At 39.6% G+C, this 72,089-nt stretch overlaps 1 pseudogene; it reads left to right on the top strand.

Annotated features, from left to right (window-relative positions):
* The first annotated feature begins 45,735 nt into the window (after window positions 1–45,735).
* Window positions 45,736–52,039, top strand: LOC147001953 (endogenous retrovirus group K member 10 Gag polyprotein-like; annotated as a pseudogene).
* Window positions 52,040–72,089: the final 20,050 nt, after the last annotated feature.

Genomic DNA, 72,089 nt, shown 5'->3' with positions numbered 1-72,089 from the left:
CAAACTTTTTACAGGCTTATATAGGAAAATACCAAGGGGGGAAGCGGGGCAGGGAAAGTACAAGTTTGCGTAACTGAGGGTTTTTGCCAAGGGAGTTTTACGTAACCATGGGGTCGTGTCCTATATTTGGCAATGTACCCAATCTATTGGAACATTCTGAGGTTTGTTCCAGGAAACCCTTATCTCAAAAATGTTCCTGGCACAGTCCTCAGTTGGGAGGGGTTGGACTCTGGGTTGAAGAGTTCAGGTAGACTCTGGGGTGAAGAGTTCAGGTGGCCAGTAATTTTCCACTTTCATTCCCCACTCCTTTTAGTAAGTAGCTCTAATCTTAGAGCGAGTTTTTGGCCTCTTGGAGGACCCGATATTGTTGCCTTAGTATCATAACTTGTACTGCATTTATTCTTTCTCTAATAAAGGCTACTAACTTATTGAGGATGCAGGGGCCAAAAGTAAGCAAAAGCATAAGTGTAATTAAGGGTCCTGCTATGGTGGAGAGGAGAGTGGTGAGCCAAGGGGACTTATTAAACCAGCTTTTGAACCATCCTTGTTTGCTTTCTCTTTCTCTTTTACGTATATCTAGGTGTTCTCTAAGTTTGGCCATAGAATCTTTGATTACCCCTTAATGGTCAACATAAAAACAACATTCTTCTTTTAGGGCAGCACAGAGTCCTCCTTCTTTAAGGAATAATAAGTCTAATCCCCTCCTATTTTGCAGCACTACTTCAGACAGGGAAGTTAAAGATTCTTCTAATTTGGTTATAGACTGTTCTATAGTTTTAAGATCAACATCCATAGCTGCACGTAGTTCTTCATAGTATTGGGGGGTCTTAATTAAGGCAGCGGTTCCTGTACCTACTCCAGCCGCTACTCCCAATCCTAAAAGTACTGCCAAAGTTAAAGTAACAGGTTCTCTTTTCCAGCGGACCCGGTGATCAAATTTGTCTAAAAAGGAGCTATCATCATGATACAGGAGTCTAGGAATAAGTTGAACCAAAATGCAGAAATCTTTGGAGCTATTAAAAACAGACATAGACACACAAGGAGTGAGACCTGTATTGCAAGCCTATACTGTGTCTATGGGTGACACTAGATACTGACCACCTTTGTTAGACTGGATGTTCTGGGTCTGATTACAGAGGTGCCGTTTATCCTGAGGCGCCTGGCCTAAACAAAGCCCACTCCCTAAAACTGCTGCCAGAGTCAGCTTTCTGTTCTCTCCCCAAAGGCATTGAGAATGATCTGAAGTAGTATTATAAGTCCTGATCTGAGCAATTCCTTCATAATAAGGGGGCCTAGAGGCATAGCATAACCAACAGGATTGAGTCATATTAGGATTAGTCCTATTTAAAACTAAAAAAGCTCCTTGGACTAGACTGACCAGACGGCTCTCTGTATCTAGGGGTGGTGGGGAAGCTAAGGTTGGCTTTATGAGGGGAGTATTAGTCCCTAGGGAGGGTCCCACTGTGTTGGGCTGTGGAGTTGGTGGAGCTGGTACGGCCGGGACTTTTGGGGGAGCCGGTGCGACTGGGGGGCCCTGTTCCATAAGGACTTTGTTGGGCCCTATGGGTGTTACCGTCAGGTCTTTCACTGTCAGTCTGATCGTAAAAATGAACCCAGGGTCTCTTGGTGGAATGTATACTCGCCAACCCCACCTATTTCCTTTAAGCCAACTTAAACGATTTTGTTTTCCTTTTTCGGTGAATTTTATAAGTAGGGGGTTGATTCCGTTTACCTTTGCATGGTCCTGGGGGGCTGTTTTTAAGAGCGCACCCACTCTCTGGATATTTATAGGGGTTTCTTTCTCCTTGGTTTGACTTGTCATAACCACTACCTCGTTTTACCGTGATTAGGTCCCAGTCAGAGGAAGGCTTCCAGTAGGCTTCCCCTGTCGTTTCACATGTCCATTTACCACAAAAGTAATCTGATGCCCCTCCACATTCTTGTTGAAGCCTTCCGCTCCGACCCTGACCGGGGCAAACATAAAAATGTGCAGCTCTAAGATTAGCTCGGTAGAACTGCCCCGAACATCCATACGTGTTCCCTATTGCACTCGGATCACACCGCTGTTCAGGGGGTGGGTTACGAAGATCAGTATGATCGGGGAGGTCCCAATTAGGAGATCCTGCTGCTAACTTACAGATGTCAGGTGTGAGATCAGGCCACCAAGTCCAAGGGGGGTGGACTGCAGTGACTGCCCATACAATGTTTCCCTCTTCATTAAGTACTTCCCAAGACTGTTGAATTGGAGCATGAGGGTTGTGGTTCCCTAGGCTTAGGGTGACACCCGCGACACAAGCGAAGTTTAAGAGGATTGTCAGTAGCTGCCACCGTCCAGTTGTCTTCATGGTTGCCTCTACCCTGGCTAGGAGCCTTCTTGACGTGGGAGGCGTGGATCCAGGCGGCGATTCTGTCTACCTTTACTGCCGTGGGAGTTGTTAACAGCACCAGATATGGTCCTTTCCACCGAGGCTCAAGAGTGCCAGCGCGATGTCGTCTGACAAGGACCGAATCTCCAACCTGGAACCCGTGGGGCACTGCTGTAGTCCCCGGTGCATAAGCTTCTTTGATCTGGTTCCAGATCTGTGTTCTGACAACTTCTAAGGCCTTTAAATGGGTAAACAGAGCAGAGGGTGAGGAAGAGTCAACACAGGGATCCAATATCCCGCCAGACTCGGTCAAGGGGGGCGGTCCCCCGTATAGAATTTCATAAGGGGTAAGACCGAAACGTCCAGGTGTGTTTTGGACTCTAAGAAGCACAAAGGGAAGGAGGGTCACCCAGTCTTTACCGCCGGTCTCAATAGCTAATTTAGTTATGGTCTCTTTTAGAGTCCTGTTCATTCTTTCTACCTGCCCTGAGCTCTGGGGTCTATAAGCACAATGTAACTTCCAATCAGTCCCCAATTGTGAGGCTAATCCCTGACTTACCTGGGCAACAAATGCGGGCCCGTTGTCTGAGCCAATTACCTTGGGGATCCCAAACCGGGGTAGGATTTCTTCAAGGATCTTCTTGGTTACCACCTGAGCAGTTTCAGACTTAGTGGGAAAAGCCTCTACCCATCCGGAAAAGGTGTCTATAAATACCAGCAGGTACTTGTTGCCATACATTCCTGGTTTAATTTCAGTGAAGTCCACTTCCCAGTAAACTCCGGGGCGATCTCCTCGTTGTCTCTTTCCTTGTTCTTTGTAAGGTCGGGCAGCATTGGTGAGAGCACAAGCCTGACAGGAGTCAATCACCTGTTGTACTACCGAGTTAAGTTTTAAAATATAATAATCGGAACTCTTGATCAGCTGTAGGAGTTTATCAGATCCCAGGTGAGTCAGTTGATGTAACTTTTGGACATAGTCTCTTCCTTCTTTTGTAGGTAAAATAATACGCCCATCTACAGTCCGTGCTAGCCCCCTAAAATTGAATTCCTGCGCCTGTTTGCGACAAACCATGGAATCTAATAGTTTAAAATCTTCATCAGAGTAAGTATAATTAGGACCAGTTGCCGGTGAGGGCTCTGGCAGGGGCCTGCCTTTTTCTACCATGATTGTTACCCCCTGAGCTGCCTGCTTTGCTGCTACATCAGCCATCTGGTTTCCTCGGGCCACAGGATCCTGTCCTTTTTGGTGGCCCGGACAGTGGATAATAGCCACTTTTTTTGGCATATGTATAGCCTCTAGGAGAGCCAGAATTTCTTCTTTGTTTTTAATGTCTTTACCTGCCAAGGTAAGTAGCCCCCTCTGTTGGTAGATGGCCCCATGGATATGGGCTGTAGCGAAAGCATAGCGGTTATCAGTGTAAATGTTGACCACCTTACCTTCAGCCAACCGCAGGGCTTGGGTTAGCACCAGAAGTTCAGCCCTCTGAGCCGAAGTTCCTTCTGGAAGACTGCTCGCCCAAATTACCTGTTTTCCATCTACCACTGCCGCTCCTGCTCTCCTTCTTCCCTCCACCACAAAGCTGCTACCATCTATGTACCAGGCAGGCACACCTGGCCAAGGCTGATCAGTCAGATCCCTCCTCGTTCCAGTCTCTTCAGCCAGGACATCAGCACATTGATGTACAGGAGTGGAGTCATCCGCCAAGGGGAGGAGGGTGGCAGGATTGAGGATGGCAGGTGGAGCAAAAGTTACTCGATCATTTAGCAATAAACTCTGGTAGTGGGTCATCCGGGCATTAGTCATCCACCGGTCAGGGGGCTGTCGTACAATACTCTCCAGAGCATGGGGAGCGATTATAGTCACATGCTGACCCAGAGTAAGCTTGTCAGCGTCTTTAACAAGCAGGGCTACTGCAGCAATGGCTTTCAGGCAGGAGGGCCAACCGCTGGCGACTGGGTCGAGCTTTTTAGATAGGTAGGCCACTGGCCGCTTCCAGGGCCCCAGAGTCTGAGTCAAGACCCCACGGGCTACTCCAGCCCGCTCATCAACATATAGGGTAAAAGGCTTAGTCAAATCTGGCAAGGCCAGAGTGGGGGCTGCAAGCAGGGCTGCCTTTATGCTGTCAAAGGCTTTTTGGTGTTCCTCAGTCCAGGTGAATGGGACTTTTTCTTTAGTAAGTGGATATAGAGGGGCCGCCAGTGTTGCGAACCCTGGTATCCAGAGTCTGCAAAAACCTGCCGTCCCCAGAAACTCACGTACTTGGCGCGGGGTGGTAGGGGTTGGGATCAGCATCACAGTCTTTTATCTGGCCTCGGTGAGCCACCGCTTTCCTTCTCAGAGGGTGTATCCTAGGAAGGTCACCTCGGTACGACATAGCTGAGCTTTCTTGGCCGATACCCGGTACCCCAACTCACCCAGTTCATTCAGGAGCTTCTTGGTTCCTTCAAGGCACAGTTCCTGAGTTGAGGCTGCAACCAGTAAGTCATCTACATACTGTAAGAGAGAAATCTGAGGGTTTTGCGCTCTAAAAGGTGCAAGGTCACGGTGGAGCGCTTCGTCAAAAAGAGTAGGGGAGTTCTTGAATCCTTGGGGCAACCTCGTCCAGGTTAGCTGGCCCGTGTGTCCTCCTTCTGGGTCCCTCCACTCAAAAGCGAACAGTGGCTGGCTATTAGGGTGTAATCGAAGGCAGAAAAAGGCATCTTTTAAGTCTAGAACAGTGTACCAAGTCCGCTCTGGTGGGAGGGAACTTAGTAGGTTGTAAGGATTTGGAACGGTAGGGTGAATGTCCTGCACCCTCTTGTTAACTTCTCTTAAATCTTGCACTGGTCGATAGTCATTAGTCCCATTCTTCCGTACTGGCAGAAGAGGTGTGTTCCAAGGGGATTGGCAGGGCACTAGAATTCTTTGCTTTAACAGTCTCTGAATATGTGGCCGGATGCCTTCTTTAGCTTCCCTACTCATAGGGTATTGTCTGACCGAGACGGGGGAGGCACCAGCTTTTAATTCTACCACTACCGGTGGTACTTGTTTGGCTAATCCCATCCCTGCCTGCTCAGCCCAGACTCCAGAAAAAGCAGACAGCCATTCAGGGTCTGGCAATTGCTTGGGACCCTTCTCATGGAGGCGATACTCTTCTTCTAAATTTAGAACCAAACACGCTATAGGGGTCTCTCCCCAGGTAACTTCTGGTCCCTTTGAGGTGAACTGAACTTGAGCCTTAAGTTTGGTTAACAAGTCTCGTCCCAGAAGGGGCGCAGGGCACTCAGGAATTACAAGAAAAGAGTGAGTTACTTGACTTTTTCCTATTTCTAAAACTCGCTTAGTGGTCCAGGGGTAAAATTTACTGCCAGTGGCTCCCATCACCATAGTCTTCTTGTTTCCTAATCGTCCTAACGGTTTAGTCAAGACTGAATGTTCTGCTCCTGTGTCTATTAAAAAATTAACAGGAGTCCCCTCCACAGAAAGTGTTACCCTAGGCTCGGGGAGAGGGTCTGAGCCCCGACTCCCCTAGTCTTCTTCCATAGTCAACACCTTGGGTCCTCTTGGCTTCTTTTTGGGGCAATTTCTGGCCCAATGTCCTTTCTCTTTACAGAATGCACACTGGTCTTTTTCAAGTGGAAGTCTCTGTTCTCCTGGTGGTCTTCTTGCCCTGTTGCCCAGGTACCCTGACTGTCCTTTTTCTGACCTTTTTTCACCTACTACTGTGGCCAAAATTCTAGTTAAGTTTCTCTCCTGGCGGCGATCACGCCGATTCTCTCTCTCTTCGATTTCTTTCTTTTCTCTCTCTTGCTTCTCTTCCTCTGTCTCCCTCTTGTGATACACTTTCTCAGCTTCCTTCACTAAATCCTGTAAGGTATAATCTTGGAGCCCCTCTAGTCTCTGTAACCTTTTCTTGATATCAGGGGCGGACTGACCAATGAAAGCCATAGCCACGGCTGCTTTTTGACCCTCTGAAGAGGGATCAAAAGGTGTATACCTCCTGTAAGCCTCCATTAGTCGTTCTAAGAAAACAGAGGGCGGCTCCACTGGACCCTGAAGGACTTCTCTTACCTTGGCCAAATTAGTAGGTCGCTGTGTGGCCCCTTTGAGCCCCGCCACTAGAGTCCAGCAGTAGACCGTGAAACACTCCCTACCTTCCGCAGTGTTGTAGTCCCAATTAGGACGCGTCAAGGGGAAGGATTCATTTATAAGATTGGGGAGATTAGTGGGGGTCCCATCTTGTCCTAGGACATTCTTCCTGGCTTCCAGCAGGATCCTTTCTCTCTCCTCCGTGGTGAAGAGGACCTGCAAGAGTTGCTGGCAATCATCCCAAGTGGGTTGATGGGAGAACATAAGTGATTCAAGGAGCCCAATAAGCCCAGAGGGGTTTTCTGAGAAAGGAGGGTGGTTAGTTTTCCAATTATATAAATCAGAAGAGGAAAAAGGCCAGTACTGTAAAGGAATGAGATCATTGGGTCCTGGCGCTGGCCCTCCCACATGTGCTCTAAGTGGCAAGGCAACTGTTGAATCCGGCCCCCCTTCCTCCCCAGGGCTTCGGCCTCGGCGGCTCCTAGTCCCCCCCGCCGGTCCCTGAGCCCCTCTCGTTATTGGTCCCTGTGGCGGGGCGGCTGCAGGCGGCTGCTGGGGCAGGGGGTAAGGGGGAGGTTGGGAGTCCATCCAGAGGTCGTCAACCTCTGGATAAACCTTGGGGGGTGCTGAGGGACCGGATTTTCTGGCTGCATCGGACTGGACAATCGCGACCGTCAGTTTCGAAGGATTTGGAATCCAAGGCTTAACCCACGGAGGTGGGAACTGAACAAGATTCTGCCAAGTCACAATGTAGGGGATCTGATCAGGGTGACCTCCTTCTTCCTGGAAAACAATTTGCCTGATGGCAGCGATAAGTGACAAGTCAAAAGCACCTTCTGGTGGCCAGCCCACTCCAAATGTCGGCCACTCGGAGGTGCAGAAGGTCTGCCAAGGACCTTTTCTAACCTCCACCGACTGGTTGTGAGCTCTGACCCTCACCTCTCCCCAATGCTCCAGAGTTAGAGACAGGGGAGAGGAGGCAGATTGTCCCATTTCTAGAATAATAGCAGACACAACGAGAGTAGACACGAGACTGAGACAAAAAAGAAACCAAAAACGGCGGCGATTTCGCGTCGACCTCAGGCAACTCAAAGAATCAGATGGCCTCTCCAAGGCCGGCCGATTGAGACCTTCCACCAAGGTGATGGTCTCTTGGCATTCAGAGGGGTCCACCAGGCGTCCCTGGTCCTCCCCTGTTCCGCCTGGGACGTCTCCCAGGGTGAACGGACGGTGGACACCTGGACACGTCTATCCTTATCCACCCCGCGTCCCCTCTCGGAGCGCGGTCTCACTGAGCGTCCCACACCAGATGTGGAAACAGAGCACAGACACCAGACCAAAACAGAACAGAAAATCTTACCTTTAAATGGGTCTAGGACTTCTGGGTGGTCGCGCAAATCCCGGACGAGCCCCCAAATGAAAGACCCCCGGAGGGAGACCCTCACTCAAGCCTCGGGACAGCCGCGAACCCAAGAAGACACTGAGACCAAACTCAGAATATAGGAAGGAAGATTTAATAAAGCCACAAAAAGAAAGCACATGGACCAGAGCTCTGGGGTCGAAACTCATACACCAAGCATGGTGTAGAGGAGGATCAACGATGGCTCAAAATTTTTACAGGCTTATATAGGAAAATACCAAGGGGGGAAGCGGGGCAGGGAAAGTACAAGTTTGCGTAACTGAGGGTTTTTGCCAAGGGAGTTTTACATAACCATGGGGTCGTGTCCTATATTTGGCAATGTACCCAATCTATTGGAACATTCTGAGGTTTGTTCCAGGAAACCCTTATCTCAAAAATGTTCCTGGCACAGTCCTCAGTTGGGAGGGGTTGGACTCTGGGTTGAAGAGTTCAGGTAGACTCTGGGGTGAAGAGTTCAGGTGGCCAGTAATTTTCCACTTTCACTAACTAGATGATCATGTGGTTTTTCTCTTTGTGTTTGTTTATATACTGGATTACATTGATGGATTTCCATATATTGAACCATCCTTGCATCCCTGGGATGAAACCTACTTGGTCAGGATGGATGATTGTTTTGATGTGTTCTTGGATTCAGTTAGCAAGAACTTTATTGAGGATTTTTGCATCTATATTCATAAGGGAAATTGGTCTGAAGTTCTCTATCTTTGTTGGGTCTTTTTGTGGTTTAGGTATCAGAGTAATTGTGGCTTCATAGAATTCGTTGTGTAGAGTACCTTCCGTTTCTATTTTGTGGAATAGTTTGTGAAGAACTGGAATTAGGTCTTCTTTGAAGGTCTGATAGAACTCTGCACTAAACCCATCTGGTCCTGGGCTTTTTTTTAGTTGGGAGACTATTAATGACTGCTTCTATTTCTTTAGGGGATATAGGACTGTTTAGATCATTAACCTGATCCTGATTTAACTTTGGTACCTGGTATCTGTCTAGAAACTTGACCATTTCATCCAGGTTTTCCAGTTTTGTTGAGTATAGCCTTTTGTAGAAGGATCTGATGGTGTTTTGGATGTCTTCAGGATTTGTTGTTATGTCTCCCTTTTCATTTCTGATTTTGTTAATTAGGATGCTTTCCCTGTGCCCTCTAGTGAGTCTGTCTAAGGGTTTATCTATCTTGTTGATTTTCTCAAAGAACCAGCACCTTAATTGGTTGTTACTTTGAATAGTTCTTCTTGTTTCCACTTGGTTGATTTCACCCCTGAGTTTGATTATTTCCTGCCTTCTACTAATCTTGGGTGAATTTACTTCATTTTGTTCTAGAGCTTTTAGTTGTGTTGTCAAGTTGCTAATGTGTGCTGTCTCTAGTTTCTTTTTGGAGGCACTCAGAGCTTTGAATTTTCCTCTTAGGAATGATTTCATTGTGTCCCATAAGTTTGGGAATATTGTGGAGTCATTTTCGTTAAACTCCAAAAAGTCCTTAATTTCTTTCTTTATTCCTTCCTTGACCAATTTATCATTGAGAAGAGTGTTGTTCAGTTTCCACGTGAATGTTGGCTTTCTATTATTTATTTTGTTATTGAAGATCAGCCTTAGTCCCTGGTGATCTGATAGGATGCATGGGACAATTTCAATATTTTTGTATATGTTGAGGCTTGTTTTGTGACCAATTATGTGGTCAATTTTGGAGAAGGTACCATGGGGTGCTGAGAAGAAGGTATATTCTTTTGTTTTAGGATAAAATGTTCTGTAGATATCTGTTAAGTCCATTTGTTTCATCACTTCTGTTAGTTTCACTGTGTCCCTGTTTAGTTTCTGTTTCCATGATCTGTCCATTGGTGAAAGTGGTGTGTTGAAGTTTCCCACTATTATTGTGTGAGGTGAATTGTGTGCTTTGAGCTTTACTAAAGTTTCTTTAATGAATGTGGCTGCCCTCGTATTTGGAGCATATATATTCAGAATTGAGAGTTCCTCTTGGAGGATTTTACCTTTGATGAGTATGAAGTGCCCCTCTCTGTCTCTTTTGATTATTTTGGGTTGGAATTCGATTTTGTTAGATATTAAAATGGTTACTTCAGCTTGTTTTTTCATACCATTTGCTTGGAAAAATGTTTTCCAGACTTTCATTCTGAGGTAGTGTCTATCTTTTTCTCTGAGATGAGTTCCTATAAGAGGCAAAATGTTGGGTCTTGTTTGTGTAGCCAGTTTGTTAATCTATGTCTTTTTATTGGGGAGTTGAGTCCATTGATATTAAGAGATATTAAGGAAAAGTAATTGTTGCTTCCTGTTTTTTTTGTTGTTAAAGTTGTCATTCTGTTCTTGTGGCTGTCTTCTTTTAGGTTTGTTGAGGGATTACCTTCTTGTTTTTTCTAGGGCGTGGTTCCCGTCCTTGTATTGTTTTTTTTCTGTTATTATCCTTTGAATGGCTAGATTCGTGGGGAGATAATGGGTGAATTTTGTTTTGTCGTGGAATACTTTAGTTTCTCCATCTATGGTAATTGAGAGTTTGGCTGGGTATAGTAGCCTGGGCTGGAATTTGTGTTCTCTTAGTGTCTGTATAACATCTGTCCAGGCTCTTTTGGCGTTCATAGTCTCTGGTGAAAAGTCTGGTGTAATTCTGATAGGCTTGCCTTTATAAGTTACTTGACCTTTCTCCCTTATTGCTTTTAATATTCTATCTTTATTTAGTGCATTTGTTGTTCTGATTATTATGTGTCGGGAGGAATTTCTTTTCTGGTCCAGTCTATTTGTGTTTCTGGAGGCTTCTTCTACGTTCATGGGCATCTCTTTCTTTATATTTGGGAAGTTTTCTTCAATAATTTTGTTGAAGATGTTTGCTGGTCCTTTGAGTTGAAAATCTTCAGTCTCATCCACTCCTATTATCCGTAGGTTTGGTCTTCTCATTGTGTCCTGGATTTCCTGGATGTTTTGAGTTTGGATCTTTTTGCATTTTCCATTTTCCTTGATTGTTGTGCCGATGTTCTCTATTTAATCTTCTGCACCTGAGATTCTCTCTTCCATCTCTTGTATTCTGTTTCTGATGCTTGCATCTATGGTTCCAGTATTCTATCCTAGGGTTTCTATCTCCAGCGTTGGCTCACTTTGGGTTTTCTTTATTGTGTCTACTTCCCTTTTTAGGTCTTGGATGGTTTTATTCAATTCCATCACCTGTTTGGTTGTGTTTTCCTTCAATTCTTTAAGGGATTTTTGTGTTTCCTCTTTAATGTCTTCTACCTGTTTGGTTATGTTTTCCTGCAATTCTTTAAGGTATTTTTGTGTTTCCTCTTTAATGTCTTCTACTTGTTTAGCAGTGTTCTCCTGTATTTCTTTCAGTGAGTTATTTAAGTCCTTCTTGATGTCCTCTACTATCATCATGAGATATGCTTTTAAATCCAGGTCTAGCTTTTCAGGTGTTTTGGGGTGCCCTGGACTGGGCGAAGTGGGAATGCTGGGTTCTGATGATGGTGAGTGGTCCTGGTTTCTGTTAGTAAGATTCTTACATTTACCTTTCACCATCTGGTAATCTCTGGAGTTAGTTGTTATAGTTGTCTCTGTTTAGAGATTGTTCCTCTGGTGATTTTGTTACCCTCTATGAGCAGACCTGGGAGACTAGCTCTCTCCTCTGAGTTTCAGTGGTCAGGGCAGTCTCTGCAGGCAAGGTCTCCTCTTTCAGGGAAGGTGCACAGTTATCTGGTGTTTGGACCTCCTCCTGGCCGAAGATGAAGGCCCAAAACAGGATCTTTCCCAGAAGCTGTGTTGCTTTGGCCTGTCACAGAAGCCGTTGTTTCAGTAGTCCACACTCTCACCTGTGTAGACTACTTTCTGCGGAGTCCCAGAACCAAGGTGGCTCCTGCAGAACCTGAGGCAGAAGCCTCTCGGTCCGGGCAGACACCTGTGCTCTGACCAGGAAGGTGGCTGGTTGTCTGGAGCCGAAAATGGCGCTGCCTCTCTACCAGTTTTAAAATGAAAAGTTAATGCCAATAATCCTCAAATTATTCCACAAAATAGAAAGAGAAGAAATATGCCCCAATTCATTTTGTGAAGCAAAATGCTTATATACAAACCACAAGATCTAACAAAGAAAGAAAATTACAGACCAAATTTCCTTTTGAACACAGATGCAAAAATTCTCAATAAAATACTAGCAATCAGAAATGAGAGGGAGGGAGGGAGGGAGAAAGGAAGAAAGTCCACATCAAAAAGACCAAGCAGATTTCATTCCAGAAATGCAGGGAAGGTTCCACATACTGAAAAAAAATGTACCTGTGATACAAAGAGAAAAATCAAACAAACAAACAAACAAAACCCAAGTTTATTTCATTAGATGCAGAGTAAATCTTTAAAAAATTTTAACATCCTTTCATCAAAATAAATAAATAAATAAATAAATAAATAAATAAATAAATAAATAAAGTGACTCAGAGGGATTAGGGATACATAGACATGACTCAATATAATAAAGGCTGTTTATAGCAAGCTTACAGCTAACTTCAACTTAAGTGTAAAGGAACTCATACAGTTACTAAAAGCAGAAGAAAGACAAGTTTCCTCACTCTCCATGCATATTCAATATAATACTTGTAGTCCTAGCTAGAGCATTTAAATAATTGAAGGAGGTCAATGTGAAAGAAATAGTAAAAAAGAGGGCAAAATAACTTACTTTCAGATGATATTATTGTACACATTGCACCAAAGAAATTCCTGAGGCTGATAAACTGTTTAACCAAAGGAGCTGGATTCAGAATTACTTCACAAAACCAATAGCCCTTCTATATACAAATGACTAACTGACTGAGGAAGAAATCAGAGAAACAACAGCTTTCACAAAAGTGTCTATAATATAAATAGACCTTGGGTTAACTTTAACCAACCAAGTAAAAATCTTCCATGTTAAAAACTTCAAGGCACTGAAGGGAAAAAAATGAAGAAGGTAGCAGAAGTTTCAAAAATCTAAAAAAAGAATTTTAAAAGGATTAAATTCAAATGAATGAGAAACACTTATATATTCCTCAGGGAAAGACAAATCAAAGCTATCTTAATATTTCATATTATTAGAATGGATAAATGAATAAAAGCAAATGACAGTTCATGTTGGCATGGATGTGGAGTAAGTAGAGCATCCATTGCTGATGAGAGTACAAACTCATAGTCACTATGACAATCAAGGTTTCAGCTCCTCAGGAGATAAGAATGTATCTATCTCAAGATCCAGCTATACCACTTTAGGACAGATAGACAAAGGATGTTTCATCCTACCATGGAGACACTGGCTCAACTATGATCATTGGTACTCTATTCATACATCTATGTAATGGAAATTACGTAGATGTCCTTCAGCAGATGAGTGGATAAAGAAGAGGTGGCATATTTACATAGAATATTGTATACATATTGTCAGCCTTTAGAACAGAAATCATAAAAACTGCAGGTAAACACAAGGAACTTTAAAAATGAACCTAACCCCCAAGAAACTGGAGGCACCAGGGAGTTTAGAGGTCAGATGGGGTGGAGGCTGGGGGCATCCGTGTGGATATGGGGCATAATGGAGAGGAGGTATGGGATGTGGAGCAGTTGGAGGGTGGGAGGGAAGGGGTAGTAAATGGAATATAGAGTGTAGAAAATTAACTACAAAGAAAAAATTTATCCTGACATAACCCATAAAGACAAATATGGTATGTATTCACCTTTATGAACATATTAGCTGTAGTTCATAGGAACACAGAGGTTAGGTATAGAATAAATGGCTGGGAATGTGTAAATAGAAAGATCTCCCTAGAAAAGGGAACTCAAATTTGATATAGACATATGAGAGGGCTGTAATGTGACAATCATTTGTGAAGGGAAGAGACTAACAAAGGAGGAAATTTGGATAGAGACATCTAAAAATAAGGCTCATTTGAGATGTAGTATAGAAACTTAATACAGTAGAAGTTTTTAAAAATATATAAATATACTCCTTTAGCCCCGAGCCTTCTGCTGGAGCAGACTGCCAGTTAGTCTGCTTCCCTAAAGGCACCACAGCCTAGAGGCATCCCAGGAGATCCCCTGCACAGAAGGCAACTGACATCAGAGCTTGAAGCATCCCAGTAGTTCCTTTGCACACAAAACAACTGAATAGCCAATACCAAAGTCTGAAAACTTCCCAGGTGCTCAGCCACATCCAGGACAACTGACACAAGAGACTGAAAGCCACCCTGGAGTTCTTCTGCACACAATACTAGAAACCACAGTCCATACCCCCCACCCCCTTCCGGGAGAAGAAATTCACACAGGACAACAGCTTGAGTGTGCCTCTGAAGACCCAACAGGCTGAAGGCCTCCCAGGATATCTGCTACAGCTAGGGCAACAGATCAATAGTATCTCTGTTCCTCTGAAGACACTATAGTCAGAAGTCCCCAAAGGAGATCTACTACAGCTTGTGCTACAGGCCTCAGACACCTGAAGCAACCCAGGGACAAAAGAGGCAGGCTCCAGACAGAGACAGTAAAAATTCTAAATCTAAGACTAGTTGGAATAGAAGAGAATGAAGATTCCCAGCTCAAAGGACCTGAAAACATCTTGAACAATGACCCATCCAGCAGGTCCAGTTATTCGAGGGTCTCGAGTGGACCTTCTCCTAAGAACCAAATGGGGGGGATATAGAGAGACGAGAACCTTATGCAAGAATGACATGGAAACATTCTGAGTGGCATCAAGGTCCCATTTATTAGCCAGGCCCAAGGTTTAAATGCACAAGCAAAAGGGGAAGTAATTCTCAGCAAGTGGAATGGGGCATCGGAAATGCACTTCAGCAGGAGGGATGGGGCAGCAGAAAAAGAGGAAGTACTTCTCAGCAGGAGGGATGGGGCAGTGGAAATTTTTCTTTTGGCGACTATGCGGGGAAGCAGGAACTTGGTGGTATCAGGGTACATCTTGAGGTCAGGACATCCAGCGCTGACTTAGGGCTGGAACAATCTCTGGTTGTTCTCAGAGCGGTGCGTTGGTGGCCCGCTTTTGACCCCCTTTTCTTCTCGGGGGGAGAGGCCCAATTCAGAGATCAGGACAATTGTGTTGTCTTAATAGCTCCCAACACAACAAAATCATAGAAGAAAACTTTCCAACCTAAAGTAAGAGGTGGCAATAAATGAACAAAAGCCAATAGAACACCAAATAAGTTGGACCATAAAAGAAAATTCTCTTGTCACATAATAATCAAAACACTAAATGCACAGGACAAAGAAAGAAGATTAAAAGCTGCAAGGGAAAAGGGTCAAGTAATGTATACAGGCAGACCTATCAGAATTACACCCAACTTCTCAACAGAAACACCAAAAACTACAAGACCCTGGTAAGAGATCAAGCAGATTCTAAGAGAGCACAAATGTAAGCCTGGACTACTCTACCCAAAAACTCTCAATCAACAAAAATGGAGAAACCAAAATATACCAGTACAAAACCAAATTCAAATAGGATTTATCAACCATTCCAGCCCTACAGAGGATTCTAGAAGGAAAACCCCAACAAAAGGAGGGTACCTACACCAAAGAAAAGACAAGAAATTAATCATATCATAAAAAGGTTAAAAGGAGAAAACCACATCCATATACTGCTGTCCACTAAAACAAACATAAATGTAACTCACATTCATCTGTTTTTAATACCTCTCAATATTAATGGACACAACTCACCTGTTAAAAGATGTAAGTTAGCAGACTGGATATTTAAATAGGATACAACATTTTGCTGCATACAAGAAACACACCTCAATAACACAGACACTACCTCAGAGTAAAAGGCTGAAGAAGGGTCTTAGAAGCAAATGGTCCCAAGAAACAAGATGGATTTGCCATCCTAATATCAAATAAAATAGACCTTCAATAAAAAGCTATCAATGGAGATGAGAAAGGACATTTTATATCCATCAAAGGAAAAATCCACCAAGAGAAATTCTCAATTCTGAACATCTATGCCTCAAATTAAAGTGCACCCATATTCTTAAAAGATACATTACTAAAGCTCGAAATAGAGATTGAACCTTACACAATAATAATGGGATACTTCCATAACCCCCTTTACCAGTAGATAGGTCACTGAAACAGAAACTAAATAAGACACAGTGAAACTAATAGAGGTTATGAACTAAATGGGCTTAACAGATATCTATAGAACATTTCACCGTAAAGGAAAAGAATATACCTCGCTCTCAGCACCTAGTGTTAACCTCTCCAAAACTGACCATGTAATTGAGCACAAATCAAGCCTCAACTGATATAAGAAGATTGAAAAAATCCCATGCATCCTATCAGATTACCATGGCCTAATGCTGGTCTTCAATAACAACAAACACAATTGAAAGGCCTCATACATGTGAAAAGTGAACAATTCTCTATTCAATGATAAATTGATAAGGGAAGAAATGAAGAAAGAAATTAAAGGCTTCCTGGAATTCAATGAAAATGATTAGAGAACATACCCAAACTTAAAGGACACAACAAAAGCAGTGCTAAGAGGAAAACCGATAGAACTAAGTGCCCTGGTAACAAAATTGGAGGGATCCTACACTAGCAATGTAGCTGCCTGTGGCCACATGAACTGGATTCCCCTGAAAGGCAGGCTGGGGCTGAAAGAGATCAGACAGCAAGAAAAGAACCAGGCCAAGACAAACCTTTCTGTTCAAAGCCTCTGAAGTTTACTGAGAGAGTCTGTGCTTATAAAGAGGGTAGGCCCATCCCCGACCAGCCCATTCTTGGTGCCTGGAGCTATCCCGTAGGCGATCTACAGGGTGTGTCTCCGGAAAGTCTCAAGGACCTTTCAGCAGGAAGCAGAGTCTTGGAGAAGAGCAAATCAAGGTCAGAAGGCTCTACCCTAGGTAATCTCCTTCTTAGTGGCAGCAAGGTCAAAGTCTGGATCAGCCTGCTTCAAGGCTGAGGGAGGCTACATAGCAACTTAATAGACACCTGAGACCTCTAGAACAAAAAGAAGCAAACACACCCAAGAGAAGTAGAAGGCAAGAAATAGTCAAACTCAGGGCAGAATTAAACCAAATAGAAATAAAGAGAAACAAAGAATCAACAAAATCAAAAGCTCATCCTTTGAGAGAATCAACAAGATAGATAAACCAGTAGCCAAAGTAATTAAAGTGCCCAGAGGCAGTATCCAAATTAAATAAATCAGAGGCATAACAACAGAAACTGAGGAAATTAAAATATCATCAGATCCTACTACAAAAGTCTATACTCTACTAAACTGGAACATCTAGATGAAATGTATGGTTTTCTAGACAGACATTAAATACCAAAGTTAAATCAAGCTATCTAAATAGGCCCACATCCCCAAAGGAAAGAGAAGAACTCATTAAATACCTTGCAACAACAATAAAGCCCAGGGCCAGATTGCTCTAGCACAATTCTACCAGACTTTCAAAGAAGATCTAATACAAATATTCCTCAAAATATTACATAAAATAGAAACAGAAGGAACGTGACATAATTATTCTATGAAGCCACAATTACTGTGATACCTAAAATACACAAGGGTGCAACAAAAAAGAACTTCAGAAACATTTTGCTTATGAATATTTATGTAAAAATGTTCAATAAAATTCTTGCAAACAGAATCCAAGAACAAATCAAAACCATCATTCACCATGATCAAGTAGGCTTAATCCCAGGGATGCAAGATTGGTTAAATATACAAAATCCATTAACATAATCCACAATATAAACAAACTCAAGGGGGAAAAAATCACATAATCATCTCCTTAGATGCAGAAAAAGCATTTAACAAAATATAACACCCCTCATGTTAAAAGTTTTGAAGTGATCAGAAATTCAAGGCCCATACCTAAACATAATGAAAGCAATTCATTACAAACCAACAGTCAATATCATATTAAATGTGGAGATATTGAAAGCAGTTCCACTAAAATAGGGGACAAGACAAGGAAAACCATTCTTCTCATTCAGTATAGTACTCGAGGTTCTAGCTAGAACAACATGACAACAAAAAGAGATCAAGGGATACAAATTGACAAAATGAAGCCAAGGTATAACTATTTGAAGACGATATGATGGTATACAAAAATGACCCCAAAAATTCTAGCAGAGAATTTCTACAACTGATAAACAACTTCAGCAAAGTAGCTGGATATAAAATTAAGTAATAAATCAGTAGCCTTCCTTTATACAAAGGATAAACAGACTGAAAATAAAATAGGAACTCCCTTCACAATAGCCATAAATAATATAAAATATCTTGGTGTAACTCTAACCAAACAAGTGAAAGATCTGTTTGACAATAATTTCAAGTCTCTCAAGAAAGAAATTGAAGAAGATCTCAGAATATGGAGAGCTCCCCCATGCTCATGGATTGGCAGAATTAACATAGTAAAAATGGCTATCCTTCCAAAGGTAATCTAAAGATCCAATGCAATCCCCATCAAAATTCCAATTCCAATTCAGTTCTTCAAAGAGAAAGAAAGAATAATTCTCAAAATTACCTAGAAATGCAATAATAATAATAATAATAGTAATAGTAATAATAATAATAAATACCCATAATAGTGAGAACAATTCTGAACACTAAAAGAACTGCTGAAGGAATCACCATCTGTGACCTTAAACTATACTACAGAGCAATAGTGATTAAAAACTGCAGGGTGTTGGAAAAGAGACAGATACATTGATAAATTAAATAGAATTGAAGACCCATAAATAAACTACAAACTTACAGACATTAAATTTCTGACAAAGAAGCCAAAAATATACAATGGAAAAAAGAAACCATCTTCTGTAAATGGTGCTGGTCTAACTAGTTGTCTGTATGCAGAAAAGGAAAAGTAGATCCATATCTGACACCGTGTACAAAGCTCAAGTCAAAGTGGATCAAGATCATCAACATAAAACCAGATACACTAAATCTAATAGATGAGAAAGTGAGAAAGAGCCTTGAACTCATTGGCACAGGGGGAAATTTCCTAAAGAGAACTCCAATGGCTCATGCTTTAAGATCAAGAATTGATAAATGGGACCACATGAAACTGTGAAGCTTGTGTAAAGAAGAGGATAGAAATAATTGGACAAAGCAGCAACCTACAGATTGGGAAAAATACCTTCACAAACCCATATCCGATAGAGGGTTAATATACAAAAGGTATAAAGAACTCAAGAAGCTAACCACCAAGAAGCTAAACAACCCAATCAAAGAATCAAGTATAGAAGTAGAGAGAGAATTCACAACCAAGGAATCTCAAATGGCTGAGAAGCACTTAAAGAAATGCTCAAAGTCACCAGGGAAATGAAAATCAAAATATTCCTGAGATTCCACTTTACACCAATCAGAAGGGCTAAGATCAAAACCTCAGGTGATAGCACATATTAGCAAGGATGTGGAGGAAGAGGAACACTCCTTCATTGCTGGTAAAATTGCAAATTGGTACAACCACTCTGGAGGTTTGTCAGAGAATTGGAAATAGGTCTGCCTGAAGACCTAGCTACACCATTCTTAGCCATATACCCAAAAATATCCCCACCATAACACAGTGGAACATGTTCCACTATGATCAAATAAATGACCTTATTTGTGATTGCTAGGAGCTGGAAACAACACAGATGTCCCAGGACAGAAAAATGAATATAGAAAATATGGTTTGTGTACACAAAGGATGTACAACTCAGCTATTAAGAACAAGGACATTCAGAGTTTGGCAGGCAAATGGATGGAACTAGAAAATGTCATCCTGAGTGAAGTAACTCAGACCCAAAACAACATGCATGGTATGTACTCACTAATAAGTTGATATTAGCTCAAAAAAGCACAGAATACCCAGGATACAACTCACAATTTACTTCACAGCAGTACTATCTACCTAACACCTGAACTTGTTTGAAGTTAATAATTAATGTGGTGAATTAGATAAATGCAATGAAATAAATATTTTGAAAGGCTGATATACCCACAAATTTTGGTGGTTAAGGGTACAGGAAGGGGAAGGGGGAACATGATCAGGTTTTGGGTAGGGTAAAAAAGACTGAAGTCCTGAGGGCCAGCAAAAAGAATGAAAATAGGCAATGTCAGAAGGTAGAAGATCACCAATGAAATCAAGAATATTAGGCATAGAGGATTGTCTTTTTTTTTTTTTTTTTTTGAGACAGGGTTTCTTTGTATAGCCCTGGCTGTCCTGGAACTCACTTTGTAAAACAGGCTAGCCTTGAACTCAGAAATCCACCGGCCTCTGCCTCCCAAGTGCTGGGATTAAAGGCATGTACCACCGCACCAGGCTCCAGTATTGTCTTTTGAATGGAAAATAAGAAAAACGTCATGACTGGTTGTTTATTTTAATTCTGGTGTGAGAGTATTTTTCTTTTTAATCAATAAGACAATGAGAGACCGAAATGAGGTAGATCTGGATGGAAAAGGAAGTGAGAAGGAACTGGGAGGAGTAGAGGGAAAGGAAAGCATAATCAGAATATGGTATATGGCAAAAGAAATCTATTTTCAATAAAAGGAAAAATAAAACAAATTTGATAAATATGAAAACAAAAGAAAACAAATGCAAAGAAATATGACTAATGTTAATCTTTAATATGGTGATAGCTTTAATATGCTTTTTTTCTACTCAACATTTCTTCATATCCTCTATTTAATAGATATTAATTCCCATATAAATAAAAATATTTTATACTAATGTTTCACATAAACCTGAGAAAAATTTCAGAATTACATAAATAAATTTGAGAAAAAGATGTAAGCTTACCCAAGTCTTGGATACTTGTTATAAAATGAGAAAACATTACTCAGTATAAGTTTAATGTTACCTTTTTTATCTCCATGGAAATCAACTATATATAATATAAAGGAAAAATTGTATGCATATATATATATATATATATATATATATAATTGAAATCAGGTTCTAGATTTGCTTAACTCAAATGTCCCTTCTTTAAAATGTCAAATTTCTTTGTAGAGAATGTGTGTGTGTGTGTGTGTGTGTGTGTGTGTGTGTATGTGTGTGTGTGTATACACTTAAGTGTAATAGTTAGGATTTCCTTAATTTTATTTTAACTCTGATATTAGATTTCTAGTGTTAAATATTGAAGTAGAATAAAATGAGCAGTTTGCAAAAGGAGAAACTATTTCTTTCAAGTCAGAACTCTGGAGCTGGGGAAAAACAATGCCCTTTGACAGTAACTAAGTAAAACCTTCCTTCCCTTCTTCTACCTTCTGGATAGTCTCCTTCTCTGCAATTTATACCCTTTTAATGTTAGTTTTCCCACAACTTCCATAAGACATTCTGCCTACCTCTCTGCATCTCTGATACTTGGTAGAAGACTAGTAGGTATTTTGGATTAGGGCCTACTCTAATTGAAGATTACCTCATCTTAGCTTCATTAAAATTTCATAGAACTCATACCTAATTAAGGTCACACTTGTGGGTATCAGAGTTGTCAATGTCAATTTATAGCTTTGATAGGCACAATTTACTTCACAGCAGTACTATCCTCCTAACACCTGAACTTGTTTGAAGTTAATAATTAATGTGGTGAATTAGATAAATGCAATGAAATAAATATTTTGAAACGCTGATATACCCACAAATTTTCTTAAAATTCTTTTTTAAATTACCAGCCAAAATATGTTCTTGTAACTGCCAATATGAACAAAAAGCATTTAATCATATGCCGTATATCGGGATACTCATGGCTCACACAATGATGGTCACCTTAATATTTTAGTTTAGTCCTTACTATAATGCATTCACTTAAAATGCCAGAAGAGGGATCTTTGCCTAAGGCTGTATTAAGGAGCACTGTGACAGCTGCTTGCAGAGTTTCTGAACCAGTCATTCCTCTTTATGACACTAGTGCTTTTCTACCTTCCTTGGGAAGGTGAAAGTAAGGGACTTTGCTCCACTGAAAACCCCCATTAAGAAGTTATGAACCTGAACATATTAATATGTTTGTCATACCACTTGGAGCTTTATCAAATTAGTTTTTTTCTATTCTTCTTTGATAGTTGTGTAAGTAAAAGGAAAGATGCTAAAGATTTCCTTGGAAGTAACAGACAACATCTTATTACTTCTTATCGATAGTAGTCCTTTAAAAAAAAATCTATCGTCACATTAGCAAACATGACTCTTCCCAATTTTCAAATTTAAATTCATTGGCAGTAACCTACTAGAGAATCATTATCAAACATATATATTATAATACAAAGAAGAATTAATTTGTTGATTCTTTGGTAAGTTTTCTTTTCTAACACTGAGTTTTGGTGTTTCATACACTGTGCACAGAAATATAAGTATTCACAGGTTGTTTAGGTTCTTAGTCCGTGGGATGCAGACACGTTATGATTGGTGAAGGAGGGACATCTGACATATCTGAATTCTTATGACAGACATTAATTAGACCACACACTTTTATATTAGAACTTAGACTTTTGTGGGATTCAAAAAAATAAACACATATCAGGAAGATTTATTATTCTTTCAGACTTCAATGTGAGATAAAATCTGATCAGAAATGAAAAACAAGGTTAAAAGTTTTTATTTATTCTCATATTTGGCTATGCAATATCTATTTACAATAAATATGCATAGTTATAATTAGCTGCATCTATTGTATATACCAGTAAAGTATATCTGAAGTTAATATTTAGAAGATTTGTAAGGCTCTATAAAGTTACATAATACAATAATTTGAGTGTGTGTGTGTGTGTGTTTTCAGGAAGTGTAGCTGTCCAGCAGCCACAAAGAACTGGGTACACCTGCAAGGGAGGCTGGGAATGAAAAAGGACAGGCAGGCAAGAGAAGAATAAAGACAAGACAAAGGTTTCTGCTCATGGCTCAAAGTTTAATTTTCAGCTCTGTGTTTATATAAGCAAAACCCAAAGAATCATTCTTTGTTTTAGCTGAAGTGAGTTGCAAACCAAGCTTAGCAGGCAGTCAACTCCTCAAGGCTCCAGTCCAGGCACCAACTTCAGCCAGGTTGCAAAACCATCAGAGGTTTGTTTAGCCTATTCAAGGCTGGGAGAAGGGCACAAGAATCATGTGGTTTAGGGCCAGAAATGTCTTTAGAAAATAAAATATCTCTATCCGTGATGTAGCAGTTATCACAAATAGTAAATAGAAAGAGGAAACAGCTTTAGGGAAATATAAGTTTTTCACAAATAGTCTATGAGCTGCATTTGATTCTAGAGATATAGTTTAATTGAATAGATTAACCTTTATTAATAGGGCACACAGTATGAAAATGCTACCCCATAGCCTACATACATCTGAAATAAAGGTAAATGAAAAGGAGAAGATAAATTTATAAGGACAATATCACAGGAAAGAAAACATCAGGGATGTGATACATAGCAGTGTATGAATGGGAAATATTAAGTACATGTTGAGAATGCCTTTTGGAGTTGATGGAGCTAAATACAAAGAATTAAGGAGGTTAAAAAAAAAAAAGGCAACTTGTCCCCAAACTCCACAATGTATAGATGTGAAGTGTGTGTTGGGAAAGGGTGCTGCTAAATAATGGTAACAGAAAGTCATTGGCATGTAAAACATTCAACCTTATATTCTATACATCAGTTATCAGCTCTTCCATTTTCTTATTCTGCATGTCAACACCTGGAATCTCTCTTCCTATGTGTGTTATGAACAGGCTTTAATGTAAGGTAGTTTGACTCAATGTCAATATTTAACTTACTGAATATAAAACCTTGAAATAAAATTTGCATACTGAGTGCTGATTAGATTGTAACCTTTTTGTTGATATTCATCAAAATGCTGATGACAGGCCAGTTTCTAAGCTTTGTAAAATTGATTCAAATATTTCCATGAAAAAAAAAACCATGAATTTATTTATAGAATAGAGAGGTGTTCCTGCCCACTTCAACAAAGTAACATAAAATGATATGATCCAGTTTCAAAATAGCTTAATTTAAAATTAAATAGTATAGCTGAGCATTATAAGGCATACCTTTAATACCAGAACTTGAGAGTCAAAGGCAAACAGATCTCTGTAAGTGTTAGACTAATATTATCCAGAAAGTAAATTCCAGGACATCAATGGTTCTGTTACCCAAAGGCACCCTGTCTCAAAAACAAAAAAAAAAACAAAAAAAAAAAAAACAAAAAAAAAAAACTAACTTAAAAACAAACAAATAAATAGAATAGTCATGGCTGGTAGATGGCACATAGTTAAGAGCACTTTATCCTTTTGCAGCGGTCCTGAGTTTGACTCTGAGCACAAAGGTGGTAATGCACATTTTCCTGTAACTCCAGATTCATAGGATCTGATGCCCTCTTCTGGCCTGTGTAGCATCTACTCATATATGGTTATATGCTATGGACCAGCCCCAGTCAGCCTCCCTCAATCCGCAGAAGAAATTGGGGGTTCTGGGCAGGTGGGCAAGTAGTTGGTGAGAAAAATGACAAATGGACACAGACACAAGGGAGTGCTGAATCTGAATGTAATTTTTCACAAAGTGGACACCAGTCTTATATAATACAGAAAGCATAGGAGTAGGGTGTCACAGCAGGCAAGGTACATTGAAGTATTTGATACAAAACAGAGGAATGCCTTCAAAGGACTGACAGGAACCAGGTAATGTTTACAGTAAAGATAAAACAGCCCTGCCTAGAGTCAGCTAATGACAGGTAAGGATTTCACACCCTAGACACACTTTTGCTACTCATTTGAGCCTTGTAAAAGCTAGCACCAGGGGGTTCTGCTCTAGCAGACCTTATCATGAATAATTCAATACCACAACCCCCCTTTTTCCTAGGCCTTGGTAAATTCTTGCATATGAGAGTAACTTGGCTGTTCTTATAAGTTATCTGTAGGGAATCTCCATTTGTCAGAAGAATTTACCAACTTTCTTCTAATATGCAATTTAGACTGCTATACCTGACTGTACTGAAGATTCTAAGTATACTTTGCTAAGGTTGTCCTGAGATTTCTAACTCTTATCCAGTAAAATACTGTAAGAAAGCATGCAAGATCCTCCACAATATTGCAGAGACAAATGTGGGGCATTCTAGCTATGGGAATGCCAAGGTTACAGGAGGCTAAGATTCCATGAAACTCTTTGCCTCATGACTCCTTACAGGCTTTTAGGCCTGCCAAGCGAGTCACTACTGGAATGGACGTAGCAGTTATACATATACATAGTCTGAGAAATATAGACATAACTATAAAAAGTAAATATTTAAAAATGAGTTGTCAAACTATTAAATATGTTGTTGGTAAAAATTACATAACATAAAAAGATGCATGGATTAAGACATAATTGATTTATTTAATAAATATGCAACCAGCACTGGATTGAGTGTGGCTATCTGTTAGATTTTGTGAAGTGTTACAAGCAACTCAGTTCTTCTTCTCAAGCTGTCTTACTATATGCTCTGAACTGAGCCATTTTCTCCCCTTCTTTGTCTTAGCCTTTTCTGGAATCTTTTGTAATGATTCATGAAGTGAAATTATTCTGTTGCCCATCCCATTCCCTATTTCTTTGTCTTACATTGTGTGGATATGGGATCCTCTAGACTAATGTGCCTTTTTCCTGTTTTCCCTCTGTCTTGTAACATTGTTTACTTTATTAACTGTTGTGCCTTTTGTCACAAGACTGATTGAGATGACAGTTTCAGTATTATCCAGGAGATTTCTATCAGCATACAGTTATAAGTCTCACTGCAGAAGTACCAAATTAGAAATTTTGTTTGACCACATTGTCAAAATAAGTTTTATCTTTAGCAGCATCTAAAAAGCATTGCTTCAAGATTACTATGAATCATGGCTTTGGCTAATGTACTAAATTTTAAATTATGCTGTTATATATCTAATATGCATGAATTATTGTCAAGACTATTATTTTCATAACATAGTTTAGTTATTTCATAAATAAAGTCTCTTATTTTTCTGTTATCTATATTTTATTTTAATATTTATAGTCTCTATTTGAAATTTGTTTCAAATACATTTTATTGGTTCTCTTTATATAGCTTCTGTTTTTATATATTTTGTCAAATAAATATTTTTTAAATAAAATTCATTTTTTAGTTTGTTTTCCTGTATTCATTAACAGAAACACTGTTTCTTATTAAATAGTAACAAGTAAATTAACTCAGAGAGCCATCTTGGATTGATTATAATTCTATGGGGCTAAATTCACATGTAATTCAAGTAAATTCCCAAACACAAAGAAATATTCTGTAAGCATTTTCTCTCTTCCTCTGTACCGTGGAGCCCTTCAGATCTTCATAGCAGACCCATATTTTTTCTCTCTGGTGTACCCTCTCAGCCTCTCACCCTATTAGCCCACCCTCATTTCTTCCAATTAACTCACAATATCTATAAATATATTCTACCCAAGATCCTAGTGCCCACATCTCACAGAGACTCAGAAGTACTCTCTAGCAGGCAATCCACAGCTAACATCTAAAATCTAGACCTCTATGCCCACCAGAAACCTAGGAGTGGAAAATGTACTAAAGAAAGACAAGACCTACAAAGCCAGATAAAGACACCTTGAATTTAAGTCATCCCCAAAACAGATTGTGCAAAAATTTAATCAACAACAGTCATGACAATATATAGCCACCAAGGGCCAGGAACCATATTACAGCAGGACCTGAAAAATGCAAAGTAGATGATACACAAGACTAGGAGTTCAATATCATATAATGAATATGTTCAAGGACCTTAAAGAGTAAACCCATTAATGAAATCTATGGAAACAATCAAACAATTTAAGCATTTCAAGACATGGAAGTAAAAATAGAATCAATAAGGAAAACCCAAACTGTGGTAAAACTGGTAATGAACAGTTTAGGAACTCAAGGAGGAACCTCAGAGGCAAAATTCACCAACTGCATACAAATGACAGAAGATAGAATCTCTGGCATTGAATATACAATAGAAAAAGTGGATACCCTGGTCAAAGAAAATGTTAAATATAATAAATGCTGGTACCAAATATCCAGGAAGTCTGATACTATGAAAATACCAAATCCAAAAGTGATAGGAATAAAGGAAGGAGGAGAAATCCAGGTCAAAGGCACAGAAATTATTTTTAAAACCATCATAGACAAAAATTTTCCTAACCAAAGTAGGAGATGCTTATCAAGGTACAAGAAACCAAATAGACCAGACCAGAAAAGAAACTCCTCATGAATCATAATAATGAAAATACTAAATGTTCAGAACAAAGAAAGAATATTAAAATTAAAAGGGATAGAGAAATATGCCAGAATACAAAAATTCCTTTAAGGATTTGGATTTGGGTCTGTTGAGAACTTGGGAGGATCTGGGTGGATATGGGGGAGGAGAACCATAATCAGATTATAGGAGATGCTACTCAAATGGACACTCAACAAAGTAAATTAGAGTTTGAAATTAAGTTGCAGATATTGACTAATGAGCTTCAGGAGCTAAAAAAGGTGTCAATTACAGGAAAGAACAGCTATTCTGAAATATACCAATCGCCGCTAGAAAGAGCTGTGAGTCAGGCTCATGGGAAAGGACAAGATATGTCTGATATTCTAGCCTGTCCTGTAGTTGAGATAATTGACCAGCAAAATAATAGAGTCAGACAATACCAGACTTTGGAGTTCAAGGTGATAAAGGAGGTAAAAACAGCTGTTACACAATATGGCCCTACAGCTCCTTTTACACAAGCATTATTGGATACTGTCATGGAGTCACACTTAAGCCCCCAAGATTGGAAGACTCTGTGTAAGGCTACTCTGTCAGGAGGGGATTTCTTACTTTGGAGTTCTGAATGGCGAGAAGCCAGTAAGAAAACTGCTGCTTTGAATCCTCAGACAGGTATCCAGACTGGGATATTAACATGCTTTTATGAGAAGGTCAATATGAAAGCAATGCTAATCAAATTGGGTTTCCTGTTGGAGTGTACAAGCAGGTTGCTATGGCTGACTGCTGCGCTTGGAATCAGTTACCAACTAAAGGAAATCTTGGTCAAAGTTTAGCCAGCATTCAGCAGCGTCGTGATGAGCTTTACCAGGACTTTGTGGATAGGCTATTGAAAGCAGCTAGTAGAATTCTTGGAGATTCTCAAATGGGAATGTCTTTCATTACTCAATTGGCTTATGAGAATGCTAACACAGCATGTTGCGCCGCTATTTGGCTGCGCAAAAGACAGACAGACTTAGCGGAATATATCCGGCTTTGTGCAGATATTGGGCCATCATATAATCAGGGTTTGGCCTTGGCCACTGCTTTGCAAGGAACCACTGTGCAATGCTTGCACAGAAACGAGGGAATAATTCATGTTTTACGTGTGGAAGTTTGGGTCATTTTAAAAATGATTGTCCTAAATTCTTAGGTGCCAATAGAGGTGCCAATAGGCTGTGCTCCAGGAGTTTGTCCTCGGTTCAGGAAGGGCAACCATTGGGCTAGGGAATGTAAATCCAAGACAGACATTCAGGGCTGTCCGTTGTTGGGAAACGAGAAGAGGGGCCAGCCTCAGACACAGAGATACCCACAGCAAGCAGCTTATGGGACCATGAAGCTGCTGCCCAGCCAAAGAAATCCATTTTTGAACTTGTCAGGGCAACCCCAGGAGTGCAGGATTGGACCTCTGTTCCACCACCCATGCAGTATTAACACCAGAAATGGGAGTTCAAACTGCCAACAGGAGTTTTTGAACTTCTACCTGCAGAAATTTGGGGATTTCTTTTAGGACAAAGCAGTTCTATTGTAAAAGGTCTGCAAATTTATCCAGGTGTTATAGATAATGATTATGAAGGAGAAATTAAAATCATGGCTGCTTCCCCTCAGGTATTATAACTGTACCTGCTAATCAAATAATTGTTCAACTTATCATAGTTCCTTTGCATCCGCTACCGTCCAGATTTGTTAAGAATGAGAGAGGACAAAGTGGCTTTGGTTCCTCTCATGTATATTGGGTTCAATCTATTACTAATCAGAGACCTAACCTTAAATTGATAATTGAAGGAAAAAGCTTTGAAGGATTAATAGATACTGGAGCTGATGTAACAATTATTAGAGGACAAGATTGGCCTTCAACTTGGCCTTTGTCTGATACACTTACTCACCTTCAAGGAATTGGTTATGCCAATAACCCAAAACAAAACTCTAGATTGCTAACCTGGAGAGATGAGGAGGGCAATTCAGGACAAATTCAGCCATATGTTATGTCAAATTTGCCTGTTACCCTATGAGGAAGAGATCTCTTGTCACAGATGGGCATTATAATGTGCAGTCCTAATGAGGCAGTGACTAAGCAGATGTTAAGGCAAGGATTTTTGCCTACTCAGGGGCTAGGAAAGGAAGGACAAAGTATTAAGACTTTTGAAGGTACTAAACCTCACTCTAACACAAGAGGCTTGGGGTATTTTCAGTAATGGCCACTATCTTGCCTGCATCCCATGCTGATAAAATTAAATGGCTTAATGATACTCTGGTGTGGTCTTTACCTAAAGAGAAAATAGAAGCCACCTCTTCACTAGTGCAGGAGCAATTAGAGGCAGGGCATTTAGTAGAATCTCAGTCTCCTTGGAATACTCTAATATTTGTTATCAAGAAAAAATCTGGTAAATGATGATTGTTACAAGATCTAAGAAAGGTTAATGAAACCATGGTACCTATGGAAGCTTTACAACCTGGGCTTCTGTCTCCGGTAGCCATTCATAAAGGATATTATAAAATTGTGATAGATTTGAAAGATTGTTTCTTTACATTTCTTTACTATTCCTTTGCACCCTGAGGATTGTGAAAGTTTTGCTTTCAGTATTCCTTCTATTCATTTTAAGGAACCTATGAAGAGATCTCAATGGACAGTTCTTCCACAGGGCATGGATAATAATAGTCCTACCTTATGTCAAAAGTTTGTGGCACAAACCATTCATCCTGTGAGACAGCGATGGCCTATGATTTACATCATTCATTACACAGATGATGTCTTAATGGTGGGAAAAGACTCTCAGGACTTGCTTTTGTGTTATAGAGATTTACAACAGGCCTTAGCTGACAAATAGCTCCTGAGAAGGAACAGACTCAGGATCCTTATAATTATTTGGGTTTTAGACTTACAGATCAAGCTGTTTTCCCCCAGAAGATAGTTATTCGCAGGGACAGCTTAAAAACTTTAAATGATTTTCAAAATTGTTAAGTGATATTAATTGGCTTCACCCCTATATAAAGCTTACTACAGGGAAATTGAAACCTTCATTTGATATTCTTAAAGGGAGTTCTGACCCTACCTCCCCTAGATCTTTAACCTCAGAAGGATTGCTGGCCTTAAAACAAGTGGAAAGAGCTATTGAAGAACAATTTGTTACTTATATAGATTACTCTTTGCCTTTATATCTGTTAATTTTTATTACGATTCATATGCCTACAGGATTGTTGTGGCAAAGGGCTCCTCTAATATGGATACATTTGAGGATTTCTCCTAAATGTAATATCCTGCCATATTATGAAGCAGTAGCTCAGATGATTATTCTTGGAAGGAAGCAGGCACTAACTTATTTTGGCAAAGAGCCAGATATCATTGTTCAGCCTTATAGTGTAGATCAAGATACTTGGCTGAAGCAACACAGTACGGATTGGTTGCTTGCTCAAATAGGATTTATAGGAACTATAGGTAATCATTATCCTCAAGATAGCTTGATAAAATTTTTAAATGTGCATGAGTGATATTTCCTAATATGACTTCTTTACAGCCTTTGTATGGTGCTCTTTTGATTTTTTCTGATGGCTCTTCTAAAGGGCAAGCTGGATATCTTATAAATAATCAACAAGTAGGCATAGAGACTGCTGGCCTCTGAGTTCAGTTAGCAGAACTGACAGAGGTATTGAATGTTTTTCAGTCTGTAAATGATGCTTTTAATATTTTAATATTTAATATTTTACTGAGAGTTTATATATTGCACAATCAATTCCCTTATTGGAGACTTGTGGTATGTTTAACTTTAATACACCAGCAGCATCTCTGTTTTTCACAATTGCAAAACATCATTCTTGCCTGAAAACATCCATTTTATATTGGTCATATACGAGCTCATTCTGGTCTTCCTGGACCATTAGCTGCAGGTAATGATTGCACTGACAGAGCTCTAATAGGAGAGGCCTTAATTTCAAATCCTGTTGCATTGGCTAGACATGATCATGATAAATTTCATCTCTCTAGCCATACTTTAAGGCTCTGACATAAGATCACTAAAGAGCAGACAAGAATGATTTTAAAACAATGCCCGAAATGTATTACATTATCTCCAGTTCCATATTTAGGAATCAATCCATGAGGTCTTATCCCAAATTATATTTGGCAAATGGATGTAACTCATTATGCAAAATTTGGAAAATTAAAATATATACATGTTTGTAATGACACGTGTTCTGGATTTCTTTTTGCTTCTCTACATATGGGAGAGGCCTCTAGAAATGTAATTGATCATTGTTTACAAGCCTTTAATGATATGGAATTGCCTAAAGTCATTAAGACAGATAATGTGCCATGTTATACTGGCGACAATTTTATTTCATTTTGTAAGGAATTTGGTATCAAACATAAAACTGGAATTCCTTATAACCCCATGGGACAAGGAATTGTTGAACGTGCTCATCACACTCTAAATAATTGCCTTTTAAAAACAAAACAGGGGCAATTATACCCCCAAGGTCATCAAAAGCACATCTTGCTTTTGTCTTATTTGTTTTAATTTTTTTTTGCAAACTGATGTCAGTCTGCAGCAGATCGCCAGTGGCATCGAGTTACTTCCAATTCTAATGCCATGGCTAAATGACAGGACATATTAACTAATGCATAGAATGGTTCAGACCCCGTTTTAATCTGGGGAAGAGGTTCTGTCTCTGTTTTTTCACAAAAAGAAGACCGAGTGCGATGGCTCCCTGAAAGACTGGTTCATCAAGTGGACACAGACTCTGAATCTTCTAGTAAGTATGATTACAACCTTGATGATGGCTAAAAATCTTTCTTTAGCTGGGAGAGTTTATTTGGAGTACAGCCTCTACTTCCAGAGAATTTACAGCCTTTCTGTGAATTCTCAAAGCCACCTCCCCCACACCAGGAGGCCAGAGTTAGCAACTGATCACCCACTCCCTGTGGTCCAGGGAAATGGCCAGAGGGCCCCCCTGCAGGGCCCATCTCCCCTGATAACAACTGCAGACAACCCCCTATCCCCCACAGGAGATTGTGCAAGGTTCCAACAGATTGCAGTGAGCTCGGGAGTGGGGCCTCGGCCTGCGCCCTGTGAGCCCGAGGGGCCCGGGAGCAGCCTCCGTCCCTAACCTGCAGACACCAGGAGCCCTCGCCCTTGAGGCAGCCACCTGCTAGGCCTGAAGGCCAAGGCTGGGCCTTCAGGGCTTCTGCGGTCTGAGGCAGCGGGTTTGAGCAAGAACACTCTGCTATCCAGGCACGGGAGGCCCGTCCTTGGCCAAGCACGCTGACCTGGATGAACCGAGGCCTCAATGGGCCTAGATGAAGGGGGGGGGGCTCTTCCACCGATTTACTGTGGTCTATATTGAATGCTTCTGCTTTAGCCTTGTTGGATAAGACACAAAGAGATAATGCATCAGAATTTGAAGATTGTTGGATGTGCTTTTCTGCTTCCCTGCCATTTTATGAGGGCATAGCCTTATTTGGAAATTTTACCCTGCTTTCAGATGCTAGGCAGCTCCCCTTTGAGTCAGTTCAGCTTACCTTGGCAGAACTCTCTGGGATAGGAAGTTGTGTGTTGGGCCCAAGTATGCTTCTGCCAGGGCCCTTGCTAGAGATTTGCAATAACATGTTTAGAGTAAATAAAAATAGGTATTCTTATCTTCTTGCCCCAAATGATACCTTTTTGGCATGTTCCACGGGCTTTACACGGTACATTATTATACAAGATTTTATAAATAATAGAATTTATTGTATCTTGGTTCAGCTTTTTCCAAACTTTAGTATTCATAAGACAGATGACTTATTAAAGTTTTGGGATCGAGGTGCCTCCTTGCCATCCTGCCACAAAAGAGAGCCTATCTTGGCGGTGACCCTTGCGGTCTTTCTTGGCCTGGATGCTGCTGGGACCGGACCGGAATTGCAGCCCTTATGTCATCTCAACAGAATGGGTGCAATTACCATCTGCTCAATGAGGCTATTAGCCAAGATATAGAGAATATAAAAAGGGGCCTAGATGATCTTACTGATTCCTTGGTCTCCCTTTCAGAAGTTGCCCTTCAAAATAGAAGGGGATTAGATTTGCTCTTTCTACAATAAGGAGGCTTATGCGCTGCACTTAAGGAAGAATGCTGCATATATGTTGATAAAACTGGATTAAAGATAGCATTGCCAAGGTTACTGACAGTTTAGAAAAAAGAAAAAGAGAGAGAGAACAACAAGAGTCATGGTATCAAAATTGGTTTTCAACCTCCCCCTGTCTTTCGACCTTGTTGTCCTCCCTTTTGGGGCCCCTATTGGGACTCCTATTATTGATTTCGTTCGGTCCTTGTACATTTCAGAAATTGACCCGATTTGTTAAATCTCAAATTGATTCATCTCTTTCAAGCGCATCTGTTTCAGTTCAAATTACCATCGGCTGGATGTTGGCGATAACAAACAGGTTACTGGAGAAGAGGCAGACATAGATACCACTTCATCACCCTCATCTCGGGAAGAGAAACTCAATTTCCATAAAATTCTTAAGTAAGATCATTCCCCTCCCCCTACATTCGGCCATCAGTCTCATGCCACGAATCATTTATAGATTGCCGTAGTCTGTACTTCCGACATGGTAATATACATTCTCGCCACATTGGAAACTAAACAGTCATCCCAGGCTAGACACATTGAAAAATTGGAACTTGAAGCCATCGCCCGTGAGAGTTGTGAGGCTAAGTACTGCACAGAGATTAGTCTGGAAGCTGTTAGACAGTCTCTGAGAGACATGTCTGAATGCATGGAGGTTGAGTGCCCTAGGGTCCTTCCCCCAGGAAAAATGGCATGGGAGCAGATCAGGGTTAGTCTGGGTAAAAATCTGTGGGCCTGAGAGTCAATCCTGTACATGGCCCCTAACATTGCTCACTGGGGATCAGACCTCTACCTCTATCCATGGAGCATGCTTCATTCCTAAAACCCTTGGTTAGCCCAGGTTATACCCAACAGACTGGAACTGTTAATTCAAGCCTCATAGATGACTTGCCCTTGTGTCCTTCACGGTTTTAGAGAATAATCCGGTGAGCAAACAGACGTTTAGGCGGTCATTAAAAACGTGGCTACAAATTTATTATACAATATGCCTTTATAAAAATATTAAAATGGGGGAGATGTTGGGAGCTATTAAGACAACGCTATTGTCCTGATCTTTGAATTGGGCCTCCCCCCCCCCAACAAGAAAAGGGGGACAAAAGCGGGCCACCAACACACCGTTCCAAGAACAACCACAGAATGTTCCAGCCCTAAGTCAGAGCCAACTGTCCTGACCACACCCTGATACCACCAAGTTCCTGTTTCCCTGAGTAGCTGCCAAAAGAAAAATTTCCACTGGCCCATCCCTCCTGCTGAGAAGTATTTGTACTTCCCTTTTTACTTGTGCATTTCTACTGCCCCACCCCTCCTGCTGAAAAGTACTTCCCCTTTTGCTTGGCATTTAAGCCTTGACCCTTTCTCAATACAGTGAGACCTTGATGCTACTCAGACTGCTTCTGTGTGTCGTTCATTGCACAAGGTTCTCGTCTCTCTCTACCCCCCATTTGGTTCTTAGGAGAAGGTCCCCTCGAGATCCTTGAATAACTGGACCTGCTGGATGGGTCAGGTGGGGGCAAAGGAAAGGCAGGGGAATGGATGTGGGATGGGGGTTGGTGGAGGAGTAATCAGGAAATAGAATATCATGGTGTGGAGGTGGGGTGGGAGGGTGGTGAAAGAGGTAACTAGGAAGTGGCATATCATTTGAGATATAAACAAATGTAATGATTAATAAAAAAATAAATATATAAAATATATTCCTTTAGCTATATTAAATACAGGTTTTAGTATTCTTATTCTAGGTTTCTTAATACCACTATTTTCTTGTTGGTTTTGTTGTTCTAAATGTGATTCCAAAACCCTGCTTTCTACATTTCCCTGGTGTCTTGGGTGAAGCAGCAGAATGTTCTTTGCCAGTACTCACTAATAAAAATCTATAGATGAAAATTATTTCTTTTGTTACAAATGATGATGCTTTAGTCATGACATGCCTAACAACATAAGCTGAATGTCTATGAATCAACCCTGTAAGGATAATAATAACAAAGTCTTCAAAATCTCTTTACATTTCATTAATAAAATGTGAAAGTGATCATTGTAAAGTTCATTTTACCATATATACATTCATCAGCATAATCCTAGTGTATTAGTTCCCTAAACATATATATTAAGGACACATTAATATAGAATATATAAGGATATATGTGCATAGGATAAATTATCTTTATCAGCATAAGACATACAAGTAATACTAAACTATTTTGATAGGGTTAGCAGGTATCAAATATATTCTGGATATCTGTTAATCTGGCCAGCTTGCTAATAACTAGGAAAGAATAATATTATCAACTGTGTTTCATTTAGTACTTACATGTCACTGAAACAATTCTGATGATAATTGGATGACTTATAAAAACTAACACACTGATGGAATACTCAAGTAGTTCCTGAGGAGGGTTGCTGCTCTGTATATGCACAAACAGTATTCCAAATCGAGAAGACTATAAACACAGTAAAGTAAACTGAGATTTAAAAATATGTCTTGTACATATTTAGAGAAGCACACACTGGAAGACCAGGTAGTAGGCATGTCAAATGCTTGCTTCAGTGGCTTTTTTTGGGGGGGGGGCAGGGGGCAAAGGACATCTCACATGCATAATATAGATTAAGAATGTTAAGGAGAGAGGGAGCGCCATGTTGGCTCCGGGACTCCGCTGAACTTAGGAACTTAGTCTGCACAGGTGAGAGTGTGCACCACAGAGGCACACAGCTTCAGGGGCAGGCAGGAGCCACAGAGCCACTGAGGCAGCACCCTTTTGAGGCCGCAGACATCCTGCACCCTCCCAGCCTGAGGACAGTGGTCTGCCCTACACGGAGCCCTCTACCTCAGGAGCAGGGAGCGCCATCTTGGATCCAGGACTCCATGGAACTTAGGAACTTAGTTTGCACAGTTGAGAGTGTGCACCACAGAAGCTGACAGCATCTGCGACCTGCCAAAGCAACACAGAATCTGGGAAAGGTCCTGTTTTGGGCCTTCTTCTTTGGCCAGGAGGAGGTCCAAACACCAGATATCTGTACACCGTCCCTGTGAGAGGAGAGATTGCCAGCAGAGAGTGCTCTAACCACTGAAACTCAGAGGAGAGAGCCTGTCTCCCAGGTCTGCTGATAGACGGTAATCAGAATCACAAGAAGAACAATCTCTAAACAGAGACAACTATAACAACTAACTCCAGAGATTACCAGATGGCGAAAGGTAAACGTAAGAATCTTACTAACAGAAACCAAGACCACTCACCATCATCAGAACCCAGCACTCCCACTTCGCCCAGTCCAGGGCACTCCAACACACCTGAAAAGCTAGACCTGGATTTAAAAGCATATCTCATGATGATTGTAGAGGACATCAAGAAGGACTTTAATAACTCACTTAAAGAATTACAGGAGAACATTGCTAAAGAGTTACAAGTCCTTAAAGAAAAACAGGATAACACAATCAAACAGGTAGAAGTCCTTAAAGAAAAACAGGAAAACACAACCAAATAGACGATGGAAATGAACAAAACCATACTAGACCTAAAAAGGGAAGTAGACACAATAAAGAAAACCCAAAGTGAGGCAATGCTGGGGATAGAAACCCTAGGAAAGAAATCTGGAACCATAGATGCGAGCATCAGCAACAGAATACAAGAGATGGAAGAGAGAATCTCAGGTGCAGAAGATTAAATAGAGAACATCGGCACAACAATCAAGGAAAATGGAAAATGCAAAAAGATCCTAACTCAAAACATCCAGGAAATCCAGGACACAATGAGAAGACCAAACCAATGGATAATAGGAGTGGATGAGAATGAAGAATTTCAACTCAAAGGACCAGCAAACATCTTCAACAAAATTATAGAAGAAAACTTCCCAAATCTAAAGAAAGAGATGCCCATGAACATACAAGAAGCCTACAAAACTCCAAATAGACTGGAACAGAAAAGAAATACCTCCCGACACATAATAATCAGAACAAAAAATGCACTAAATAAAGATAGAATACTAAAAGAGTAAGAGAAAAAGGCAAAGTAACATATAAAGGCAAGCCTATCAGAATTACACCAGATATTTCACCAGAGACTATGAAAGCCAGAAGATCCTGGACGGATGTTATACAGACACTAAAAGAACACAAATTCCAGCCCAGGTTACTATACCCAGCCAAACTCTCAATTAACATAGATGGAGAAATTAAAGTATTCCACGACAAAACCAAATTCACACATTATCTTTCCACGAATCCAGCTCTTCAAAGGATAATAACAGACAAAATCCAATACAAGGACGGGAACCATGCCCTAGAAAAAAAAAGAAGGTAATCCTTCAACAAACCTAAAAGAAGACAGCCACAAGAACAGAATGCCAACTTTAACAACAAAAATAACAGGAAGCAACAATTACTTTTCCTTAATATCTCTTAATATCAATGGACTCAACTCCCCAATGAAAAGACATAGACTAACAAACTGGTTACACAAACAAGACCCAATATTTTGCTGTTTACAGGAAACTCATCTCAGAGAAAAAGATAGACACTACCTCAGAATGAAAGGCTGGAAAACAATATTCCAAGCAAATGGTATGAAGAAACAAGCTGGAGTAGCCATTCTAATATCTGATAAGATTGACTTCCAACCCAAAGTCATCAAAAAAGACAGAGAGGGGCACTTCATACTCATCAAAGGTAAAATCCTCCAAGAGGAACTATCAATTCTGAATATATATGCTCCAAATACAAAGGCAGCCACATTCATTAAAGAAACTTTAGTAAAGCTCAAAGCACACATTGCACCTCACACAATAATAGTGGGAGACTTCAACACACCACTTTCACCAATGGACAGATCATGGAAACAGAAACTAAACAGGGACACAGTGAAACTAACAGAAGTTATGAATCAAATGGATCTTCCAGATATCTACAGAACATTCTATCCTAAAACAAAAGGATACACCTTCATCTCAGCACCTCATGGTACGTTTTCCAAAATTGACCACATAATTGGTCACAAAACAGGCCTCAACAGATACAAAAATATTGAAATTGTCCCATGCATCCTATCAGATCACCATGGACTAAGGCTGATCTTCAATAACAAAATAATTAATAGAAAGCCAAAATTCACGTGGAAACTGAACAAAACTCTTCTCAATGATATCTTGGTCAAGGAAGGAATAAAGAAAGAAATTAAGGACTTTTTAGTGTTCAATGAAAATGAAGCCACAACATACCCAAACTTATGGGATGCAATGAAAGCATTACTAAGAGGAAAACTCATAGCACTGAGTGCCTCCAAAAAGAAACTAGAGAGAGCACACATTAGCAACTTGACAACACACCTAAAAGCACTAGAACAAAAGGAAGCAAATTCATCCAAGAGGAGTAGACAGCAGGAAATAATCAAACTCAGGGGTGAAATCAACCAAGTGGATACAAGAAGAACTATTCAAAGAATCAAGCAATTAAGGAGCTGGTTCTTTGAGAAAATCAACAAGATAGATAAACCCTTAGCCAGACTCACTAGAGGGCACAGGGAAAGCATTCTAATTAACAAAATCAGAAATGAAAAAGGAGACATAACAACAGATCCTGAAGACATCCAAATCACCATCAGATCCTTCTATAAAAGGCTATACTAAACAAAACTGGAGAACCTGGATGAAATGGAGAAGTTTCTAGACAGACACCAGGTACCAAAGTTGAATCAAGATCAGGTTAATGATCTAAACAGCCCTATATACCCCAAAGAAATAGAAGCAGTCATTAATAGTTTCCCAACCAAAAAAAGCCCAGGACCAGATGTGTTTAGTGCAGAGTTCTATCAGACCTTCAAAGAAGATCTAATCCCAGTTCTTCACAAACTATTCCACAAAATAGAAACAGAAGGTACTCTACCCAACTCATTCTATGAAGCCACAATTACTCTGATACCTAAACCACAAAAAGACCCAACAAAGATAGAAAACTTCAGACCAATATCCCTTATGAATATTGATGCAAAAATCCTCAATAAAGTTCTTGCTAACCGAATCCAAGAACACATCAAAACAATCATCCATCCTGACCAAGTAGGTTTCATCCCAAGGATGCAGGAATGGTTCAATATACAGAAATCCATCAACATAATCCAGTATATAAACAAACTCAAAGACAAAAACCACATGGTCATCTCGTTAGTTGCGGAAAAAGCATTTGACAAGATCCAACACCCATTCATGATAAAAGTCTTGGAAAGATCAGGAATTCAAGGTCCATACCTAAACATGATAAAAGCAATCTATTGCAAACCAGTAGCCAACATCAAAGTAAATGGTGAGAAGCTTGAAGCAATCCCTCTAAAATCAGGGACTAGACAAAGCTGTTCACTTTCTCCATACCTATTCAACATTGTACTTGAAGTCCTAGCCAGAGCAATTCGACAACAAAAGGAGATCAAAGGGATACAATTTGGAAAAATGAAGTCAAAATATCACTTTTTGCAGATGATAAGATAGTATATATATGTGACCCTAAAAATTCCACCAGAGAACTCCCAAGCCTGATAAACAGCTTCAGTGAAGTAGCTGGATATAAAATTAACTCAAACAAGTCAATGGCCTTTCTCTACACAAAGAATAAACAGGCTGAGAAAGAAATTAGGGAAACAACACCCTTCTCAATAGTCACAAATAATATAAAATATCTTGGCGTGACTCTAACTAAGGAAGTGAAAGATCTGTATAATAAAAACTTCAAGTCTCTGAAGAAAGAAATTATAGAAGATCTCAGAAGATGGAAAGATCTCCCATGCTCATGGATTGGCAGGATCAACATTGTAAAAATGGCTATCTTGCCAAAAGCAGTCCACAGATTCAATGCAATCCCCATCAAAATTCCAAATCAATTCTTCAACGAATTAGAAAGTGCAATCTGCAAATTCATCTGTAATAACAAAAAACCTAGAATAGCAAAAACTCTTCTCAAGGATAAAAGAACCTCTGGTGGAATCACCATGCCGGACGTAAAGCTTTACTACAGAGCAATTGTGATAAAAAAAAAAACTGCATGGTACTGGTATAGTGACAGACAAGTAGACCAGTGGAATAGAATTGAAGTCCCAGAAATGAACCCACACACCTATGGTCACTTGATCTTCAACAAGGGAGCTAAATCCATCCAATGGAAGAAAGACAGCATTTTCAACAAATGGTGCTGGCACAACTGGTTGTTATCATGTAGAAGAATGTGAATCGATCCATTCCTATCTCCTTGTACTATGGTCAAGTCTAAGTGGATCAAGGAACTTCACATAAAACCAGAGACACTGAAACTTATAGAGGAGAAAGTGGGGAAAAGCCTTGAAGACATGGGCACAGGGGAAAAATTCTTGAATAGAACAGCAATGGCTTGTGCTGTAAGATTGAGAATTGACAAGTGGGACCTCATAAAACTGCAAAGCTTCTGCAAGGCAAAAGACACCATCAATAAGACAAAAAAACCACCAACAGATTGGGAAAGGATCTTTACCTATCCTAAACCAGATAAGGGACTAATATCCAATATATATGAAGAACTCAAGAAGGTGGACTCCAGAAAATCAAATAACCCCATTAAAAAATGGGGCTCAGAACTGAACAAAGAATTCTCACCTGAGGAATACCGAATGGCAGAGAAGCATCTGAAAAAATGTTCAACGTCCTTAATCATCAGGGAAATGCAAATCAAAACAACCCTGAGATTCCACCTCACACCAGTCAGAATGACTAAGATCAAAAATTCAGGTGACAGCAGATGCTGGCGAGGATGTGGAGAAAGAGGAACACTCCTCCATTGTTGGTGGGATTGCAAGCTTGTACAACCACTCTCGAAATCAGTCTGGCGGTTCCTCAGAAAATTGGACATAGTACTACTGGAGGATCCAGCAATACCTCTCCTGGGCATATATCCAGAAGATGTCCCAACCGGTAAGAAGGACACATGCTCCACTATGTTCATAGCAGCCCTATTTATAATAGCCAGAAGCTGGAAAGAACCCAGATGCCCCTCAACAGAGGAATGGATACAGAAATTATGGTACATTTACACAATGGAGTACTACTCAGCTATTAAAAAGAATGAATTTATGAAATTCCTAGCCAAATAGACGGACCTGGAGGGCATCATCTTGAGTGAGGTAACACATTCACAAAGGAACTCACACAATATGTACTCACTGATAAGTGGATATTAGCCCAAAACTTAGGATACCCATGATATAAGATACAATTTACCAAACGCATGAAACTCAAGAAGAATGAAGACCAAAGTGTGGACACTATGCCCCTTCTTAGAATTGGGAACAAAACACCCATGGAAGGAGTTACAAAGACAAAGTTTGGAGCTGTGATGAAAGGATGGACCATCTAGAGACTGCCATATCCAAGGATCCATCCCATAATCAGCTTCCAAACGCTGACACCATTGCCTACACTAGCAAGATTTTGCTGAAGACCCAGATATAGAGGTCTCTTGTGAGTCTATGCCGGGGCCTAGCAAACACAGAAGTGGATGCTCACAGTCAGCTATTGGATGGATCACAGGGCTCCCAATGGAGAAGCTAGAGAAAGTACCCAAGGTGTTAAAGGGATCTGCAACCCTATAGGGGGAACAACATGATGAACTAACCAGTACCCTGGAGCTCTTGTCTCTAGCTGCATATGTATCTAAAGATGGCCTAGTCTGCCATCACTGGAAAGAGAGGCCCATTGGACTTGCAAACTTTATATGCCCCAATACAGGGGAATGCCAGGGCCAAAAGAATGGGAAAGGGTGGGTAGGGAAGTGGGTGGAGGTATGGGGGACTTTTGGGATAGTATTGGAAATGTAATTGAGGAAAATACGTAATAAAAAATAATAATTAAAAAAAAAGAATGTTAAGGAGATATCACACTAACATTTATATTTGTCTATCTGTTTCTTGTTGTTATGTCCAGAATCCTTTACCATAATCAACATTATCTACAGGTATAAATTTATGTTGATCCATTCAATTCCTTACAACAAAAGACTAAAGAGGTAGTTAGGGCTGTCAAAACTTTAATTGAATTTCTTTGTATATATTTATCTTTTAATGTTTCCCTTTAATCTCCTGTTACCACATAAATTTAATATTATAATACATTAAAATCTATGCAAATTATAGGATATGCTTGTTTATGTGAATTATTAGGTTAGACATTCTATAGTGATTGCCATCATTTTTATCTTTAGAAATAGTTGTATACTTTTTCTTCATAAATCATTTTTCCACATAGTAATGAGTGATATTTCATCATAATAAATAAAACTAATTTAATGCACATACATTTTACCAAAGCTTTCCTGATTCTCTTTATCTATAGGAAAATAATTTCTAGAATCTTGGTTATCTAATATCATACTTTGTACCTGTTCTCAAGCCAACTGTAGTAGAGACAGAATGTACCTCGTTTGTTGATGCATTGCTGAATTCCTATAACTCTTTTTACTCCTGTAATCTGGAGAAGTAAAAAGGAAAGAAATATTGCATTCTTCCTAAAATTGTTTTGAACCTTAAACTAAAATTGATTTGAATCTTAAACTAAATTATATAAAAGATGTTACAGAAAGAATTTCATACATGAAAATCAGTGAGATAAAGCAGATGTAATTACTGTGGGAAAAATGTAAATATTGTGTTGATATTACCATAAAATTATTTTTAAATTTAAATTTTATTTCACAAGAATTTGTCACTGGCATATGAAAAGACAATTTGCTTTGCAAATGAACTTCACATATGATGGCCTTGTCAAAACCTTGCATTGAGGCTGCTAGCTGTGTTTGGATACAGTAGGATGTGTGTGTGTGTGTGTGTGTGTGTGTGTGTGTGTGCCTTTTCTTTTTATTTCCATTCAAAGCAGTATAATTAAAGCTGAGACACCCTTTTAAAGTAACAGTTTTTCTTTTTTTTAATTAGATGTTTTCATCATTTACATTTCAAATGCTTTCCTAGTTTCCTCTCTGAAAATCCCCTATACCCTCCTCCCAAACCCTTCTCCCCAACCCACCCACTCCCTCTTCCTGGCCCTAGCATTCCCCTATACTAGGGCCTATATTATGTTCAAGACCAAGGGCCTCTCCTCCCACTGATGGCCTACTAGGCCATCCTCTGCTACATATGCAGGTAGAGACATGAGCTCTGGGCGTACTTGTTAGTTAATATTGTAATTTCACCTATAGGGATGTAGACCCCTTCAGCTCCTTTGTCAAAAATCAAGTAACCATAGGTGTGTGGGTTGGTTTCTGGGTCTTCAATTGTATTCCATTGATCTACCTGTCTTTCGCTGTACTAGTTCCATGCAGTTTTTATTACAGTTGCTCTGTAGTATATCTTGAGGACAGGGATGGTGATTCCCCCAGAGTTTTTTTTTATTATTGAGAACTGTTTTGCTATTGAAGGTTTTTTGTTATTCCAGATGAATTTGCAAATTGCCCTTTCTAGTTCTGTGAAGAATTGAGTTGGAATTTTGATGGGGATTGCATTGAACCTGTAGATTGCTTTCGGTAAGATAGCCATTTTTACTATATTAATCCTGCCAATCTTTGAGCTTGGGAGATCTTTCCATCTTCGGAGATCTTCTTTAATTTTTTGAATTTCTTAGTATACAGACCTTTCACTTTCTTAGTTAGAGTCATACTAAGATATTTTATAATATTTGCAACTCTTTTGAAGGGTGTTCTTTCCATAATTTCTTTCTCAGCTTGTTCATCCTTTGTGTAGAGAAAGGCCACTTCAATGACAAAATTTATCAGGTTTAAGAGTTCTCTGGTGGAAGTTTAGGGTCATTTATTTATACTACCATATCACCTGCAAGTAGTGATATTTTGACTTCTTTTTTTCCCAGTTTGTGTCTCCTTTAACTCCTTTTCTTGTCCAACTGATCTGGCTAGAAATTGAAGTACTATATTGAATAAGTAGGGAGAAAGTGGGCAGCCTTGCCTACTCCCTGATTTTAGTGGGATTGCTTTGAGTTTCTCTCCATTTAGTTTGATGTTAGCTACTGGTTTGCTGTATATTGCTTCTATTATGTTTAGGTATGGGCCTTGAAATCCTGAACTTCTAAGACTTTTATCATGAATGGGTGTTAGATTTTGTCAAATGCTTTCTCAGCATCTAACAAGATGATCATGTGGTTTTTGTCTTTGAGTTTGTTTATGTAGTGGCTTATGTTGATGGATTTTCATATATTAAACCATCCCTGCATCCTTGGGACGAAGCCTACTTGATCACAATGGATGATCGTTTTGATGTATTCTTGGATTTGGTTTGTGAGAATTTTATTGAGTATTTTTGCATCAATATTCATAAGGGATATTGGTCTGAAGTTCTCTTTCTTTGTTGGGTTTTTGTGTGATTTAGGTATCACAGTAATTGTGGCTTAGTAGAATGAATTGTGTAGAGTACCTTCTGTTTCACTTAGCACTGCTTTCATTATGACCCATAAATTTCTTTATGTTGTCTTATTATTTTCTCTGAATAGTAGAAATTCTTTAGTTTCTTTCTTTATTTCTTCCCTGGCCCATAGATCATTCAGTACAGAGTTGTTCAATTTCTGTGAATGTGTAGGCTTTCCAGTGTTTCTGTTGGTGGTGAATTGCAGCTTTTATGCATGGTGGTCTGGTAAGATACAAGGCATTATTTCACTTTTCTCATATCTGCTAAGTCTTGCTTTGTGACTGACTATATGGATGATTTTAGAAAAAGTTCCTTGAAGTGCTGAGAACAAGACATTTAGAGAACAAATTCTTTACTTTCAGACTCCATCTTAGAAAATTTTACTTAAGTTTAAACTGAAGTGAACTAACAGGCCAGGACCTAGCTTCAGTTTTCAATTTACCCCTCAAGAAAAACCTGAGCAGAGCTCCATTTTCCGGGCTACTACGAAGACAGGTTATTCTCCTCCAACAACTCCAGTATTTAGTAGCAGTTTCCAGGTTTATCCCTTGTGGCCTCCCTTCCCCCAGCCTGGAACCTGCTTGCTCAAGGGTGGAGCTTCCTGCTCATTCGTCCTGCCACGCCTACTGCTGGACCCTGCCTTTGCTGCTTGGAGGAGGCACACACGTGTTCGTCCTGCTACTGGACCCTGAGTTACTTGGCGGGAAATCGGGTTCCCTCCCCCTTCCTTTATAACTGAGTGTCTGGAAATAGTAAAATTGAGCTTTGATCAGAATCTTGTCTTAGCTCCATTCTTTCTTCCGCCCCGTCTAGATTCCTCTCTTTTCAGCTTGAACTGCCATTCTCAGTTGAACCGTTCGTGTTGTGGACTGCGGGCAGGCCGCAACAGTTGGCGCCAGAACTGGGACCTGAAGAATGGCAGAGGGATGCTAAGAGAAACGACTGCTGTGTGGAGCTCCACAAGAAAGGAAAGGATCTTCGTATCGGAGCATCGGAGCAACGGACAGGTACACATGCTAGCGCTAGCCTAAAATTTCAGTTTTGTAAAGTGTTGCTGAGGATGCGGTAGGATACGAATCAAGTTTGAATCAGTGCTAACCCAACACTGTTTCTGCTTGGGTCAGCAGCTTGTTAATCGGAACTAGATACGGAAACAGGTGGTGTGCCGCAGCTTTTTAGAAAGCTGCTTAGGTGGAAGAAGGAAGGGTTTAAAGTCATGGATCAGGCGGTTGTTTTTAGTTTTCAGTTGTTTCAGGCCAGAGGAGTAAGGCTTGAAGTACAATTAGTAAGAAATTTTTTAGATAAGATAGATAGCTGTTGTCCATGGTTCAAGGAAGAAGAAATGATAGATTGTGGAACCTGGGAGAAAGTTGGTGAGGCCTTGAATATCGCTCAGACAGATAATTTTACCCTAGGCCTCTGGGCGCTTGTAAATGATGCTATAAAAGATGCAACTTCTCCAGGGCTAAATAACCCTCAGGCGGAGCTTGTGGTATCTCAGGAGGAGTGCCTATCAGAGAAGGCCTCCTCAGAAAAAGATCTTCTTAACTCAAAAATTGATAAATGTGGAAACTCTGATGATGGACTGAATTTTAACAAAAATCACTCAGATAGAGGAATTGCCCATTACCTTAATGAGAATTGGTCCTCTTGAGAATCTCCCGCTTTACCTATAGTCACCACTTCGGGAGGTGCTACTCATAGGGACACACGGCTAAGTGAGTTAGAGTTTGAGATTAAGCTTCAGAGGCTGACTAATGAGCTTCGGAAACTAAAAAAGATCTCAGAAGCGGAGAAGAGTAACTCTTCTGTAGTTCACCAGGTGCCGCTAGAAAGAGTTGTGAGTCAGGCTCATGGGAAAGGACAGAATTCATCTAATACGCTGGCCTTTCCTGTGGTCGAGGTAGTTGATCAGCAAGATGCTAGGACCAGACATTACCAGACCTTGGATTTCAAGTTGATAAAAGAGTTAAAGGCGGCTGTTGTGCAATATGGTCCTTCAGCCCCATTCACTCAAGCATTACTGGACACAGTTGCAGAGTCAAACTTAACCCCCTCAGATTGAAAGACTCTTTCCAAGGCTACCCTGTCAGGAGGAGATTTTTTGCTTTGGGATTCTGAATGGCGAGATGCCAGTAAGAAAACTGCTGCTTCTAATGCTCAGGCTGGTAACTCAGACTGGGATAGCAACATGCTTTTAGGAGAGGGTCCATATGAGGGACAGACAAATCAGATTGATTTTCCCGTTGCAGTGTACGCGCAAAAAACGACAGCCGCACACCGTGCTTGGGGAAGGTTGCCAGTTAAAGGAGATACTAGTGGAAGTTTAGCTAGCATTCGGCAGGGTTCTGATGAACCATATCAAGACTTTGTGGACAGGCTGTTGATTTCAGCTAGTAGAATCCTTGGAAGTCCAGACACAGGTAGTCCCTTCGTTATGCAACTGGCTTATGAGAATGCTAACGCAACTTGCCGAGCTGCAATTCAACCGCATAAGGGACAGACAGATTTGGCGAGATATGTCCATCTTTGCACAGACATCGGGCCTTCCTGCGAGTTCTCGCAGGCCTTCCTGCGAGTTCTCGCAGGGAACCCACGCGCAAGCAATGTTCTCAAGGAAACGAGGGAATAATACATGCTTTAATTGTGGAAGTTTGGATCATTTTAGAAGTAATTGTCCTAAGAACAAGGGCACCAAGGGTAGACAAACAGGCCGTACCCCAGGAATATGTCCCCAGTGTGGGAAGGGCCACCACTTCTTTGCTAGTGCAGGAGCAGTTAGAAGCAGGACATTTGGTGGAGTCTCACTCTCCCTGGAATACACCCATTTTCATTATCAGGAAGAAATCTGGAAAATGGAGACTGTTACAAGATTTAAGAAAGGTTAATGAAACCATGGTACTTATGGGAACCTTACAACCGGGGCTCCCCTCCCCAGTGGCCATTCCTAAGGGATATTATAAGATTGTTATAGATTTGAAAGATTGTTTCTTTACCATCCCTTTGCATCCAAAGGATTGTGAGAGATTTGCTTTTAGTGTTCCTTCTGTAAATTTCAAGGAACCCATGAAAAGATATCAATGGAAAGTCCTCCCGCAGGGGATGGCTAATAGTCCCACATTATGTCAAAGGTTTGTGGCGAAAGCAATTCAGCCTGTTAGACAACAATGGCCAAATATTTACATCGTTCATTTCATAGATGATGTCTTGATGGCGGGAAAAGACCCCCAAGAATTGCTTTTGTGTTATAAAGGTTTACAAAAAGCCCTAGCTGATAAGGGATTGCAAATTGCTTCTGAAAAGGTACAAACTCAGGATCCTTATAATTATTTGGGTTTTAGACTCACTGATCAAGCTGTTTTTCCCCAAAAGATCGTTATTCGTAGAGATAACTTAAAGACCTTAAATGATTTTCAAAAATTGTTAGGTGATATTAACTGGCTTCGCCCCTATTTAAAGCTTACTACAGGGGAGTTGAAACCTTTATTTGATATTCTTAAAGGGAGTTCTGATCCCACTTCCCCTAGATCCCTAACCTCAGAAGGATTGCTGGCCTTACAACTAGTGGAAAAGTCTATTGAAGAGCAATTCGTTACCTATATAGATTACTCCTTGCTGCTGCACCTGTTAATTTTTAATACGACTCATGTGCCTACGGGACTGCTATGGCAAAAATTTCCTATAATGTGGATACATTCGAGGATTTCTCCCAAACATAATATCTTGCCATATCACGAAGCAGTGGCTCAGATGATTATCACTGGAAGAAGGCAGGCATTGACTTATTTCGGAAAAGAGCCAGATATCATTGTTCAGCCTTACAGCGTAAGTCAAGACACTTGGCTGAAACAGCATAGTACAGATTGGTTGCTTGCACAACTAGGGTTGAACTGTAGAACTATAGACAACCACTACCCTCAAGATAGGTTAATAAAATTTTTAAATGTACATGATATGATATTTCCTAAGATGACTTCTTTACAGCCTTTAAATAATGCTCTATTGATTTTTACTGATGGCTCCTCTAAAGGGCGAGCTGGATATCTTATTAATGATCAACAGGTTATCGTAGAGACTCCTGGTCTCTCGGCTCAGCTAGCCGAATTAACAACAGTGCTAAAGGTCTTTCAGTCTGTACATGAGGCTTTTAATATCTTTACTGACAGTTTATATGTTGCTCAGTCAGTACCCTTATTAGAAACCTGTGGTACGTTTAACTTCAATACACCATCAGGATCCTTATTTTCAGAATTGCAAAACATCATTCTTGCCCGGAAAAATCCGTTTTATATTGGCCATATACGGTCTCACTCTGGTCTTCCTGGGCCTCTGGCCGAGGGTAATGATCACATTGACAGAGCTCTAATAGGAGAAGCTTTAGTTTCAAATCCTGTTGCTCTGGCCCAACGTGATCATGAAAGGTTTCACCTCTCTAGCCATACCCTAAGGCTCCGACATAAGATCACTAAGGAGCAAGCAAGAATGATTGTAAAACAATGTCCTAAATGTATTACATTATCTCCAGTGCCACATCTAGGAGTCAATCCTAGAGGCCTTATGCCTAATCATATTTGGAAAATGGATATAACCCATTATGCAGCATTTGGAAAACTAAAATATATACATGTTTGCATTGATACCTGTTCAGGATTTCTCTTTGCTTCTCTGCATACAGGGGAGGCTTCAAAAAACGTAATTGATCATTGCCTACAAGCCTTTAATACCATGGGGTTGCCTAAGCTTATTAAGACAGATAACGGGCCATCTTATTCTAGTAAAAACTTTATTGCATTCTGTAAAGAATTCGGTATCAAACATAAAAATGGAATTCCTTACAACCCCATGGGACAAGGAATAGTTGAACGTGCTCATAGCACCTTAAAGAATTGGCTTTTTAAAACAAAAGAGGGGCATCTATATCCCCCAAGGTCACCAAAGGCTCATCTTGCCTTCACCTTATTTATCCTAAACTTTTTGCAAACTGACATTAAAGGTCAGTCAGCAGCGGAACGCCATTGGCACCCAGTTACTTCTAATTCTTATGCATTGGTAAAATGGAAGGACGCCCTGACTAATGAATGGAAGGGTCCAGATCCAGTTCTAATCTGGGGAAGAGGCTCGGTTTGTGTTTTTTCACGAGATGAAGATGGAGCACGGTGGCTACCAGAGAGATTAATTCGTCAGGTAAACACAGATTCTGTCTCTTCTCGTAAGTATCATTCTAAAGACTAAAATTCCTCTTGTGCTTAGAATTCAGCTGGGAGTGGAAGCTCCCAGAAACGCTGTTTTCCTCTGAGCCAATTCCCCTACAGGAGGCCGGAGATTAGCTTTAGCTTTACAATTTGCATCTAAATAAAGTACCTTGACTTCTCCAAAAAGAAAATTTACCTTGCTACTCTCTCATTGTTTAGATTTCTTTCTTTTCTCAAGCAGGTCAATCCACATTCTCAGGTTCTCTGCCCCTAAGAGCAAACAGGTGGTACTGCTAATCTCCCTTCCAAGGACATCCCAGCACGTGGCTTTCAGTCTGAGATAGGATTTAGATTTACCAGGAGAGCTAGGGAAGTAGAAATTTCATATACTTACAGAGATTAGTTCTTATTTTGATAGAGATGGGCTTAGTCCCTTAGCTGGCCTCTGGCTTTTCACCCTTGCTGTTACTGCAAGGTGTCCTTAGTTCCTCAGGCTAGGGAATAATAGGGATGAGGAGAAAAGACTTCCAGCTCCTATTTTAACCACAATCCATGGTGTTAATACTGACATAATTCTTGTCTAGGCCTTGCTAGATCTGAGGTTGACAAGTCTCATATAGAGACCGCGCATCGTTCAGAATTGTGCGTACTGATTCATAATCATATGAACACAGTATGGGTACCACTTGGCGCAGGAGATTACTGCGGAGGGAAGGTCCAGCTTGACCGTTTCTGAGTTCCCTGTGCGACACACCTGATTTGAAGGAGGTTGGTATCTGATTCCAGCTAAAAACCAAAAATACCTAAGGCTCTGCCTCCCCTCCCCAAAAGATACCAAGAGCCACAGATGTGGGTTGTTATAACGCTCACGGGAGGAATCAGGTCAATGTCCACCCAAGTCAAGGTTAAAGGCCCACTCATCTACGGATGAGAAAATCATTTGATCACCTCTGTTAAGCATTGCCTATTTAAACTTAATTAATAGGGGGGAGAGAGGTTGGAGACCTTACTGTCGAAAGGGCAAGCCCTTCATTGCCTCCAACCCAAATAAAAAAAAAGCCAACTGGCCTTGTACTAGGAGCCGGCCAGTCTTGCCCCTTCTCCCTGTTTCCCTGCCTGTCATCCAAAATTGCGGAGGAATATCAGCTCAGTGTTATTCTAAATTTGTTTAGTTAAACTTAGCCAGGGTTCCAACACCCTACTTAAAATGCAAACAGGTAGTTACCTATTCAGCACTAATTAGCATTATAAAGTCAGAGCCTATTCTGTTAGTGGTTTACTAGGATAATAAAGACAGTCTTAGCCAAATATAGTTTACCATTAGAAAAGTTAGGGAATCCCACGGAAACAGGTTTTTTCTTTAGCCCTAAGAACTCAGGCAGAACTATTTAGCATAGATAATTTTTCTGCCTCAGGCCAGCCCTTTCTTTTTTGTTAACTAATGGGAGGAGATGTGGCCTCCCTTCCCCCAGCCTGGAACCTGCTTGCTCAAGGGTGGAGCTTCCTGCTCATTCGTCCTGCCACGCCTACTGCTGGACCCTGCCTTTGCTGCTTGGAGGAGGCACACACGTGTTCGTCCTGCTACTGGACCCTGAGTTACTTGGCGGGAAATCGGGTTCCCTCCCCCTTCCTTTATAACTGAGTGTCTGGAAATAGTAAAATTGAGCTTTGATCAGAATCTTGTCTTAGCTCCATTCTTTCTTCCGCCCAGTCTAGATTCCTCTCTTTTCAGCTCGAACTGCCATTCTCAGTTGAACCGTTCGTGTTGTGGACTGCGGGCAGGCCGAAACAATCCCTAACAAATCTGCACCTCTAGGTTATATGCCTACCTCCTGTCTAACACACACCAATTAGTAGGGAAGCAGAAGTTAAGTTTATGGTTTGGCTCCCAGAACCAATCAATTATGCTAAAGGCCACAGTAGCATACAAATTAGTTGATTTCCAGGCTAGAAACACTCACTCCTCACTTGCCAGTTTCTATAAAACCTTGTCCCAATAAATGTTGGGCACTTTTCTCCACCAGAACAATACTGTTGGTTGGAGGTGAGTTATGCCCAAACTAGAGCTTTTGACTATACATCCTAGTGTGTTGCATCAGATTGGCTCCTTACTGTACTATAGTACTTCCTTTTGGGTTTGGGTGAAATAGTATATAGATGTCTGTTGGGTGTATTTGATTCATAAAGTCTCTTAGTTTCATTATTTCTCTGTATAGTTTTTGTCTAAAATTCCTGTCCATTGGTGAGAGTGAGGAGTTAAGTCTCCCACTAATGTGTTGGGTTTGATGTATGATTTAAGTTTTAGCAATATTTCCTTAACAGGAGTAGGGCCACAGGCCTCATCCTGCCGGATCAGCGCAGGGGTAGCTGGAGCGCAGGGTTGCCTGACACCCGCCAGCTACCCACGACCCCCGCCGCAGGATTTTGGGACTGCTGGTGAGTGGAACACAGCTTCTGCTCCAGTCCAATCACGCGGGACCTGACACTGCTCTGGTTGGGGAGAGAGAAATCCGGCCTACATAGGGCCACAAGCCTCATCCAGTCAGAAAAGCACCGGGGCAGCTGGGGCGCAGGGTCGGCTGACACTCGCCAGCTACCCACAACACCCGCCACAGGATCTTAAGACTTCTGGTGAGTGGAACACAGCTTCTGCTCCAATCCAATTGCGCGCGGGACCTGAGACTGCATTAGTTAGGGAAGCAGAAACCGGCTTGAGTAGGGCCACAGGCCTCATCCGGCCGGATCAGCGCAGGGGTAGCTGGAGCACAGGGTTGCCTGACACCCACCAGCTATCCACGACCCCCGCCGCAGGATGTTGGGACTGCTGGTGAGTGGAACACAGCTTCTGCTCCAGTCCAATCATGCGGGACCTGAGACTGCTCTGGTTGGGGAGAGAGAAATCCGGCCTACATAGGGCCACAAGCCTCATCTGGTCAGAAAAGCACGGGGGCAGCTGGGGCGCAGGGTCGGCTGACACTCGCCAGCTACCCACAACACCTGCCACAGGATCTTAAGACTTCTGGAGAGTGGAACACAGCTTCTGCTCCAATCCAATTGCGCGCAGGACCTGAGACTGCATTAGTTAGGGAAGCAGAAACTGGCCTGAGTAGGGCCACAGGCCTCATCCGGCCGGATCAGCGCAGGGGTAGCTGGAGCGCAGGGTTGCCTGACAACCGCCAGCTACCCACAACCCCCGCCGCAGGATTTTGGGACTGCTGGTGAGTGGAACACAGCTTCTGCTCCAATCTTTAAACAGTGACAACGATAACAACTAACCCCAGAGATTACCAGATGGCGAAAGGTAAACGTAATAATCTTACTAACAGAAACCAAGACCACTCACCATCATCAGAACCCAGCACCCCCACTTCGCCCAGTCCAGGGCACCCCAACACACCAGAAAAGCTAGACACGGATCTAAAAGCATATCTCCTGATGATGATAGAGGACTTCAAGAAGGACTTTAATAACACACTTAAAGAAATGCAGGAGAACAATGCTAAACAGGCAGAAGACACTAAAGAGGAAGCACAAAAATCCCTTAAAGAATTGCAGGAGAACACTGCTAAAGAGTTACAAATCCTTAAAGAAAAACAGGATAACATAATCAAACAGATAGAAGTCCTTACAGAAAAACAGGAAAACACATCCAAACAGATGATGGAAATGAACAAAACCATACTAGACCTAAAAAGGGAAGTAGACACAATAAACAAAACCCAAAATGAGGCAACACTGGAGATAGAAACCCTAGGAAATAAATCTGGAACCATAGATACGAGCATCAGCAACAGAATACAAGAGATGGAAGAGAGAATCTCAGGTGCAGAAGATTCCATAGAGAACAACAGCACAACAATCAAGGAAAATGTAAAATGCAAAAAGATCCTAACTCAAAACATCCAAGAAATACAGGACACAATGAGAAGACCAAACCTACGGATAATAGGAGTGGATGAGAATGAAGATTATCAACTCAAAGGACCAGCAAACACTTTCAACAAAATTATAGAAGAAAACTTCCCAAATCTAAAGAAAGAGATGCCCATGAACATACAAGAAGCCTACAGAACTCCAAATAGACTGGACCAGAAAAGAAATACCTCCCGACACATAATAATCAGAACAACAAATGCTCTAAATAAAGATAGAATACTAAAAGCAGTAAGAGAAAAAGGCCAAGTAACATATAAAGGCAAGCCTATCAGAATTACACCAGATTTTTCACCAGAGATTATGAAAGCCAGAAGATCCTGGACGGATGTTATACAGACACTAAAAGAACACAAATTCCAGCCCAGGCTACTATACCCAGCCAAACTCTCAATTAACATAGATGGAGAAACCAAAGTATTCCACGACAAAACCAAATTCACACATTATCTCTCCACGAATCCAGCCCTTCAAAGGATAATAACAGAAAAAAACCAATACAAGGACGGAACCACGCCCTAGAAACAACAAGAAGGTAATCCCTCAACAAACCTAAAAGAAGACAGCCACAAGAACAAAATGCCAACTTTAACAACAAAAATAACAGGAAACAACAATTACTTTTCCTTAATATCTCTTAATATCAATGGACTCAACTCCCCGATAAAAAGACATAGACTAACAAACTGGCTACACAAACAAGACCCAACATTTTGCTGCTTACAGGAAACTCATCTCAGAGAAAAGGATAGACACTACCTCAGAATGAAAGGCTGGAAAACAATTTTCCAAGCAAATGGCATGAAGACACAAGCTGGAGTAGCCATTCTAATATCTGATAAGATTGACTTCCAACCCAAAGTCATTAAAAAAGACAGGGAGGGACACTTCATACTCATCAAAGGTAAAATCCTCCAAGAGGAACTATCAATCCTGAATATCTATGCTCCAAATACAAAGGCAGCCACATTAATTAAAGAAACTTTAGTAAATCACAAAGCACACATTGCACCTCATACAATAATAGTGGGAGACTTCAACACACCACTTTCACCAATGGACAGATCATGGAAACAGAAACTAAACAGGGACACAGAGAAACTAAGAGAAATTATGAATCAAATGGATCTGGCAGATATCTACAGAACATTCTATCCTAAAACAAAAGGATATACCTTCTTCTCAGCACCTCATGGTACCTTCTCCAAAATTGACCACATAATTGGTCACAAAACAGGCCTCAACAGATAAAAAAATATTGTAATTTTCCCATGCATCCTATCAGATCACCATGGACTAAGGCTGATCTTCAATAACAAAATAAATAATAGAAAGCCAACCTTCACGTGGAAACTGAACAACACTCTTCTCAATGATAACTTGGTCAAGGAAGGAATAAAGAAAGAAATTAAGGACTTTTTAGAGTTCAATGAAAATGAAGCCACAACATACCCAAACTTATGGGACGCAATGAAAGCATTTCTAAGAGGAAAACTCATAGCTCTGAGTGCCTCCAAAAGGAAACTAGAGACAGCACACATTAGCAGCTTGACAACACACCCAAAAGCACTAGAACAAAAGGAAGCAAATTCACCCAAGAGGAGTAGACAGCTGGAAATAATCAAACTCAGGGGCGAAATCAACCAAGTGGAAACAAGAAAAACTATTCAAAGAATCAACCAATCAAGGAGCTGGTTCTTTGAGAAAATCAACAAGATAGATAAACCCTTAGCCAGACTCACTAGAGGGCACAGGGAAAGCATTCTAATTAACAAAATCATAAATGAAAAAGGAGACATAACAACAGATCCTGAAGACATCCAAAACACCATCAGATCCTTCTACCAAAGGCTATACTCGACAAAACTGGAGAACCTGGATGAAGTGGAGAAGTTCTTAGACAGATACCAGGTACCAAAGTTGAATCAAGATCAGGTTAATGATCTAAACAGCCCTATATCCCCCAAAGAAATAGAAGCAGTCATTAATAGTCTCCCAACTAAAAAAAGCCCAGGACCAGATGGGTTTAGTGCAGAGTTCTATCAGACCTTCAAAGAAGATCTAATCCCAGTTCTTCACAAACTATTCCACAAAATAGAAACAGAAGGTACTCTACCCAACTCATTCTATGAAGCCACAATTACTCTGATACCTAAACCACAAAAAGACCCAACAAAGATAGAAAACTTCAGACCAATATCCCTTATGAATATTGATGCAAAAATCCTCAATAAAGTTCTTGCTAACCGAATCCAAGAACACATCAAAACAATCATCCATCCTGACCAAGTAGGTTTCATCCCAGGGATGCAGGGATGGTTCAATATACGGAAATCCATCAACGTAATCCAGTATATAAACAAACTCAAAGACAAAAACCACATGGTCATCTCGTTAGATGCGGAAAAAGCATTTGACAAGATCCAACACCCATTCATGATAAAAGTCTTGGAAAGATCAGGAATTCAAGGCCCATACCTAAACATGATAAAAGCAATCTACAGCAAACCAGTAGCCAACATCAAAGTAAATGGTGAGAAGCTTGAAGCAATCCCTCTAAAATCAGGGACTAGACAAGGCTGTCCACTTTCTCCATACCTTTTTAACATTGTACTTGAAGTCCTAGCCATAGCAATTCGACAACCAAAGGAGATCAAAGGGATACAAATTGGAAAAGATGAAGTCAAAATATCACTTTTTGCAGATGATATGATAGTATATATAAGTGACCCTAAAAATTCCACCAGAGAACACCTAAGCCTGATAAACAGCTTCGGTGAAGTAGCTGGATATAAAATTAACTCAAACAAATCAATGGCCTTTCTCTACACAAAGAATAAACAGGCTGAGAAAGAAATTAGGGAAACAACACCCTTCTCAATAGTCACAAATAATATAAAATATCTTGGCGTGACTCTAACTAAGGAAGTGAAAGATCTGTATCATAAAAACTTCAAGTCTCTGAAGAAAGAAATTATAGAAGATCTCAGAAGATGGAAAGATCTCCCATGCTCATGGATTGGCAGGATCAACATTGTAAAAATGGCTATCTTGCCAAAAGCAATCTACAGATTCAATGCAATCCCCATCAAAATTCCAAATCAATTCTTCAACGAATTAGAAAGTGCAATCTGCAAATTCATCTGTAATAACAAAAAACCTAGGATAGCAAAAACTCTTCTCAAGGATAAAAGAACCTCTGGTGGAATCACCATGCCGGACCTAAAGCTCTACTACAGAGCAATTGTGATAAAAAGTGCATGGTACTGGTATAGTGACAGACAAATAGACCAATGGAATAGAATTGAAGACCCAGAAATGAACCCACACACCTATGGTCACTTGATCTTCGACAAGGGAGGTAAAAACATCCAGTGGAAGAAAGACAGCATTTTCAACAAATGGTGCTGGCACAACTGGTTGTTAACATGTAGAAGAATGCGAATCGATCCATTCCTATCTCCTTGTACTATGATCAAGTCTAAGTGGATCAAGGAACTTCACATAAAACCAGAGACACTGAAACTTATAGAGGAGAAAGTGGGGAAAAGCCTTGAAGATATGGGCACAGGGGAAAAATTCCTGAATAGAACAGTAACGGCTTGTGCTGTAAGATCGAGAATTGACAAGTGGGACCTCATGAAACTACAAAGCTTCTGCAAGGCTAAAGACACCATCAATAAGACAAAAAAACCACCAACAGATTGGGAAAGGATCTTCACCTATCCTAAATCAGATAAGGGACTAATATCCAATATATATAAAGAACTCAAGAAGGTGGACTCCAGAAAGTCAAATAACCCCATTAAAAAATGTGGCTCAGAACTGAACAAAGAATTCTCACCTGAGGAATACCGAATGGCAGAGAAACACCTGAAAAAATGTTCAACATCCTTAATCATCAGGGAAATGCAAATCAAAACAACCCTGAGATTCCACCTCACACCAGTCAGAATGGCTAAGATCAAAAATTCAGGTGACAGCAGATGCTGGCGAGGATGTGGAGAAAGAGGAACACTCCTCCATTGTTGGTGGGATTGCAAGCTTGTACAACCACTCTGGAAATCAGTCTGGCGGTTCCTCAGAAAATTGGACATAGTACTACCGGAGGATCCAGCAATACCTCTCCTGGGCATATATCCAGAAGATGTCCCAACCGGTAAAAAGGACACATGCTCCACTATGTTCATAGCAGCCCTATTTATAATAGCCAGAAGCTGGAAAGAACCCAGATGTCCCTCAACAGAGGAATGGATACAGAAATTATGGTACATTTACACAATGGAGTACTACTCAGCTATTAAAAAGAATGAATTTATGAAATTCCTAGCCAAATGGATGGACCTGGAGGGCATCATCTTGAGTGAAATAACACAATCACAAAAGAACTCACACAATATGTATTCACTGATAAGTGGATATTAGCCCAAAACTTAGGATACCCAAGATATAAGATACAATTTGATAAACGCATGAAACTCAAGAAGAATGAAGACCAAAGTGTGGACACTGTGCACCTTCTTAGAATTGGGAACAAAACACCCAGGGAAGGAGTTACAGAGACAAAGTTCGTAGCTGTGATGAAATTATGGACCATTTAGAGACTGCTGTATCCAGGGATCCATCCCATAATCAGCTTCTAAACGCTGATACCATTGCATACACTAGCAAGATTTTGCTGAAAGGACCCAAATATAGCTGTCTCTTGTGAGACGATGCCAGGGCCTAGCAAACACAGGAGTGGATGTTCACAGTCAGCTATTGGATGTATCACAGAGCTCCCAATGGAGAAGCTAGAGAAAGTACCCAAGGAGCTAAAGGGATCTGCAACCCTATTGTTGGAACAACATGATGAACTAACCAGTACCCCGGAGCTCTTGTCTCTAGCTGCATATGTATCGAAAGATGGCCTAGTCGGCCATCAATGGAAAGAGAGGCCCATTGTACTTGCAAACTTTATATGCCCCAATATAGGGGAATGCCAGGGCCAAAAGAATGGGAATGGGTGGGTAGGGAAGTCGGGGGCGCTATGGGGGACTTTTGGGATAGCATTGGAAATGTAATTGAGGAAAATATGTAATAAAAATATTAAAAATCAAAAAAAAATATTTCCTTAACAAATGTTTGCTTTTGTGTTTGAGGATTAAATGTTCAGAATTGAGATACCATCTTGGTAGATTTTTCTTTTGATGAGTAAAAAGTGTCCTTCCCTGTTTCTGTTGATTAATTTTGATTGAGAGTCTATTTTATTAGATATTAGAATAGGTGTTCCAATTTGCTTCTTGGGTCTGTTGTCTTAGAATATTTTCTTTCTAGCTCTTTACTCTGAAGAAATGTCTATCTTTATGTCTGAGGTGTATTTCTTGTATGCAGCAGAATGATGGATCTTGTTTTCTCATCCATTCTGTTAGCCTGTAACTTTTTAGAGGGGAATTGAGTCTATTGATGTTGAGAGATATTAATGACCAATGATGATTGTTACTTCATGTAATTTTGATGTTGGTGGTGTTAGTGTGTGTGTGTGTGTATGTATGCTTTTCTTGTTTCTGTATGGCTTGGTTTATCAATAGACATTGTTTAAATTTTTATTTATCTTGAAATATCTTGTTTTCTCTATCTCTGGTGATTGAGAATTTTTTGGGTAAAGTAGCCTAAGTTGGCACCTGTTGTATTTTTTAGAGGTTGCAGGATATTTGTTCAAGCAATAGAGACTATATTTTATAGTCTCTATTGTGAAGACTGGTGTACTTCTGATAGGTGTGCCTTTGCATGTTACCTGGCCTTCTTTCCTTGTTGCTTTTAATTTTCATTGTTGGTTCTGTAGATTTTGAGTTTTGATTATTATATTCAAGAAAGCTTTACTTTTCTAGTCCAGTCTAATTTTGTTTTAATAAGTTTCTTGTATGTGTACAGGCATCTCTTTCTTTAGGTTGGGAACATTTTCTTCTGTGATTCTGAGAATAATGTATGGGCCTTGAATCTGGGACTCTTCACATTTTTCTATTCCTATTATATTTAGGTTAGGTCTTTCCACAGTATCCCAGAATTCCTAGATGTTTTGAGTCAGGAATTTTTTGGTTTTAATGTTTCTTTGACTAGTATATCAATTTCTCTGATTGAATCTTCTACAACTGGGATTCTCTCTTCTATCTCTTGTATTCTGTTGGTGATAGTGGCATCTGTTGTTCCTGTTCTTTTCATTTCTGGCAATTCCGCAGTTTGTGGTTGCTATATTGCTTCTATTTTACCTCTAGATCTTGCACAGTTTTATTTATTTCCTTCACCTGTTTAATTGCATTTTCCTATATGTCTTTATGGTATTTATTTGTTTCCTCTTTAAAAGCCTTCATCCATTTGATAGTACTTTACTGTATTTATTTAAGGGATTTATCAATTTCCTCTTTAAAGTGCCTTATTATCTTTACAAGATTGGATTTAAATTCATTTTCTTGTGTTACAGTTGAGTTAAGAAATCCAGGGTTTGCTTTAGTGGGGCAGCTGTGCTTTGGAGATATCATATTGCCCTGGCTCTTTTTGTTTGTGAGTTATGATTTTGGTCAATGTATGTTCTGGTAGTAGCAGCTATTGGGAAAGGAGTGAACCTCACAGGGCTCAGAGTACAGGAAAGATGGGTTGGTGAAGAAAAACTTACCTGTGTGATTCAGGAGTCTGACAGAGGAAAGCCTCCTAAAACCTCCTAAAATGGACCTCATTTTCACTGCTTACTACAATCAAAGAGAAATGCTCAGAGTGGAGCAGACAAGTTGATGCCTAATGATGTTGTACTGTTTACTATAATAGTTTGATCCTATTCTTCTCCTGACAGCAGCTGTGATTACGATTTTTATATTTTCTAAAAGTTATTGGGCAGAACCATTTCCATGCCCAAATTTTCTTCAATTTATCCATCTGAATAGTAGCTAGAAGTTTTTGATACATCAGATAACTCAAACTACTACAAATATAAAACTTAAATGCAAATAGTAAAAATAAATGCAAAATTTAATGGAAATAATGGGGTTTTAAGGAAAATGCTCAATGTAATTTCAATTTTAATGAATTCCTTTTAATTATGTGATGAAAGAAAAACAACACACATGGTATAACTATTTTAGCAAAATATAACTCTGTCTTTTTTTGTTTGTTTGTTTTTTGTTTTTTGAGACAGGGTTTCTTTGTGTAGCCCTGGCTGTCCTGGAGCTTACTCTGTAGACCAGTCTGGCCTCAAACTCAGAAATCCACCTGTCTCTGCCTCCCAAGTGCTAGGATTAAAGGCGTGCGCCACCACTGCCTGGCAACTCTGTCTCTTCTAAAACATTGCTAAGTGAGGACTAGATGAACTGAATGTCCCATCCCCTGCAGAGCAGGGATGAATATATCATCTCAGTAAAGGCGTAGAGTAATTATGCAGTATTATTTCAGTCCATACAAAGTGTCACCATGAGTGGCTTAATTAAAGACTTTTTAACTCAATGTCCAGTAGAAGTTTTCACATATAAGCCCAAGCAGAGATAATGGCTTAAGAAGACCCCATATAGCCCTCACCCCACAAAAGGCTATTCTATCAGAACAGAAACATTTTCTACCAAACTCTACCCAAACACATACCTGGCTACCTGGAGTGAATTTCTTTACTCAAGCAATAAAAATATGTATGTCTCTCTAAAATAGACTTTTAAATAAATATCCCATACTAACCTTGTCACAAATAATGGTTTTTAAGGAAAAATGCTCACATACCTTCTAGTCAGTACATATTCAGATTATTACATATTACACACGTGTCCATAGTTGAAATATGATTATATATATCACAGCATAATACAAGTGTAGATTACATATGAATTTTTGAGAATCCAATCATGTGTATACTGCAACTTGATGATATGCTACCTGCTTTTCTTTAACTAGTGACACAATTCTTTTTTGTTTCTGTTTTGTTCTGATATCTTTTACTTCTTTGCTTTTAATTTTATTTTCTGAGGTTTGTGTACACTGTATTTTTTTATCATATTAACCTACTCTCTGTAATCTTTAGAGGTTCTCCCTCCAGCCACGCCCATCCAACTTGGTGATTAAAGTTGTTTTTGTTTGTTTTGTTTTGTTTTTTTCCCAAATCACATCAAGTCCTGTTTTTTTTTTTTTTTTTTTTTTTTTTTTTTTTTTGCCTATATGGTTCTGGATGTGTAGCTTTCAACTGAATCCTGTTCAGCTCACCTTGGGTCACAATTTCAAGGAAAACATAAGTTTCCTCTCTTGTTATCCATGAGATGTGAGTAGCCCCTCAGCTAGTGGTGGGATTTAATGCCTAACTGTCTACTCCATACTGGGATTTGACTGAGTTGAGATTGCAAATGTCTTACGTTTGTATGTGCAACTGTCCAATTCTGCCTGAAAATCATGGTTTCCTTATACTCACCTATCACTCCCATGGCTCTTAACTTCTTTCTGTCCCACCTTCAATTATCTCCAAGCCTTGGAAGGAGGGAGTGTGCTACAACTAATAATTTGGGGCTGAGTATTCTGTGGTCTCTGTATCTCTATATCTTTACCAGTTTTAGATCTATATTGTTCACCATCTACTGCATGAGACTTTTCTCATGAGCATTAAAAAACTCAGTAATCTATAAATGTTAATATTGGTGATGAGAACAAGATACATCATTCAAAAATGACTCGACAAAGACACCTTTATTTTTCTCATTGGTATAGACAAAGATGCTGCTGTCTAAGATACTTATTTTTAATCTCCATTTTTTCACTGAATTGCAAAAGCTAAAGAAATTTTGCAGAGAAGTGAAGACCAGAGCCACAGGCTAAATTGTGCTTTTGAGAATTAACAAATTAGACTGGACAAGTTTAGGGTATTTCTGCATCTCATTTATCAGGTAGAAGAAAATTATACATACCTACATCATATTTAAATTACTTAAAATTAACACTTATAAGTTGCAAATACTAATAGAAATATTACAAACATATAATAAGATGAGAACTGTTAGAATGTATACTGTAATAAGTATGTTAAATTTGTCATTGTCAGAAAATAATGGAGAGAAGAGGCCTAGTAATGTTTAAGATGTACATGGAATATTAAAATCAATCAGATACTCAGAAAAGAATGCAAGAAAATCACATGACTTAAATATTTGATTTGGAATGTCTTCTATTCTGATTTATAATTCTCTTTGTATAAAAACTTGAAAGTTCCATTGGTGGTGATGTGAATATTCTTGGCCCACAGAAAGTGACACTTTTAGGAGGTATGGCCTTGGTGGAATAAATGTGGCCTTGTTGGAGGAAATGTGTCACTGTGTAGGCAGGCTTTGAGGGCTCCTAGTGTCATGCTCAGCCCCTAATGCAGAAAAGTCAGTCTCCTTATGGCTGCCTTTGGATAAAAATGTAGAACTCTCAGCTCCTTCTCCAACACCATTTCTGCCTGTCTGCTGCCATGTTTCTGCCCATGATGATAATGGAATAAACTCAGAAACTGTAAAGCAGCCCCAATTGAATGTTTGTCTTTATAATAGTTGTCTTGTTCATAGTATCTCTTCATAGCAATGAAACCCTATCTAAGACATACTTGTTGACTGAAAGTTTCCTCATCTTTACAATGTTTACAAAAATGTCTGTCTCAGAGGCTTTGTGAAAATAAAAAGAGAAATTAGTAAGTACTGGCCCCATCATACTGAAAATAAAAATCCCAACAATCCCTGAGCTTGATTCAGTATGTGGCCATATAATCCTTCCAATCCCAGGCCACCCCAGAAAGTTCCATTCCTTCCTCTCCACATGAAACCCTATATAATCTCTATGTTCTGTTCAGTTCTCTGCTGCTTCTAGTCAGCCCTCTTGGGTTTTTCCCTCCCACTAAATCTCCTGTGAAGTTTGTTAACAAGTTTGATTTTGAAGTATTCCTTGGTTCTTGACTGCCAGGTTTTCTTTCCATCTGAGCTGTAACACATAAAATAGTGGTACATTGCTTGGTAACTGTAAGTGCTACCAGATAATTTCATAATAATTCAGCAGAATATATTTTTACCAATGGTGAACAAATTAAGTACCCAGAACTCATTTCTACTTTCTGATCTCTTTGGGGGTATATGTGAAAGTATGATATTATACTGATTATATATAGTCATAGGAAACTAATTATATGACATAATTCAGTTAAATACTGTCTGAAATATTTTCTTTATATCTATTTTATAATTTAACTGAATTCTGTTCTAAATTTTTATATGAAGAATGAGTGTGACACATCTAGAAAGGAGAATACTTGGAGCAGAAAACTCTGTTGGTAATGATGTATTTTCTTGAATAAAGGTACATATGTAATTGTTTCCTGAATTAACCCCTGAGCTTGTTTTTAATATATAAACACTAATATGTACATAAATTATAATTCTGTGATAGTTAACTAGCTTGGTGATTTGTCAAGTCTTGCAAATGCATGAGAAATTTCATGTTCAGTTTCAGCTAGTGCAAGTCTCTGTGTGAAACATATATATGATAAAGGATACTATGGCTGAGAACACACATACCTTCACTTCTTGTTCCTCTATTCTTTATCTATTTAACACCTACATTTTCTATATACCCAAGCACTTCTCTTCCTTTAAGGATATTAAATTTCCTTCCCTGTTATTATTGAAAGTTTGGTTACATACCCCAAGGACTGACCTGGATAATACAGAGTACAGTCAATATAAGGAGCAGGTGCCACAGTCCTGCTGATACAGGCAGAAAACATTCCTTAGGTACTATTTTGGGTGAGAACTTGCCCATCCCTTCAGCCGCAATTCTGACCAATTGAGGTTTGAGAGGGCACTGAGAGACCAGAGCCCATTTAAGGTCACTCAACTACAATAAGGAATCAGTGAAGAGTAGAGTTCACCCAACCCCACAGTTACCCAACCCAGGTTTACTTCCCTCTGTAGATAAGTCTTCCTTATTCGTGCAATACACATGGTAAGTTAGCAGGCCTTCTCAGTTGTTCACCTCCACCCATGAGCATATCCTATCATCTTTTACCTTTCCCAAAGATGCAGGTAGCTGCAGTTTATAGTCTTCATGTCTCAAACTCTGGATAGAAGAAACTACATCATTTGAAGTAACTTAAGAGTGAATATTTACCTGGTCATTTTAGTTTATCTTTAGTCTAAACTCCCACATCTCTTAAGCAAACTCCTCTTCACTTTTTCCTCTGCTTCCATCATTCATCCTTTTATGTGCATATCCCAATGCTACTTCCTACATAGCACACTAATCCTAATCACAAATCCCACTATGATTTCTTATTTCATTCTCTATATTTTACTTCTCACATGTACTGCAACAAGAATTCTTGTAATATAGTACAATTGGTGTCCTTTTCCTACCCAAACCAAATGGGAGCTAAGGAATGATAGTTTTGTAGTCAATTGGCATTCTGTTTTCACCATGGGTTTATTGCAACACAGTGACTGTAGTCGGTGATAGTACTAAACTTGCTGTAGAGGTAAGAGATACATCCTGGGGCCTTCTAAAAGACAGAAACATCACCTTAACCACATAGTCATTCTAAAATACTTAAAATACTCCCCACTACAGCTTGAATAGCAACATGAATCTAAATATGTGCACACACACACACACACATAATAGAACACATGAGGAGGTCAGAAAACCTCCTTGTGCATGTCTGTTCTCTCCTTCCAATATGTGGGGTTCCAAGAGTGGAACTTGGTGCCTAAGATTTAAACCCAAGTACCTTTACTTGTTGAGCCATTTTGCAGGCCATGGGAATTTTCACATTTAAAGAATGGAAACTTAAACTACATCTAAGGAAAAAGATTGTATATCTATAAATATCATTGAATTTTTTTTGCTGAGGCAATCAGGTGTAAGTTAATGAAGAGAGTTGTTTTAAACAGAAACAATTTCTGAGATATTTCTATATTTTAAAGTTAAGGATTTTGAAGGTTTGTCTTTTCTGGCTCGTTTCATATTTATTATTAGGTATTTGTTTATTAATTCATAGATATTTCCTGTCAGAATATTTTTGAGAGATTTTTTATAAAAATAAGTTTTTAAAGAGTCAGATAATTATTTAATTCTAAGAGTATTTGTTAATTTATTTGTTGTTTAAACAATATTTTTATAGCATACATTAATTTTAAATTTTCTTCCAATATTTATTCCACATGCATTGAATAATAACTATTTTAAACAACACCCACAAAGGAAGATGTAGGCAGCCTGTAATTTCCATTTTTCTGGACACAGTGTGATGGTCATATGTTGTAAAATATGCCAATTAAAATAACTAATTGGAGGTACAGTTTTGAAGTTGCAGTTGCAGAATAGCAAAAATTCTGATACAATGAGAAGAATCTCAGAATAGAAGAGAATGGGAGAAAGGGAGTGGGAGAAAGAATAACTGCTCAAGCAACAAGAAGGTAACAGAGATCATTGTTTCAGAAGTTAATTTTCATTTCAATTTGCTGAATCATCACCCTTATCTGAGTTGGAAAACCCAAGAGGTCTTAACCCTGCACAAAGAACTAGAGACAACTGGCAAATAGGGAGAGAGAGAGTCTTCAGGGAGGAGCACACTGCCTGGTTATCCAATGTAAAATAGTCATTGCAGAAAACATGTGTACAACTAGCACTATACAGATTGGGCAGGCTTTATTTAAAAGTATATATGACTATATATATATATATATATATATATATATATATATATATATATTATAAAATTAAGGAAAATGAGACGATGGATTTGAATGAGAACACGGGGAGTTTAGAAGGAAGACAGAGAAAGGTGAAATGATGCAATTATAATAAAATCTCAAAAATAAAAGGAGTAAAAATTTCTAGAAGTTTGAAGTTAATAGTTTAGTTATTATATGTTTTGTTGATATGGCCTAAAAGACCAGCAGTTAAATTTATGTTATACAGACATAAGCTAAATTCTTAAAAATTCAGTATACTCTATTTTTTGTGTACATGATACCTTTTTATCTGGCTACTTTTATGAAATCAAATTCTGTGAAGACAGCTTTCTGCCTCTGAGCTCTGAATCTGTGCATTTCTCATGAATGACATCCTAAGAAACAAGGCTTGACACATTTTCTTGTTTTTTTGAAGTCAGTTGAGAAGAAAAAGTTAAAAAGCACTTTAGGGATGCATTGGGGAGTCAGCTGGATTTATTACAGAAAAAAACCAATTTATTTCCTATAAATAATTCTCTTCCTGAATAGGTTTCCTGGCAAAGAGATCCATTTTTGTTTCAAGAGGTATAAACAGGAGTGATGACTAAAAGCTGAATATAGACATAATGATCAGTTTGTACTGATTAGTTCTTCATGGAATGTTACCATGAACTGATGCACAGCTGCAAATGTCTTCCCAGTAGTCCTCAACTCTGCTATATTGAGAGACTTTGGGGTCAAAACATTGTGCCTATCAGTAATGAGACTATAACATGTTTCAGCTCAGTTTTATGACTTGATTTTGATAGATAACAAAGTGAAAATGGTAGCCTAAGGAAAGGCACAGGAACATAAACATGGACATGGGACCTAACAGCAAGGTAAAATTGTGTATCATTGGGTTGGGGAGCAGGGGGAGAGAGATGGGTATAGGGGGGTTTTGGAGATGAAACTAGGAAAGGGGATAACATTTGAAATGTAAATGAAGATAACTTCTAATAAAAAATCTAAACAAACAAACAACAAAAAAAAACCGTCCAGTAAAGGCATGTGGCCTGCGGGCAATGGTAGTTCCTGAAATAATACCTTAGATTGGAAGAAAACTGTCTGTTTTTTAATAAAATCAGTATGGTATGAACATTGTAAACAAGGATTTTTGAGGATCCTGCAGTCATACTTAGAAAATAATAGTTAAAACAAACTTAAAGAGCTCTCCAATTCATCCTGTGAAAAGTTTTCTAATTTTATACCACTGGTGGTAGCGACTGGTGAGAAAAATCTATCCTGTATTCATGAATTGTTTTGCTATTGTAAAGGCTAATTAGTAAACTCTATTTTTCACATTTTTATAAAGATTAGCTAGTTCCAACCAGGAAAAAGCAATAGAATGTTGTCAATGGGTAATTTCCTCTGGTTACAAATGATATGATTGAATTAAATTCCAGTTTTCAAATTACAGGAAGTGACAAAAGAGAAAAAAAACAGCAATCTTGCCTCATGAACTAATAGCTAAATGTAATAATTTCTCACACAGACCACATACCACACTGGAAATAATAAATAATATATAGATATATGAATGTTCAGTAGTATTTGGAAGGGAGAATAAAGCATGCTCTAGACAAGTTTAATGTTAGAGAAGGAAGCAATCAAGATTTGTTTTGTAATAGCAATGTGTTTGTATTTGTTGTGGAACTTGAGAATGCAGTATAGAAATAAGAATTTGTTTCAGTGATTGAAGGCTTAAGTCAAAATAACCATTATATGTGATTGACTACTTCAATTACTAATCACATGAATGATTTTAAAACATAGTAAATATATTTCCAAATATAATGGTCAGAAAAATGTAAAACTTGTTGTATATAGCAATTTGGTTTTTCAAATTAAAATTATATTATCTTTGATTTTATATTTAACATATAACATCTGCCAATACATATAATTCATTACACTTGGGAAATCTTAATTCCAGAGCATATAAATGTAATATATATATATATATATATATATATATATATATATATATTTGCTTTTGTACCAGTTACTGTAGACAAGCAGATAAAAAAATTGTCTAACTGTGTTTATATTTGGTTATGAAATGATATCCATATGGCATCTAGTAACAGCTTTGTTTGAATACTGCACTATTTGAATTTGGTTGAACATTAGGAGACGAGATCTAGTCAAAGATCTTGGATTACAGTTGGCATGACCTGCAAAGGCACTAGGTGGCCTCAGTATCTTCCATTCTCTTCATGTTTTGAGCCCTGGGCAGGTTGTAGACAAATTCACTGTTGGTCTCTGCCATGAATGGCTGACTCACCAAATACAATTCAGATAGAATAAACTATGAGCCAAAATTAAAACTTTCCTTACGTTTCAAATATCCATAAGTTACAGCTTTTAGATGGTGATTTACAAACAAATTATCTAAGGAGCCAAGTGAATGATGGAAGAATGTAAAGAATGAGTTGAGTGTGCAGTGTTTAGAGTGGATTACTTTGTATTAGATAGAAAAGTTTATTGGAAAATTTTATATAAATGCTGAAAAAGCTGTACAAGCTGGAACAAATATAAGATTACAGGGAACATTACAGATCTCTACACAAAGTAGAAGGTACCAATATTTAAAACAGACATAATCAGAATAAAGCATTTAATATGTCAAGTATTCTTAGACACAACACTACAACAAAGAAAGATAAAACAACAGTTCTTAGATCTTGAAGTAGTTGGGGACTAAAAAATGACTAGATAACTAAATGACCAAATAACTACCTAATCACATGGTCATAAAATTTGGAAAACATAGGATACTTTAGATAATGCATCCATTATAGTCCTTGGCCAAGATATCAAAGACATCAACGTGCTGAGAGGACTGAGACAGGCTGACTCTATAACAGGCTTCAAACCCACAGTTCAGAAGACTAGGCTTCAACTTCTGTTTCCCAGAATTGGGTGAGTCCAGGAAAATCAGTTATTAGAAAAGCCACAGACCTCAGACAGTCAATCAAAAGCTGCCCCTCACACCCCCTCCTCCATCAGGAACTGGCCTGAGGCAAAAGCAGTGATTCAGCAACAGTTTCCAGACTTCCCCAAGCTATAGTTTCTGTACCCCCGAACTCATCTCCCCACTTCAATGGTTCTGGAATGTTCCCAAAGCCCTAGCCAATCTCAAAGAATTCCATATTCCTAGACATCAAGCCAATCAATCAAGATACAGTTTACCTACATTTCCCAGGAATTCCCCTAACCTCCTAAAATTGGGCCTGTAAGCTCATCTAAGCCTCCCCATCTTGGTAAATGGTAGATTGTCCAGAGCTTTTGTCCCCGCCGGCAAGAACACACTCGGGACAACCGGAATCTTCTGCAGCAAAAGCTTTATTGCTTCTTCAAGAGGGAAGACCCCGACCACAGAAAATGGAGTCGCCCTCAGCCATGGCGTTTCAGCACCTGATATGGCGTGTCAGCTCCTGATTTGTTGCTCGCCCATCACCCCACTACTACGCCCAGATATGGGCAGTGACTAGGAATGAGTTCACTCTCTTACCTGGGTACAAGACTTGTTTACTAGTTAGGCACAGCGGAGGCCAGCACCATCTTATAATGGCGATTGCTCGCGGCATGCGATTGCTTGCAGCACGGCTCTCCACAGTAGATCTATGCATGCAAACTACATAATCACATGGTCTTAAAATTTATAAATGGAAAACATAGGATACTTTAGATAATGCATCCATTATAGTCCTCGGCCAAGATATTAAAGACCTCAACGTGCTGAGAGGACTGAGACTGACTGACTCTATAACAGGCTTCAAACTCACAGTTCAGGACACTAGGCTTCAACTTCTGTTTCTTTGAATGTCTGGTCTCAGGTTGGTAGAGTGTTTAGAAAATATGAAGCAATGTGGCTTTGTTGTTGCATACTATTCAAGTTTGGGGGATTGTTCTTTGGCAAATCACAGACCCTTACAGTGGTAATAGTGCATTGTAAGTATCTGTTAGGATTATGGCCAAAATATAAGGAAGAGAAAGGGCATGATGCTAAAGCAGATTTTATTTTCAAGCTCTCTTCAAAGATCATGAGTCAATAGAAGAGGCCGAATAAAGTTATGGTGGCATATTCCTAAATATATACATTATTACTCTCTGAGTTTTTTCTTAAATATTGTCCTTGATAAAAGACACTAAAGACAAAAAACAAAGCAAATAAGCCTGAAATAGCAAAGTCTAGGATTAAGAAGGAATGAGTTTAAGGACCTTTACAAACAGATAATAAAATATGTGCTAATAGATATGAAGAAATCAGAAATTTTGTTCCAGCCCTATTATACCAATACTTTCAACCCTGAGCAACTTGCCCTTTACTGGTAATACTTGCCTGCACATAAGAAGTAAGTAGTGTCTGGCCTTGTTGTGATACAACATCTATCTTAGTTATTGTTCTATTATTGTGAAAAGACACCATAATTAATGCAGTGTATAAAAGAAAGCACTTAATTGGGTGTTTACTCATAGTTTTAATGGGTTAGTTATTCAATGGTCATCATGGCAGGAAATCTGGGCAGGTAGGCAAGCATGCTGTAGGAGCAATAACTGACTGCTTATACCCTTGTCTACAAAGAAAAAGCTGAAAAAGACTAGACTCGTTAGGAGCTTTTTAAAATATCAAAGTTCCCTCTTCCAACCTACACACAGTGATACACTTCTTCCAACAAAGCCACATTGCTTCATATTTTCTAAACACTCTACCAACCTGAGACCAGACATTCAAATATATGAGCCTAAATGGGTCATTATCATTCAAATTGCTAAACCATAAAGCACCTCTACAGTGGAATATGTTGCATGTCCTTCATACCATGTTAAATGTATATGTCAATTCAAAGGCTTTGTCATTTTCTCCACATATTTGTCATTGAGGACCAAATAGAATTACGGAAAACTGTATTTTCTATTTTTTTCATATTTTTATTAGATATTTTCTTCAATTACATTTCAAATTTCAAATGCTATCCCGAAAGTCCCGTATACCATCCCCATGCCCTGCTCCCCTACCCACACATTCCCACTTCTTGGCCCTGGTGTTCCCCTGTACTGGGGAATATACAGTTTGCAAGACCAAGGGGCCTCTCTTGCTCACTAAGCCATCTTCTGCTACTTATGCATCTAGAGACACAAGCTCTGGGGGTACTTGTTAGTTCACATTGTTGTTCTACCTATAGGGTTGCAGACCCCTTCAGCTCCTTGGGTACTTTCTCTAGCTCTTCCATTGGGGGCCCTGTATGTATTTTCTTTTATTCTAAAGGAAATAGATTTAAACTTGGGCCCACACTCTGTGTAAAGACAGCATACTCCAAAAATCTGAGGAAAATCATATCCAATGTTTGGAAGCTGCTTTGGTTCTATCAAAAGCCTTCTGGCCATATGTATCCATTAACTCTCAGGGAGCATTTGAGACAACAAAGGCTGATCTTTTCCTTATTATTTTAAAGGTTTTTGAAATGTAGATCATTTTGTAATTTTCTGTTTATTTAGTCTTTATTTGGATTTTGTGAAAATGTGTCTCTCTTCAATAGGGCTTGGAATCTTTTACCTTTGCTAACTGGTCACTATCATCTCCCCATTTTCCAGTTTCTGTACCTTATCTATGTTAATGGTGCAGGCATAGGGCAGCAATTCCAATGAAACTCTTGCCTGGCAATCTTACTGCTGTGCTCCTCCAGAAGACCAGGGTTTTC

This window comes from Mus caroli, unplaced genomic scaffold (genome assembly GCF_978045245.1).
Source record: "Mus caroli unplaced genomic scaffold, Mus_caroli_1 scaffold_11, whole genome shotgun sequence".
In the NCBI taxonomy this organism is placed as follows: domain Eukaryota; kingdom Metazoa; phylum Chordata; class Mammalia; order Rodentia; family Muridae; genus Mus; species Mus caroli.
This window is presented reverse-complemented; position numbering and strand designations above follow the sequence as displayed.